The sequence below is a fragment of the Aplysia californica genome, unplaced genomic scaffold, assembly GCF_000002075.1.
Source record: "Aplysia californica isolate F4 #8 unplaced genomic scaffold, AplCal3.0 scaffold00036, whole genome shotgun sequence".
NCBI lineage: Eukaryota > Metazoa > Mollusca > Gastropoda > Aplysiida > Aplysiidae > Aplysia > Aplysia californica.
Window position 1 is genome coordinate 1273085 of NW_004797306.1, and position 64817 is coordinate 1337901.

Genomic DNA, 64817 nt, shown 5'->3' on the forward strand with positions numbered 1-64817 from the left:
CTACTATGTTTGGTGTTCTTTTTTTGGCCAATTGTGCTACAGCTACTTTATGAAAGTGTGGAACCAAAAGATAACATGGAAGAAGAAATATACAAGGATGTAATTATTTTATGTTTAACCATTCTCAGGAATCGCTTGCACTACTGGGTACAACACATTGCCAAAGTTTTGAGTCGCAATTCAAAGAAACTGACTCTTGAAGACATGCAACAGATTCGATATGCATCTGCCAAGCTTTTTCAGCTTGTTCAGCAAATAGGTGAGTCACTGATTTGAGTGAAAGCCCCCCCCAGATAATACTGTACATGGAAAAACATTTTTTGCTTGCTTCTTGCTCTTGTCTGTTTTTATGGACATGTGTACCCACCACAAAAATGTAATGATTTGATTGACGAAAATGCTGTGTGTTAAGCCTCATGGTGACTCCAGATTTTTTACAATACTATAACTTTCATTAGAGAAAACCATGGGGAAATTGCTTTTGCTATAAGTTAGATACCAGTTTTGTCATTACTTAATCCTTGCTCCTGGTGCACATTCGGTGATTAATCTTAACCCAAGGCAGTGCCATGATTTCCTTATATATATATATATATATATATATATATATATATATCTATCTATATATATATATATCTATATCTATATAAACTCAGAACAGTGTAATGCTTGGAATTTGCATTTAGTGCTAATCATTCAAGTAACAGGTATAGATGTCAGTTGGATAGTAATATTTGAGCCATGAAGGGTTTGGGTTGTAGTGGAATTTTTCTTTTAAAATAATGATTTGATTTGAAGTGGAAACCCCTTAAGTTAAATGTTTTTATTTCCTCCCCAATTTTTTGTTGCTTATGGTGCTGCTCTGTTAGTGCTTGTCTTTTCTGTAAAAGTGCAGAGAAAAATCAAACCTGCAGTGCCTTTTGTTGCCTGCCTCACACTAATGTTCACCAGCCTTGAAAAAAAGCATAATCACTGTCCAAAAGAGTATTTGAAGTCAGTTACACCAATGAGGTTCACATTTAGATAAAATCGCTTTAGACGTAAAGCTGAACGCTACTTGTAATATTTGTAATGCTCTTTGTATACATATCTTTGACAGAAAAACCAAGTAAAGACAGCTTCATGAAACAGTATTCTTCGGTCGATACTTTGATAACTGTTTTACAGGTAAAGTTGTTTATAGTCTAATGAGTTTATACTTTGAACATTTGATCTCATAAAAAGAATTCTTTTTAATCTGAAATATCCACAACAATTTTATGAACTGTATTTTTGTGAGATGCTATTTTTTTTACTTTACTTTTGAGTTTTTACAGGAGAGTATTTAACTTTCAAAACATAGTAAAGAGCCCAAATAAATGAAAAGAGTATAAATACTATCTCTGAAGTTGGATAGTACCACACACAGTATATAATTACTAGTCGTCAGTCGTTGTATAGAAGCTCACAGTTTCGTGTATCCCCTGAAAGAGGTGTTTATTGCTGTGTGTTCCAGTCTCTATAGGAATTGATGCAATATCTTTGAGTTCTCCAACAAGAAGCAAACTGCTTTGAGTCCATGTTGCCGGTAACAGTTATGTCTTATTTCTGCTTTACCACTAGATGTCTGAATAATCTGTAAATAGTAAATGTGCCTGTATTGAATATACAAAAGAAGAGAAAGCGGTGATTCAGTTGAAGAATGTATGTTACCTTTCTCCATTTTGTGGTCAGAGGAACAAAAGTACTTCAAGGTGCATTATGCATTATATTGCTACTCTGTTTACAAGATGGCTAGATTATTTTTTATTCGCTAACGCAGGTTTTGCCACTGGCCTGAAAAGTAATGGAAGTGGTAATTAAAGTTTGATATAATTGTATCAAATATGTAAATCCACTGTATGAAATTTAACTTTCTTTCTATTGTTTCATGAGCAGTTCAAAGAGATCCAACATTTTTAATACATTTTATTTCACATTTTCTAATCTATCTTTATGAGGCGTGATTAGTTAAAACGTAGTTCCTTTGACTTCCACAGATTGTCAGTTGTGAACAGACCATCAATAATATTGTGAACATATTCATCGACTGTGTTGGCAAAATTCGTAAGTTCACATTGTTTTGCCTCAGAGAAAAGTATTGTTTACAAATAAAGTTCATGAGTTCAGTTAGTAAGTCAAAGGCACACTCACTTTTATATGCATTTTCTCAAATGTTTCATGTAATATTCCTTACAAACGGAATAGAGGGAATATTGAAGTATCTTTCTGGACTTGACAAAGTAATAGTAAATGGATTCTAGAACTGGGGGTTCAGGCATTCACGGTGTGGAAAGACCGTTTATGTAGTCTTTAAAGTTAAATTAGTCTTTTTGTCCTGGAGACTATTTTTTATAGAAGACTATGAGATTTTTACTTGTCTGAAGTTTCTGTTATACTGAATATTGACTGCTTAGTGTAAGATTCTTCCATATGTAATTTTGTGAAGTGACTTACAACAGAATCTTACTCTGAGGCGTCGATATGTTAAGTATATTCAAGTTGTTTTTTTTCGTTCCAGAGCCTGCAAAACGAGCAACTGTTTTGGTTAACCATGGGCTGACCACAGTATTGTTCCAAATGTTGAAATTGGCTCACACCACGGAAATCACTTTCCTGGAGGATACGCTTATAGCAATTCATGTTCTTCTCAGCAGGATTGGACACAAAGGTATCCCAGGTTTCTCTTGTTGTCTTTTATTGTTACCTGTTATGATCTTTATATCATTCACTTGCTCATTTTGATGATTTTTATCTTGTTATTCATGTGTACCTTATGTTTCACACTGAATTACTATCTGTGTTTCATTTTCTTATATCAGCTTGAATATTTTTCATGAGTAATCTAGATTTGAAGTACCATTATGTAAGTTTAGCGTTAATGCTTGCAAGAGCTTTTGGAAAGTGGTTACAATCTAGGAAGTCAAACTTTTCTGGTACAATTTTGCTAAAGAGACTTTGTCTGTCAGCAAAGCTTAGATATAAACTTTTAGTGTGTCAGTATGAGTTCAATATGAGTGGGTACCACATGTATAACAGTCAGTGATAACTTCAGTCGAAAGTACTGTTGTACCTATCATAGATGTTTTTGTAGACCAAGTTAGGTGATGCAAATGGAATAGCTTTGCCACAAGACAGCTCATCAGAACTGATATTGGGGTTTGTTTTGCTTGAGTTATGTGTTGATAGTGGGAGTATGTGTGTACATGTGTGTGTGTGCGGGCGTGTGTGTGTGTATCTTTGTGCATGTGTGCGAGCATTTGATTGTGTTGCTTGAAATAAAATCAAACACTGATGGTATACACAAGTGAGTAAGTTGTATTGTTGTAATGAAAAGCCTAAGAGCTTAGCCTCTTAGACCTTTTATTAATTAGCTTTGAAATAAGAAGTCCCACCTCTAAAATAAATTTACAGTGTTGAAAGGAGCATTAAACCTATCACATGCTACCATGTCATTCCCTCCTGTGTTTTGACGTGTTCTTGCATTCTTTTTGTTTTTCAGACCGGAAGTTTGCTGTGAAGGCGAGACTTCACCAGAGCTTAATGTTGACTTTAAACTTGGTGAAGTCGAACTTTCATAACTTCAGAAGCTTGCAGCCGCTGCTACAGGTGCTAAAACTATATACCAACAACAGTAAGTATCACACAGGTTTTTTTGCAAAGCTTTAATATTTTTCTGAAAACTCACCTTGAAGATATTTTCACATTTCCGGGTATTTTATGAATATGAACATTTTTGTTTTATTGACTGAAATTCCATTTTCCCTATTAAAAGTAATGCGAAATCCACACTTAAATGAGGATTTGAGAAATGTGTAGTTTTCCTGTAGGTTATTGTGATTTTACAAACTTGCCAAGTTTACAGGGGCTCTCTTAATCTAGAGATATGATGGTTGCCTTGCTGTCAGAAAGTCCAGGGATCGAAACCTGCCAGCAACTTCAGAATTCTGAAATGTTCTCTTTTTTCCACCTCTTCTGTTCTTTAATTCTGATTTGTCATCTGCTTTCATCTCCACTTTTTCTCCCCTCCCCTGGCTTACTCTGTGCTCGTTTCTCCAATACTCCTGACTCTTTCTACTCCTTACTCTACTCTTTCTACTTTTGGCTCCTTCTTACTGGTTCTTTCAGACAAACTTCCTGTTCTCAGGGTATGTGAGATCGAACACTGAACCCTTTTGGATAAAGGGCGAAAAATCTCGGAGGTCCTGTGTGCAAGTGGCACATGGTAAAGATCCCTTGGGGGTCCTAAAATCAATAAGAGTAGGCTTTGGCCCCACCCGTGCAAAACTCAAAATTAGTTCCTACCAAAACTGAAAATGCTCTAGTCAGTCAATAGAGTACCTTTGAAATCAGAATGTGGCTGCCTGAAGGCAAGGGGCAGTTGGAACAACGGTCACATAGGTAAAAATCAGTTGTACTGCAGGTTGAAAAAACAGCTGTTGACTGCCTCTTGAGATAGCAGTGGATTCAAAGAAGCAGAAGTTGAGTTTACATTCTACTTATTCTGTCAAAAAGTTTTCTGAAATTTTTTTAAGAGTTACTGAATTTAAATGAGTAATTGTTGTCAAGGGAAAATGAATATTTTCTGTACGTTTACGGACAATGTATTCGGGCTTCATATTCAGATTTGAAGCAACATAGTTTACTTGTATTTAAGATTATGTAATGTGTTATAATCCTAAGGTGTCAACGCTTCATACCTGGGGAAGAACAACTCCATCAACATCATGTTTAAGGTCATCAGTGCGTGCGGCAAACGTCACACAGTGGATTTGAGGCTGGCATTAGAGAACCTCAGCAACATGACCAAATCAAGTATGATCCACTGTCTTTCTTTTTCCCAGCTGTTGCTTTATAAAGAGATGTATACATTATTAAGGATCATCTGTTAATGGGATGCTGAATTATTTTGTAAACTTGATATTTTGCGAGTGTAAAACACTCTTTTTGTTCTTTGTGGTATGCTCACAATTACTGTTCTTGATATTTTGTTCAAGTGAGGGAAAAGAATTCCGTTTATTTGGGACATTGATAGTGTGAAGTCAAATTAGGCCCTTTGTGACAAATCTTGTATACCATTTGTCCTACATGTTTGGTCGAGATATTGTCCTCTCATACCACATATGTCATGAAATCAACCAATTTTGACAATTATGTGGGTTATAAGACATCCACCATATTGGAGTTTATAAATACGTTACTTGCTTTGAACAGAATTTTACTGGAAGACTGATGAAAGACTTCAAATCTGCGATAGTGAAAATATGAGAATCATGTTAATCTTTCATTTTGAAGAGGGTTGCAAAATGACTGAAACCACTACCTCCTAGCTTGCAAAAGTTTGGTGCAGTAAAAGTTGAAAGATCTATCTGTCGCGAAGGCGTGAAAGCCTTGTAGCTTTTTGGGATCAACTGCCAAATTTGCTCCTCTGAAGTCTCATGCATGTTTTAAGTATGCAGTAATAATAATATGAAGATAGTCAACCCTTTCACTTGGGTCTGGGTCCGTAGGTTAAAATGGAATATGATACTAATGCATTCTACTAGAGGATATAGGCTCGCACCATAACACAGTTATAATGTAGCCGTTGTTCTATTTACTTTTTTTCCTTTGAACAGAACTCGAGTTTAATGTGAATGTGTTTGAAGCTGGTATATGGGGATCCTAGGGTAGGTAAGGTCAGTTCCCAGTTTCTTGGGGTTATCAGGATATTGTGTCACTGAAATTTTGAGCTGTACATTTGCTTCTTTGTGCTTGCCTGAATGAGAGGTTATTCTCTTACTAAAACTTTACTTATTCCATGTACTGCAAAAACATTTTGGTTCTAATGTTTGTGTTTCTTAGGTTTCCTGGTACAATTTTAACTGTATGTTCAGACTTGGAATAATCTGTCTTTAATGGTAATCATGTTTTTAAATTTTCTTTAGAAAGCAACTCTGCACGCCTTATTGGGATGGGCGGGGTCCCCCAGCTGCTCACTTTGCACTCGGAGTGGCAACAAATGGACACCAAGCACAGGAATCTCTCCATACGCAGAGCCATTCTGCTGATACTAAGGAATATTACCAATCTCAGTGAGCCTCTTTCTTTCTTCAGCTCTTTTATTTCTTTGATATGCCTTGATACTGTTTTGATCTATCTTGTTGGTTGATTACAATTCTACAGGACATTTTTGTATTTTTTAGTCTTTGCTCATCAGCAAGCCCTATTTGTAATCTCATTTACTCTTTAAACCCTGAGTTTTTTCCACAGTTTCCCAGAGTTTTTCCTACAGTCACCTACACCTGGTGCACTATGTCTCATTGTAACCCCAAAAGCTTGCCTCCAACTTCTAAATAGCCTAACAAAGGCTTAGTTATTACTAAGATACTTGGTTCTGGAATAGCTTCGAAAAACAAGAAGAAACTAGCACTAAATGAAATGCAACAGTTGTCACTAGTATCGGATGCTCCCAGAGTCCGATGGGGAACTGGGTTATTACCGCCAGACGCATGGAGTTTATAGAGTTAACAAAGGTGAAAAGATCAAACCAGTCAAACAGGTGAAATATCTAGGATATATTATAATAACATCTGATGCCAAATGTTCCACAGAAATAAAACGGAGAATTGCAATGACTTAGGCTGGTTTCACTAGAAAAGGCCCAATCATGAAAAATGAAACATATCAATGACTACCAAAATGAAAATACTGAAATGCTACGTATGGTCAACTCTTCTATATGGCTGTGAATACTGGACAGTCACTGAAGACAGTGAAAAGAAAATGTAAGCAACGGAAATGTGGTTTCGTAGGAGAATATTGTGGAAAGAAAAGAAATAATAATACAGTAATCTCTGCCTAAGATCCCACCGCTTACGATCCCGGTTCGCTAAAGATCCCGCTGCTTTAAGAAAACATAATTTTTACTATAAAAAAGTCACCCCTAAGATCCCGCTCTGATTCACTCTGAAGGTCTACATTCGGCTAAGATCCCGCTTTTCAGACCATAATTTTCGGAACAAAAACCCGAGCGGGACAGCCGATCAACCAAGAGTGAAAAGTTGAGATCAATAAACTGTCCATCGCGTCAAAGATCAGCCACTATCGTGAATGGGATCACATACACGTTGTAAAACTCGATGAAGCGTTACAGTGTTTGCCCCAGACGGGATCACAACGGGGTGTGAACTGACCGACACGTTTGTTTTCCCCAAACATCGCACTCACACCTAAGCTCTCCCCCTAAACTTACATCACTCGCTGGATGCGTAGGGTCTACACGTTCGCTCCAGGTGGGATCACATTGAACTGTGAACTGTTCCCTGACCATTGCAGAAGTTGTCTCTACTCCCGAATTTGCGAGACAGACTGAATTTTAATTGGTCTGTTCACAACGTAATGGTGTGTAACGACAAAGGTAGGGGGGGGGGGGGGGACGCGGTCAGAGATGGAAGGCTATAAATTTTCTACAGGTAAGGGGGAGGGGCAACTGGATGAGCATAGATCTTGAGACTCATGATAGGATAATAAGTGAAAATGGCACGCATCATGCCACTATGCACTGTGATAGGTTATCAAGGTTAACCACTCTTTGCTCGCCATACGTCATAAACCCACCAAGCGGTCACGTCAATTCATTTTAGAGTGGAGGGAGACCATTTTTACCGATTGTAAGCATCAGCATGGGTCATCATAGATTCTTCCCTGGGTTCGTCGGTTAAGATCCCAGTTGGCCTAAGATCCCGCATTTCCTTGCTCCCGAGCACCGCGATCTTAGGCGGAGACTACTGTAATAATAGATAGCATTTGTATAGCGCAAGTCCCTGCTCAACAGCAAGCTCTATGTGCTTCACAATCTATACTATTACCCCAGCAGACCAGAGAGCACTCTAAAACAACCTCAACTTCCTGGGAAGCATACAGTTCAAGTGGCCATCTATAGGTGCTAAAACACTAACATACTGACAAGATCTTTCGCTGTCTATGGCTGGATACCCATTCCCACATGGGTGAAGTGAGGAAAATTTGTGTTAAGTGCCTTTCTCAAGGGCACAACGTCGGGCCCGCGGCTCGAATCCCCAAACCCGCAACCTCACGATTACGAGTCCGGTAGCCTAACCACTAGGCCACCAACGCCACATATCAAATGAGGTAGTGCTTGATGAAGCCCATATGGGATGCTCACTGTTAAAAACAATCAAGAAGCGACAAATGCAGTTTTTGGGACTCCTGAATAAACATAAAGGTCTTGAATATCTAGCTCTCACTGGCAAAATTGAAGGCAAACAAGGCAGGGGTAGCCCTAGAGCAACCTACTCAGGGCGCCTAAACTATAGGATAATGGGGAAAGATCAGGGAAACAAGTTTTTTTAAGAGCATTCGAGCAAAGGAATGAATGGAGAACCATGTTCGCCGATGTCTGCCGCAGATCTGGCACTGGATGATGATGAGTCATTGCTCTTGGTGGCTTTCTGCACTGAGTTTTGTGTTCCCTTATTTTCATCTCAATACATAATGAAGCATTTCATTCTGTCAAGACAATACTTTTTAGGTACAAGTTCATCATAGATTGAAAAGAATCCACTAATGAACATTGGCAAGGTAAAAAAAGAGCTATAGAAGCTCTGGCACTGCACATTACATTTTAAAATATTTTTTGGATAGAGCAATTCCATTTTAGAATGGCTTCTCAGAATTTTTACCTGTTAGCATTGAACTACAATCTGTTTGTTTTTTTCACTGTTACAGTCATAAAAACAGAAGTGAAAGCATTATTACGTTATATACTCTTTTCTAGACACAGTTTGGGGGATGGGGATGTATAGGACAAGTTAACTTTTCTGACCCAGAGTTGAAAATTGACTGAACTGGATGATCTTCTGCTTTGATGTGAGGCCTACTTGGTTATCCCTGTACATTTGGTAAAATTACTCTTGAGATGCTTTTTAATAAAGTATTTTTGTTGTTGCTATTGACGCTGCTGCTGCTGTTGTTGTTTTTTATAGATAAAACTATAGTTTGACTGATGCACTTAAGTAGCATGCTATTTTGTATGCTGTGGAAATCTTTTGCACTGTTCCACATGATTATTTTGGTATTTTTAAAGTGTTGAGTGGGAAGAAGAAGTAATTATCACAGGTTTGGTTTTGGCAGTGTCTGTTATTGTCAAAGCATGTGTAGCATGTAGATAAAAATTAATTAAATAAAAGATTAGTGGCTGTAAAGTAAGTTGTTATACTTTCTAATCTTATGTTTCAGAATCCGGACGCAAAGCCTTTGTTGATGCAGATGGAATTCGTATTTTGTATGAGAGTGCCCTGGAAGCCAGTGACTGTCGTGATATGGAGAGTTTGATCCTCTTGGCTAGTGTGATTCTGCGGAAGTGCTATCCTCGCAACAAACTGCCCATTGACTCTACACTGTGTCCAGCTAGATTCATCTTACCAGACTCACCAAATCACATACCTGAGTGTTACAGCCTACCGAACTATCCAGGTAGGTTTATATGAATTTGTTGATGCTAGTGGAATTGATAACACCGGGAAGGTACACTGAATTGAGAAACATTTTTTTTGGTCCTGTGTCCATTCAAATAAGAGTTGATAATGAAAATGAGGTTTAAAACAATTGTATATGTCACATGAGTAGAAGATAGTAAGCAAAAAAAGAAAGAGCCGAAACAAAGAGCAAGATTTTAGTCTAGGCTCTCTTTCAGCAGAAGACTCACACATCACTGTCATCATCAATTTAGTTTCCTTAAAATAAGCGTTTACATGGAACATCCATGAGTATTTGTCATTTTTTGGTTTTAATTGATATGTTGGTAAAAGAATTATTTATTGTTTCATTTAAATTAAAAGAAATAAAGTCATATGGCATTCTCTAAAAAGATGAGGGTGTTTAAAAATGAAAGTTACGAAACCAAGTTATGTTGCGACCGCTGATTATTAATCTTCCATTTATTCTCTAGATCTCCCTCAGTTTGTATATTTTGTAGTTATGTGGTGAAGGAAGAATAACCCTGGTTTGACAATTACCCACAGACTCTGATAATAGAGAGGGATTGCTACCCTCAAAGTTCGGGAGAGTCTACGATGTTGTTCGTAACTTGATTGGAGGGGCTGGTATAGTTAAATTGCTGATGGTTTCACTTTTTTTTTTCTTTTTTTTCTTTTCCAAGTCTATTATTGATAGTTTTTTTTTTTCACTTTTAATGTTTTTTCGAAAGATTATTGTGCTCACCTGTGTTGAAATCATAGTCTTCGCTTTTCAATGTACTTTTCATTCTTTTTCTGCTTAACTTAGTACAGATGTTAAGAACATCTTTGATAGTGTTTTGTTTTGTCTGTTTATTTGTTTAGTTTTTTTGCGTTAGAATTCTTTGTTGAAAAGTGTAGTCAACGGAAAAGGCATTTGCATTTGTATGTCCCCAGTGGTAGTTTTACTTTTTAATTTGAAAAATAGGTTTTGAGTCAAGTTAAGTTTTACTATCACTAATGCTTGTTTTGCAGTGTAAATGTTCTTCACTAAATGATCACCTCATAAATTTGACATATTTTGTCATATTTTGGAGAATCTGAGTAGAAAATTACTTTTGTGAGGTTGTTTTCTTCATTTTTTTGGTAGATCTTTAGTTTTTTGTTTTGTTTTCCTTTTATTTGTGATGAAATGAAAATCAAGGTCTTAGGCTTTCTTTTGTTTAATAGATAAAAAATGAATTATTTGACTTATGAAATGATTATAGCTATAAGTTTTTAGCAACTGGTGTACTCTTTATACAAGGGCAAGAAAAGGTATATCAATTTTTGTACATAAACAATGAGCTTTCTTTCAAAATTTTGTTTTGTTGTATTTTTTGTATGAGTACTGACCCATGAATCAGTAGGCAAACTACCAAATGCGTTTCATAAAGTTTTGAGTAAGAATAGTTTTAGAACGGTTTCATATTAAATTTCTAGTCATGGAATAGACACATAATCAGTTTTTGTTTGTGTTTGATCGAGTAAAACTTACTCTGTGTTCAAGCGTTGCGTTTTAGTCAGTTTTGAGGAGACTGAAACAACTGTATACAATGTTCTAGCGTTGCGTTTTGGCCTTTATTTAACAAACTGAAAAACCAAGTACAATGTGAATCATTTTGTAGTGATGGTCTTTCTTGTCACTGATAGTGCCCGTGTGCTCATGGCAAGACGGGCCTCAGGCGGAGGAGAGTGACCACAGCTCCATGGACGAGGATGACGATGTGGACAGTGATGACGAGGAGTTTCGGACAGATACAGAGGAGGTCGGTGTCTCTGTCTGTTTGGAGGAAGTTGTTGTTTATTCTTGCTGAATCTGAAATTAAAATGTTCTACAAGTTTTTAAAAAAATGTACAGGGTGTCAAAACCCCCCCAAAAAGGACCCATTTAAAGGGCAATAACTTGGTCATCTTAGCATCAATTTCCACAAAACATATAACAAATAAAATTCAACTGAAGTAGTAGTATCAAATTTGTCAATATGAAGAGGTATATGTCCTGTATTTGTGGTACCTTTATATCTGGATCTTTATTAAATTCAGTTGTGTTCGAAGGGAAGAAGGGTGTTTCCCATGGATTCATGTTGCTAAACAATTTGAGATACTTTGTTGTTTCGACACTCATGTAAAACACGAAATGGGGTCAGATGGGAACTAAGATTTGACGGGGAATGGAGAGGGGATGGGATTCTAGCATTCTGCCACTCCTTTTTCAAAATGATGAAGAGTACTGCTGTTTCTGCTGTAAAAGTATCTGTTAAAAAGATTTTTATCATGCAGTGTCTTTGAAAAAGTAATTTCTCAGTTACATTGTAAGAATGTCAATTTGTTTGTGCTAGAATGTGGGGCGTTTTTTTGTTTGTTTAGTCAGTGATCTTAACAGGAAGTTTTAGTAGAATTATATGGTGCAGTTGTTAGCCACAGAATATTTGGGCTTTATGTCCCTGCCTCTACTAATGGTACAGGGATCTTGGTGTTCATTTGTTATTTGCTCAAACTTCTTTGTATATTTCAGCCTGATGATGATCAGTTAGATGGGTTAGAGCCTGCCGAGAGGAGGACTACGGAGGATCTGAGGATGTACGACACTTTTTTCCCAGAACTTTTCTTGAATGAGGTATTCACTTTAGTTGTGAATTGATGAATATTCTGATTCAAAATTATAATTTATCTTTTTAAGTTAGGACTTGTGTAGTTTTTATTCTTGTAAATTGCACTTAAGAGATAAGTCAAGGAGACAACTTGCTGAACTCACTTTTTATTAGTGTGCAAAAGTTATTGCAGTTTGCTTCTTTCACAAAAAGTGCTTTCGTTGTATAATTAATTATGTTTGTAACTCTCTATCTTTGCGCCTTAATCAGTAAAAATTTTTAAAAATGTGTATGAATGCTAGCCTAGTTTTAAGAGAATTATAGATGGTTGAATTGATAAACATTATTTAATTCTATATGTTTATCCCAAGTATTTTTGACAATGTTAAAAAGATGCATTCTTAAAGTGAAGACATAAGCATTTATTTATATTGTCCTCTTCTTTAATGAACTGGCCATGGCAAAAAAAAAAGAGTGTTATTTATAAATCCAAGTTCTCAATGTCTTCAGCAAAAGGTGACAAGATGATAAAAGTGATTTAAGTTGTGTTGATAGGGGCTTGAAACCTTTACATCAAATTAGTGGATTTAGGCATACATTGTTCTTCCTCAGAGCTCCCAGCCAAATATTCTTACCTCACCGGCTCAGAGCTCCACGTCCGACTTCACAACAGCCAGAAGTCAGACCTTTATGTCTCCCCCCGATGTGCTTGGGATGAGGCAGACGGTGTCGGACGTCAGTCTCTTCGACATGTACAGAAAGGCCAACATGGATTTCACCACCACCTCACGTTACTACCAGCAGGCTCCTTCAAGCTGTGGCCGCCCTGCCACTCACAGTCAGACATTTGTAAAAGGTATGCTTCTTTCCCTGTTTGTGTTTTTGTAAAAATGACATACTTCTTGTCTTTTTAAAGATATAATTGTATTAAGCTCAGAATTTTGAAGCTTCAACAGACAATGTCCAATAGCTTCTAACAAATACCATATTACAAGCGCAAACCACTCTTGAAAATACAGCTTCGTCTGCTTGCACAGTAGTGATCGATTGCCATTTTGAAATTATCTTTCAGTGATAAAAAATGGAAAAATACGTTTTTGTTGTTGTCTTAGAACTGATCAGTTCAAGAGGCAAAATTTCTTTCTTGATTCATCTGTTCTCAGAGTTTATAATTTTATGTGCTGAATGTTTATTTCAATGCAGTACAAACTCACATTTATGCTAATACAAAAGTTTAGTGTTATAATCCATCCTATGTTCATAAAAATGCACTCCTGTCTCAGGTTTCGAACTCTATTTCCGTTATAAGAATGCCCTATTTTCATCGGTAATAACTGACATCTTTGGATATGCAGTTATTTCCCTCTTCTTGCGGAACACCCCCCCCCCCCCCCACCCCTCTTCCCAATGACTGGAGACAACAAGTCTGACCGGCACTTGAAAGTATAAACATATAATCTGTGTCAGAATAGTGAATCCATTTTGTTTTTGCCAGTAACATATCTCGGATGACTTCCCTTTTTTCATCCTGTACTTGATTTTTCTCTTGTGTTGTGCCGTGGTTGTTTAGAACATAACTACATCTTTATTTGAAGGTTTGGAACGAGATGAGAAGAGTGTGAGTGCTATCAATCTGAAAACAGGATCCAGCGTCATATCCTTAGAGCTGGGCCCAAGACCTTCAGCCACTGCTGCCAAATCTGCCAAGAGTCTTCCCAAAGGAAAACCAAAGAAGCGTTCAGTGACAGTACCCAAAGAGAAGAAAGGCCGCAAGCTTTCCACTTCCAGGGCGGATGAGATAGTCCCTGATACTTCAAGTGCCTTGAACTGTACCTCCTTCCAAGAATGTGATGACTCGGATCAGGTATGATTCAAAGTCATGGATTGACGGAGATTAGATGGAAATACCTTTTACAGTAATTTTATGGAGTATTTTTACAAGTGAATGCTCATATCATCAATGTTGAGTTAGAAACTTCAATTTTTAAACTAACTCTATAAAGTTTGAATCTTTTGCGCCCCCCGTTGATGTATTGTAGATCATATAAGGGGCATGATTACTCTGTAAAGCAGGGTCAGTTACTCATTTTTCTTGTGACAGTGGTGACATCGACTAATATGTTTTCTGTCATATTATTCTCTTTGTTGACAGGGCACGTAAATTAAAGTTTTGTCACATGTGAAAGATGTTTGATGAAGTTCCATTTTTTTTCTAAAAGTTTTAAGTATTATTTTATGGTTGAAATTGTTGATGTCTTTCCTGAGTCAGCTTTCTTGTGGACTGTGGGTTTCTAGGTAGTGAAAATGAATTTTTTATTGCCACTTCCGAGATACATTGGTCGCCACGGCACTGTTGAATTTTGAATTGCAATATTCTGTATTTAACTATTGCTCCATGATTTCCATTTTATTTTGTGGAATTACGGCACACATGTTACTTTTGTTAACTTTGTTGTAACTCTTTCTTTTCTGTCAGAGATATGGGTTTGTGGCTAAATTCATTTTGTAAGTTTAAATCCTCGAATGTTATATCTTTTAAAAAGTATTTTAAGAGGAGTAGATTCTCTGAGAAATGTTTGGCATTATATATTTTAGAAAAGGTCTCAGAAAGTAGCCTTGAAATTTTGGCAAGGGAATAGTGACGTGATGGGAAAATATCAACTCAAAGAGAAGATTAAGTACTTCAAAAAACAGACATAGGCCGTTTCCGTGATTATTAAGCATTGTAGAGTGCAGGCTTTTGTTACCTATAAGTCATTAATTAAAAGATACTTTGGCCAAACGTTTTTCATCTTGATATGTTTGTAGTTAAATGTGTGTTTTGTCTTGGGTCTTTTTTCAGGGAACTCTGTCCAGCAACGAAGATCTTGATGGGGAATTTTGTGAGTTCATTCATGATGCCCAGCTGTATGGTCAGATGGCTGCTGACACATTTAGTGTTCATCGTTTCCAGAAACTAGCTTTTCCTGACCTGTATGGAGCAAAGGGACACTCAAAGAGAATGGAAAACCTTGTCTCTCGAAAGTTTGGAGTTCAAAGGTACTCTAACAGTTTGTGCAAAAGTTGATGTTCAACTGCTCACCATTCTAGATTCTATCGGCTAAATTGGCTACTGGAAAAGTTGTATAAGTTCTAATGTTTAGCTCTTTGTTATTCATGAAAATTGTTTTAAAATATACTAATGGTGTTCATAAGTATAGGCTAAAAAAGAACCCCAAAGAGTTAGTTTGTTAGTCTGAAGCTTTTACAAAAAGGTTAAAAGAGTTTTCCAGTGATCAAGGACTGACATACTTATAAATATTATATCAAATGATTCACAGCCCATCATTTCTTTGACCATCATGTTTATCATGTTACTACCTTTCAGAGGGTATCTCAGTTTAGCTGTAAAGCATCTGAATGGCATTTATTAAAAATATTATGAATTCAGTTCCCTGTCACTGTTGAGCAGGATGGTGTATCCTTGTAAAAGTTGAGAAAAGTACATAATCCATTTTCTTTCTATTCTTTCAGCTGAAAATGTGTACAGAGCACTGGTCTATGGCAGCCAGAAATAACATGTTTTGCAATGTTTTGTATTGTATACTATGTGATGTTTATGTAACATGTTTTTGACTTTATGTACACATTTTCCTAGCCATTGCAACCCAAAATTGTTCCGAATTGATGAATGAAAGTGATATTTTTCTTTTTCGTTTCTTTTCAGAATGAAAATATTTGAAGATATTGACAGAATGATACATGAACAGTACCTTGTTGACCGTGTGGTCTACGACTTGGACAGGATCATAGCAGAAGCGGGAGACAGTTACTGTGGGAGCAAATCAAATCTGTCCAACAGGGACGAACTCAGGTGAGTGAGAGGAGGGCAAGTTCTGTGAGAATGTTGATGTTTTGCTTGGTTTGTCTCTGTAAGACTTTTGTCTCTTCATTTTTCTCTCATTCTAGTGGTAATTTTTTTTTGGGGGGTATAGAATCTGTTTTCTTCTAAATGTTTTGTTTGTTCTGATACTCTGATGAATGACAATTATTACTGGTGCAGCTATAAACTATTTTACCATGTTAGCAAAGTTGGGACCTTGTGTAACTTCATTATTAGCCATCTGTGTCCAAGTGAAAGAAATGGAGAACCCCCTTGCGGCTGATCTGGTCTTTTTAGAACAACATCTCGCTCTTGTGAGGCTCCATACCGGCCAAAACTCCTCATTGCTCCCTGAAAGAAAATTGAAGGTTATGAAACCTCCACCCTGGCTGTCGTTATGGTCAAGAGGACCGGGCTGTCTACATGTCTCCATGTTGAGCTATGACAGAGTAGGGGGGATCTGTTGTCTTAGTTCTTGCAAGGAGCTTGGGAAAAGTTTTAATCTTTTGCTTCATGTGGCCTGAAGTACGGCTGTGCAACAGGAAAATGAAAAATGATTAATGTTTTTGAAAAATCATAGCGTGGCTGAAGAAGTTAACAGCATTTGAAATGTATTTCAGGGTTGGCTACATAGACCAGCATTCAGAGGCCCTCAAGTTTAATGCTCAGTTTGAATGTGGAAATCTTCGAAAAGTGATTCAGGTAAACATTTTTCTTGATTTGAATAGTCACCTTTGTTTGTATTTTTGCCCAGCTGTTACAAAGCTGCTTTTTTTAGTTCTCACACTTGCCCTTCTGTGTATCTCCACATTACTTTCATTTGAGGTCCATCCTTTTTTGTAGTGCAGGTTTTGCAAATTCCTAACTCAGGAAGCATTTCTTTCCTCACATCTTTTTATACGTTTAAGTGCATGCTGAGTTAAAGTTGTCTTTAATTTTGTATGTATATGTCTTCATTTTGCATGTATATTTCTTCATTTTGCATCACAGGTGCGACAGCATGAGTATGACCTGATTCTTTCTCCGGACATCAACTCCAACCACCACCACCAGTGGTTTTACTTTGAAGTCAGCAACATGCAGTCTAATGTGCCTTACAGATTCAACATTGTCAACTGTGAGAAACTCAACAGCCAGTTCAACTTTGGTGAGTTTTTGCTCCCAGCTTTTGATTCTCTCAATTATTGTTTTATAGCTGCTTGAAGATTCTTTTTCTTTTTGTAATTCATTTTTGAGCTAGTCTTTTAAAAAATTAATCTAAAGTCATTATTTAAAAGGAAGGGCAAAAAGGGGATAGGGGGTTGAGGTGGGTGTCTCTGAAGAGTGGTGCTTTCTTCTAAACAGGTGAAAGTAAATTGTTCTCCGAAGATTGTTTCCTTTGTTTCGGTTCTTGCCTTGAATATCTCATTACTGAACATATATATGACTAAAAAACTAATTTTTTATCACTTTCTTTGTGTAGGAATGCAGCCTTTGATGTTGTCTGTAATGGACTCCATACAAGGCAACCCTTGCTGGACGCGTGTTGGAAACGACATCTGCTACTACAAGAATCATTTCATCCGCAACCCCAACACCACAGGAGGTGTCAAGGGCAAGTCATACTACACAGCGACCTTCACCGTCACCTTTGAGCACAGTGGAGACATTTGTTACCTCAGCTACCACTACCCATACACTTACACTCAACTGAAGGTATTTATTAGTCTTTTGTGGAGTATAGATTGGTATGGAAATATTTATCTTTTTGGAGCAAAGGTCTACAGAATGTTGTTGCATCATGTTGCACACTACTGAGTACTGTGTTCCCACCTGCTGTGCTTATAAATTGGTATGATCTTTCTGTTCTTTGTTATAAAGGAGTTTCCTTGCTTTTTTAATGTTCAGTTATTAGTTTGTTGTAAAGTGAGTAGAAGATTCTTTGAATACCTCTTGTCACATCTTATAAAAATACCAGTTTCGATGGTCATGGCTTACAATTATCGAAATACATCCTTCTCAAGACAAGAAAAATTTCATTTTCTTAAATTTAGAGAGATGTAACAGTCTTTCAACAAGCTGTCTTTAAAAGATCATGTTTATTTCCAGTTCTGTAAACAAGAGGCTGGACATAGTATTTCTGAGGCATGATGGTGAAATCAGGTGCTCATCAAAATAATGAAATCAAAGAAATCGGCATTTTCTTGGCCATTGGGCAGTTTTTTCCTGATTTTCCTTTTTTGGCTGAACACCCTTTATGTCTATTGAAAAACACAGTTTTGTGTGGATTTTACCTTAAAAACATTGGTTAAAGTTAGAACCACAAAAAATGTAAATTTTCAGTTTTCAAGGACTCTCAGGCTATGGACGTTACCAAACTTTGGCGACTATTTTCTATCTAATTTTACCTCTGAAACCAGGTGACCTAGACCTCCTTCAATCACAAATATTTCAACTTCTATTCAACATAGATGGATATTTATTTCACCAAAAGAAAGGCAAAAGATGACACCAATGACCCTATATCCCCCAAAATTGACAAGCGCTTGATTCCACTGGGCCGTGACACATTTTTATAGCTTTAGGTTTTTTTCAAAGGAACTGGTACTGAGGTTTATTTCAACGGATGCACAACTGAGTGTGTTTTTCACAGGAGGAAATGCATTGATATACAAATTATGTTCCCTCTCCTCAGACTCATTTATGTCAGTGGGAAAAGACGCTGGACTCTAATCTGATTTACTTTCAAAACCAAGTGTTGTGCAAAACGTTAGGAGGAAATGATGTGCCTGTCTTAACAATCACCGCTCAGCCTAAAGGCGTGGACAGGGAAAGCCTGGAGGAGTTCAGTGAGTCCCCTGTCTGTGTGCATCCTCTTTTTTTTGTAGTGTGATGACATGGGGAGAAGATTCTGTGCTGATCGGTAGTTTCCTAGCTTTTGAGAGAAAGTCATGCAGGTTTTCATTCCTGGTGTAATTGACACAATGAGAGCTGAATACTTTCCATCTGCACTGGGGCAGTAAGAAAGAGTACTGTAACAGGTAGTATGTAGTATCTATGTACAAAGCTTCTATTGCCTATATTAACATTCTTGTCAAGTGTGCTTTGACTATATTCGATTGCACCTTCTGGTATTGAAGCATGCCTTTTGTTTTTGAGAATATTTTTTATGCATGATGTTGTTTAAAGTCATCGTATGTTAACATATAGATATCAATATCCGTAAATGAAGGTATTTTATGTTGATGCTGGTTTTGCCCCCCCAGGGAGTCGTCCGTACATCTTTCTCAGCGGACGTGTCCATCCAGGGGAGAGTAATGCAAGTTGGATCATGAAAGGTGTGATCTCGTTTTTGTACTGATGTTATTTGTTTGTAGTGTTTTCAGTCCTCATTTTTTTAATGACTCTTATTAATGATATTTTTAAAAATCAAAGATTTCACGCTGTCTTACCAGTTCCAATGTGAATTAATCATTTGTGGCGTGCACGATTCAGGTCTTTTAGAATTGATGTTAACAAAAGCTGCCCGGTTTTGGGAATACATTTTTTAAGTCTGTGTTCATAATCCACAAAGATGAGGGGTACTCTTTTAGACATTGTAACAGTATGTTTTTTGGGATGAATTGTAAGACCTGTATGTTTGGTTTATTGCAAGCTTATTATTTTCAAATGAAGTTGTAGTTGATCACTGACGTTCAAGGGTTTATTACATTATGCATTCCTGTTTCAGGCACAATTGATTTCTTGCTGAGCCGCAAGCCACAAGCACAACAGGCAAGAGAGATGTTCATCTTCAAGATCGTCCCTATGCTCAATCCTGACGGAGTTTTAAATGGAAAGTATGTTTCATCATGTGAAGGAGTTCCTCATTTTTTGTTTTACTTTTATAATGATAATAATACAGTATAACACAGATAAGTCGAACACAGAAAACTTGAAATCACGCATCTGTTGAAATGTGCCTGGAGTCCCCTTTTTTTTTCTTATTTATCTTTGAAAGATATCCCTCGAACTATGGATCCCTCGAACTACCGAGGCCGGTCCCGACAAATTTGAGCTCTGCGTGTTGTACTGTAGATAGCATTTGAACGGCGCAAAGTCCTGCTCAACAGCAAGCTCTATGCTCTTTACAATCTATATTATTATCCCAGCTCACCTGGTAGCATTTTGAAATGGTCTCAACTTTCTGGGAAGTATATAGTGCAAGCTGCCATTTTTTAAAATAATTGCTAAAACACTAACATACTGACAAGATCTTTTGCTTTATAGAGATAGATTACAATTCTGGAAAAGAGTTTTAGTGTAATATGTTGCCAGTGCAGCTCTTGAAATGTGCTCTGTTGACATCTGATAACATGAAAAATTGTTTGTCCTTTTTTAAGGGAAACGTGTCTATATTAGCAGTAAAATTGTGAAAATGTGATTAGCTCATTTACAGTACAGTTGTGTGATGTAATGTATCAGGTTTTGTGCTCATTGTGTACTTAATTTGGACGCAGGGTACAAAGTTGATTGTTGATTTTAGTCACAGATCGTCTCTAGTTGGAGAGGATCTGAACCGACGCTGGGCGAAGCCGTGCTCCATTCTTCATCCTACCATCTATCACACAAAGGGTTTACTACTTTATCTGAATATGATCAACAAAACACCTATGGTAAGATGTGTGTAGGTTATTTGTTTTAGTAAAAGTTTTACGGCACTTCCAAAAGAATTAAGTCATATAAATGCCAAAGATAAGAGGTGTTACCAGAGAGTAACACACGAAGAAATGAAGTAGGAAAGATGAGGAAGAGGGATGTTTGATAGAAAAGAACCACCCAGCCAACACAACTGTGAGTGATGTAATTTATTGACCAACAGTCCTAATAACTTGTCAAAGACAACCGCACAAATCTCTTATTGTTTGATGCATAGCCATAAATCACCTGGAGGGAATGTATTAAAAAAAAAAAATGTAACAACATAACACCCCCCCTCCCCCCACCAACCACCCTTTTTACCCTCCTTTCAAAAGAAAAAAAATCATTTTAATAGGCTTTGTGGCGGCCTGCGACCAACTTCTGGTGAGAGCCTCTTAAGGGATTTTTTATTTTTTTGGCTTCATTTTCTGCTGACCTGCCCAAGACGCTTTCCTTTCAAAGATCACTACTTTTTTCTTGGACAAATGGTCGTCATCTTGGATTGGTTCTATTGTAAAAGTAAACCAAGATTGAAAGATTGCTGAGATATTCTAGGGGGGATGGGTTGAAGAAGCCTTGCCTTGTCCTTACACAGCACAAGATCGTTCGCTGTTAATGAAATGCTTACAAAGGTTTAGTAAAAGTAAAGATCTTTTCTGTCACTCCGATATCTCTGCTGTGTTTGTGAGAAGTATGTACATTAAATATGGGGTTGTTTTTTTTTCACGTCTCCAGGTCTACTGTGACTATCATGGGCATTCAAGGAGGAAAAACATCTTTATGTACGGTTGCAGCCCTGCTCAGTCCTGGATTGCTAATGATACTCAGAACCCAGTGTGCACAAATGGAAAAATGAATGACACAAGTTTTAAGGTAGGCATCTTTCTGTCTGGGACATACCATAAGACACTGATTCGATACACTTTAAATAAACTATTACTGTAGTTGTTTTTATGATGGTGATGAAGCATGGGGGGTAGTGGATGGGGTATAAATCTCTCTCAACAGGTCAACATACGGATTCGCACAATACCTACCCAGTTCTTTAAATTGAAGGCGAGCTTAATTAGTATGCATTGTTATATACTCACTGGGTTACAATATGATTCCTTTTATTTCATTCAAATTGCTTGTCAGCTTTGGTCCTTATACAACTGTCAAGCAGTATATTGGCCTCACTTGAAAGTATATCGTGGTCATGTCGGGGAAAATGAGAGTCTTCACCTATTGTAATCCCTGTAAAGCAGAAAGAGTTTCTAATTTTTTTTGCTGCCGCAACAGTAATCTTCCTTTATTTCCTGAGGCTGTCTGCAAAATTAACTTTGGACTTGGACGTCTGATCGGCGTAAGACTCCACCATGTGCCACTGTGGAAAGTGATGTGTGATGGAGTCTTACACTGAGCAATCAAAATACTTTTGGCCAATTTTTTGGAAAAGGGTTCTGAAAAATCATTGCAAGAAAAGCAATTCTCAAATTTTTGAAAGACATTTGATTATAATTTTTAGCTAAGGCATTTCATAACTTAAATGAGCTTACTCTTGAAGGCTTTGAAAGCGTGATGTCTCCCACAACTCAAACTGCAAATTAATGTTTTACTATTCTCTCTACCCGTCAGGCCCTTCCCCGCTTACTTCACAGCAGCTGCCCCTCCTTCTGTCAGCAAAACTGCAGCTTTGTTGTGGAGCGAGTGAAAGAATCCACGGCACGAGTCGTGGTCTGGCGACACATTGGGGTTGTCAAGTCCTACACAATGGAATCCAGCTACTGTGGTTGTGACCAGGGGAAGTATAAGGTATTGTGGAATGATGCCTTATTGAAATAAGCACATGGGGGAGGGATGGGGTTGGATACAAGCCCATTTCTTCAACTGCTTTCAGTTTACAAACTTTTAAATAATTTGTTGCTTTTTTCTGTGCTTTTGATTTTTTTTCATTAGGTGTCCCTCACAGTGATAATAGCAATTGGGAAGATATGAATTGTGTTTAGATGTAGGCACTCTCCATATTGCTTCCTCATTACCCGTTACATCCATTTGATGTTACAGCTGATTGGAGTACAAGTTGATTTTTTAAAACTTTTGAACCTGAGTAAAAGTGTTCTATATCAGGTGAAGGTTTCATACAAAGGTGAAAGACTGATTGAATATCACACTAACTAAATTAGCAGGCACTCTTGTTCCAAGTTAACATCTTTGCCAGATGGGGGCCCAGGACATGCATGGCTATCGTTCCTTTTTTCTCTCTCTTCTAGCTATCAAGTATTTATCTGAAGCTGGGTGAACAGAGGGAAGTAGGAAACTGTATGTTTTGTAAGGATACAGTATCCTCCAAGTCCGCATGGGGAAACTAAGTCAGAATCAGATCTCTTAATTGTCAGCCTGGCACCTTCACCATTTGAATGAGACTAATAGGGCTGTTATCTACACGTTCAAGCATTCTGAAAGTTACTCAATCATGAATGCAAAGTTATGTTCAAGTCATATTTTAAAAGAAACATATACACTGGTATGTGTTTCAGAATTTTAGAAATTAATTACCAGTGGTTCATTTGTCCACACTGAAGCATATGTCCTGGAGGAATGGGTTATTTATTATTTTCTTTTTTATCTTCATGTTTAAGTTCCCCTTGTTCAAGCTCAGGGGTAACTGACTGCAGGTTATTTTTATCTTATGGTTTTAACCAGAAATTTCAATATCTGTCTTGACAAAATCAAACGCGTTCCATCTTTTTTTTTTTTACCCAGGACATGCACATGAACACCAGCATGCTGGAAGAGATGGGTCACAAGTTCTGTGAGACTCTGGTGAGACTAGCTCGACTGAAGGGTGCCTACGACCAACAGATGCCTAACCTTGACCCTGACTCGGGTCTCACTGGAGCTATGGCGGAAGAATATGGGTAAGATCGCCTGATTCTATTGAAAGGGTGTAGCTCTGATGCTTGTTTCATCACTATGTAGGTTGTTGAGCAGGTAGAACCCGTCACAATTAATGCCTCTTCTTTGATTGCTCGGTATGGAGAACATTGAAGCCGGGAAGAAAAAAAACCCCTGGTTTTTAAAAACTGTTGTTCTGTTGTTTGAGTGGAGAGATTTGAAAACTTCTCAAGTGTCAAGAATGCTTCGCTAGGGATTCAGACAGGTTCATGCGCACTGTAGACAGCATTCCTACTGTAAGCACTGATTTTCAGCTAAGCTGGTTAGCTAGAACACGGCAGTCTCATGTCTCAGTGTTACTGGATTTGCAGGCTAGATCTAGCCTACTTTTGACGTATTTTAGATCCTGGATCTTCTAATGTGTCTCTTTTTTCACTTTACTCATCGCCCATCTTACTCATAATCTCGTAAACTTGCACATCTAAGTCAGAAAATGAACATTTTCAGCCTTTTTAAAGTGATATTGGTATTTATGTTCTGCGAGAGCAGGTGGTTGTCCGCAAGACTAGACCTGTGTTTATCATTAACAAGCCTGGCAAATGTGGTACAGATATGGGCATTTTTAATTCCCAAATACATATCTACGCAGGCATTTTCCTTAACCTCCGTACAGAAGAAGTAGAGCCAGGTGATCCGTGTGACATACAAGTATTGTCATACAGGCACCCAGGAGAGGTAATTTTGGCAACTTCCGTGACGTCCATGGTACGGCACAAAGCTAAAAATTACGCTTTTTAAAATGTACCTGGTATGCCATATAAGGCAGCAAAGGGGTTAAGGTTTATTTTCCTGTCAAGTTTTTATTGAGTTTTTGATAACTTATCTAATTAATTTTTTTTGTCTGTTGACAGTGATGACCTGGCAGCTGGAACCAGCAGGGTGTTCCAGGGCAAAGATGATCCGCTCAACATGGAATCTCTTCTGAATGCTTCTGAATCTGATGATGATGACGATGATGAGGATGAGGAAGAGGAATTTGATGATGACCTATTAGATCAATAACATTTCAATTTCAACATGTTGTTTCGAATGATGAGGGTGAAGATGAAGGAAAGGAATTTTGTTTTGACCTCTAGACTAGTCACTTTCAAGCTAAAACTAAAGTGTTTGCTTAGGAATAATGGAAATCCTGTCAGTGTTTAGTGGTTTGCACTATAGTGGTGTCTGCCTAGCACTACTAACAGCGACCCCATTGGGAAGCAGCTCTTGTTTGTTGTTAGGCGGAGATTGTGGCTAAATGAATTTTCAAAAGGGGAGGCATCCACTTATTTCAGACATGTACCGGTACTTACAATGTGCGCTCACACGTGCATGAGTCCTAATCACTTGTTGTGGTGATGTTGCTGCATCAGAAAGTGACAAAATAGGCAGCATCAGCTTTCAAGTGAGCCAATGTTCATTACAGGGCAGTTATGTTACATACAGTAATTAAGACCCCCAACTAGTAGACTTCAAGAAAGACGGCTCATGACGAGAGGGTGTGAACTGATCTCCTGTCCCCTGTGTAGTGTATTTTTCGCCAGAGTATGTGTTGTGAGGAGATAGACGAAAGGAGGAGGGATGCATTCACTATGAAATTATAGGTAATTCTTGTTGTTAACACTGTTCTGAAATTGTCTAAAAAAATTTTGTCAGATAGATATTAGCAGCGAAGGTTACTGTTGGAGGAAAATGCTGTCAAGGGAATATTTATATGTGGGAAAATTCCATTTTGCATGACATGTTTAGGTTGCTGTTGTACAGAGGTTGCTCTTATGTTGGTTGTTGTTTAGTGGACACCACTGCAATTCATTTTCCTCATCTGAAATATCTCAATCTGTTTCCTAATTTTGTCCTTCGGTTGTTCAGTATCTGTGCCATTTCCATGCTATTAAGTTGATAGTATACTTGTATGTTAGTCCATTACTTCAGACATACTGAAGGATGATAGTTCAAGTCAGGGTCAGTACAGTACTGTGGAGATATTTTGTTTGTTACGTGTTTTAGGGATGATAAGTCAATTACAACCAGCCGGCTTGTTAGTCAAATGCGACTAAGAGTAAATTCTACTGATTTTTATGTGCCTTTAGATCATCTTAAAACAAACATGCATTTAGACCTGTGTTCATAGTAGCTGTAGTACAAGCTCATCATAGCGTGCTTGCAAAAATCTAAAACTTAGTTTTTAGACTGTGATAGATATATGTCATGTTTTGCATCAACTTTTGAAAGTCAAATCATTTGTAAGAATTTTTTTCATGACTAGGCAAGTGTCAGTTTCTTTGTTCTTAGTCTTGGAGGCAGTGATCTTTTTTTTTTTACTCTGAAGTGTTGAGAGTGCAAAATACAGTAATGGATATTATCTGTGGAAACAAGGTGTATGTAAATGCTGACTGAGGGGGTCATATGGTTTCCTTTGTTTCAGTACAAAATATACCTATAGTATTGATTTAGTTATACGTTAGTCTCCGCCTAAACGCAAGGTGCTCGGGAGGGCTCCTTAGAGTGTATTTATACAGAGCATGCATTTACATGAACCTGTGCATAGGGAGGAAAGGACGCAATCATCTCAATTCCTCGATATTCTAGTGACCGCCCTTGGGGGTGAGGGTCACTTACGCCGATTATGTGACGACACGTGACTTTTATTAAGGATTCCCCGACTGCGGTTAAGAATAATGGGTGGGGGGGGGGGGGGGGGGGGCAGCAGAAAACAGACTCAACGTAATGAATGCACCGTAAAATGTCGGGAACAGATAGCCTAAGAGGAAACTGTTGGTGATAGTCTTACAGATGACGGCCCAGCCACATGGCTTTCCAAGCGACCACCCCCGACTTTAAATTCATGAACAACATCAGAGTCGTAGATCTCTACATTCAGAGAAACATTTCTTTTGTTATTCATTGAACGAGTATGTTATAAGTTCTTCAAGCGCAGCTGACTAGGCTTACTTGACTATAGACTTATAGAGGCCAAGCTCGTGTTTTACAACATTCACGCTTGTTGCACATCACAGGCCTAAGTCTAACTAAACATTACATACTGTCACCCACACCCCAGTCAGAAACCTTCTCTCAAAGATGCCTTTCCAGTTACCAACCAAAAGACATTTTAGTCCCCCAACCCCCAGGCATTTCACCGACTAGTCGTAGACCTGTGTGTCTGTGGAAAGTTGAGTGTGAAAATGCTGTCCATCACTCTCTTTGTTCAGCATGAGGGGTAGTCTCACCAAATATCCGGTTTTCTAGGTTTGTCTTATGCAAGCTGTGTAGGGTGCAGCGAAAATTTCCCCATGTCAAGCTTTACCTGTCGGTGTGTTTCGCGAATTGAAGCTTGCGTTTAAAGAAGTGACCGTGCGTTTGTACGTCTAGATTATAAAGTAAAAAAACTGTCATATGACGAAAGTGCGTTTGAGCAGAGCATGCTTTTACTTTTATGTGGGGTGCGTTTAGGCAGAGACTACTGCAATTCATATGACACTCTGAAGTTGAAACGTATTTTTGGAAAATTAATTTTGAGCTGATAACAGAATATCGTGAAAATAATTTGATAGTAATCAATAATGCCTACTTCTGACTTATACAAATTATGTCCTTATAATGGATGTATAAAAGAACGGAAGTGATTGCGGCCACAGAAATTGGAGTGGTATGTGTAGTGTGAGCCTTTGATCTGGACGGCATGGAAACGAGGCAATGTTGTTTTCGCCTTTGTCGCAAGATGTTGAGTTGTTCATCCTCCCTAGCCTTTGCTAATCCCAGGACGGGGGTCTGTTGTGTAATGGTTAGGCTCTTTGTAGCTTTGCATGCATCTATCGGATTCCTGCGTGGGGGAGTTATTTTATTGAATGTCTCGTCTGTCTGTTGGGATGCCGCATCCCTCTCAGCCAGGTTTGGCCAATTAGTCTGGATTGAAGCAGCACTTTTCCTCTACTCTATGGTCAAAATAGTGTTGATGGGGGTGTAAAACAATTCTCATAAAGGCTTCCGTTTGCCTTAAGTCTAGGGACCTGTAGAGGTCATTGTGAGTTCCTTGTGTTTTATAACATTGTGTTTATTAGACGTGTTTGAGAATTTGCTCCACTGTGTTCATACAGCATGAAGTATAAAGACAGTTATCTGTTGAATTAGCTTTAATTGAGGCTCACTCAACTTTTTGAGTGGTATTTTGAAACGAACCTTTTTTCTCAGAGTAACCTTAAACAAGAAAGGTAACATCCGTAAAAAACTTGTATATTCTTTATTTTATTATTTGGGGTTTTCTTTTGGTTTAAAAATAAAACCAGTTTGATGACCCAGCTGTAATTTCTATGAAACTTTTGGCTGTGGGCCATACTGGCTAAAGAAATGGAAAACCTATTGGCATTATCATGTCGTAAGATAGGTTATCACATGTAAGTAAATCAAATTCTTTATATCCCCCCCCACCTCAATGACCTCGAAAGGTTAATATTGTGCTCAAAATATAAAATGGCGTGGAAAATGTCAAAATAATGCATTACAGTGGAACTCGGATTCAACGAGAGGAGATAGATTCCCCGTTTTTTTCCTTCTTTAAAATCAATAAAAATAACCCGGATTCAACGAGCACTTAAATCAGCGAGCTCGGATTCAACGAGGTCGCTTCCAGGGTGAACAGCCCTTGCAGACGTGGCTTCGCTCATTTTTCTCCCAGAACGAACTTTATCTATTCCCGGAAACCATCTGTTGCACCATCTTCGTGAACTATTATTCACTTAGCAGATTGCATGTGACTAATCAGCAGACTTCTTTCATACCAACACATGCATTATTGGCACATCCAGGTGTCTACTCCGGCATGCGTCAGGGTCGGATGGGCGGCCTGCACACGTGTGACTGTGTGTGCGTGTCAGGGAGGGAGCACCAGCGATCCGGGCGTTGAACGTCGCAGATGCTAATGCGTCAGTCTTTTTTTTCTCCCTCGGCAACTGATCATTATTTCAATGATAAGCTAGTCTTGACGTAGAACTACGTAATGAATTGTGCGCTGGTCTATGGAATCAAAAGTTGCCGTTTGCTAGGCTCTACACAGCAACACAACTTTTTGGCAAACAATCCAGATGACACAGGCGTTCATTTGAACGAATCCGCCTTTTTTTTACACAGCTCATAATATGCAGGCATTTCAGGCGCTAGAGTCTACTTTTTACTTTTATTTACACATTATTTGCTCAGTGGCTGCAATTATCTACACAAAACCTCATGTTTACTATAACGAGCACTCGGATTCAACAAGATTTTAGGTCAGGCCCGGCGACCTCGTTGAATCAGAGTTCCACTGTATCAGTATCATTTGTAGTTGAGGAAAATCCTTAGTAAAAATGAAGAAGGCTGAAGACTGAAGAAAAAATAAATCAGAAGTGGGCTTTTGAATTAAAACATTTTTCAAGAAGAAAAAAAATCTATAAAATATAAAAACAAAGATCTATTGTTTATGATGTCATTTTTCAGTTCTTTCTGCGAAAAGAGTACAGATTAAAGAAACGAAAAATGTTTGCCGTTTAGGGTACAATACATAAAAATGGGGCATTGATATTTTGACTTGAGATAGCCGTAACTTGTTGCCAATTCTCAAATATTTTGTTAGACATTTGATAAAAAATTAATTATTACCTTGACTTGACTTCTAAAATGTTGTCCTTTGGTGTTGTAATTTTTGTGATGATGAAAGAGAATCTACCTCCCCGTGCCTGTGATGCAACTGCTATGGCAATTCTTGTTGTATAGGTAGATGTCATGTTTCATCCATTTCTTCTTAGTTTTGATATATGTGTTTTTTTCCCTTCAAATCTGGCTCCCTACCCCCCCCCCCCAAAAAAAAAAAAAAAAAATTGATTTAAGATCCTAAATTTAAACAGAATTGCTGCTTTGCTTGTCATGTGCCTTCTTCAATTTTGGCTGCTTTGTAGTTTGTAAAGCCTGCAAAATTTTTTTACAACAAAATTCCAAATGAAAGAAGCAGGGAAAACACTGTGTTATAGCTGTGGGGACCAGTTCAGTTTCCCTTCTGCCTGATACCTTTTGGAAAAAGTATTTTCTTATTGCCTCATATTGATCTTTCTGTTTAAGATTTTGCTATGAAATGTATCTTATCATGTGGTGACATTCTATTAATATTTTACAAAATTGTTTATAAATGTGTGGGCATTTTTTTTTTTTCTTTTTAAATCTCCTTTACTTGTTCAAAGCAAACTGCTCATGTATCTTTGTACCGATACTGATACAGTGATTGCGCTAGTTCTATTATAAATGCTTTTGCATTCTACCTTTGTTTTGGTTGTTGTTTCCCCACTAGGAGGAGACTGATGACAGACAGTATGAAAGTGTGGAGTGAAATCATTCATTTGAACCTTAAAACGGGCTCCAATATTTCCTCAGCTACTATTGGCCTTAGACAATCAGATACTGTTTTTGATATAAATATTTTCATTTTTTTGCATTTGCCTTACATCTTAACAATAACAGTCTTGCTAATTTATATATCTACAATACTGTGATCTTCTGTGTGGAATATAAAATCATAATAACAATAACACTGCTGTTACAAAAAAAAAGAATGAGTGACTCTTAATTGTTCTTCTCATCCTGGGAACCAGGTTCCAACTCAGGAGCTGGACATTAATTGTCTTGTGACAAACTAATTTTCCTAATTGTGTTTTTGGAAGCAGACAACAGTCTTTTAAAAAAAGGCAGCATGGCCTAAGAGTTACTTGACTAAAACTATTACTTGATGTCCTCAGTAAATATTTTTCATATATCATTATTTCCTCAGTATTATTAGGGAGAAATGTATTTATTTTTATGATCTTGATATTACTTGAATTTATTGTTATCTCTTCTTAATTTGAAGAATGGGCTAACGTAGTGATTGGTGAATATTTACTGGACATTAGTTAAATTTGAGTATTTAATGTAGAAATGTAGAATCGATTAACAATGACATGAATCCCAGAACTAGAGCACTTCAAGACAGTCTTCCATAGGAAATCCTCCGGTGTTGGAAAGTTATTTTGAAAAGATGGAATCTCGTTTTGTCATTTTCATCTCGCAATGTGTCGAAAACCATTGACTGTCTTCATTATTACTTCCTCTTCATATGTCTGAGGAAGCTATTTAGATTCATTTGTTCATTTTGTTGAAATGGTAACCGAAACAGTACTTATTTTCAGTTCCATAGCATAAGTAAATTTCGAGTTAAGTCTTAGTGCATATTTGTATATTTTTCCTTTGAAAACCAGAATTTACATTATCCTGTTGTTACATTATATCCATGCATTGATTAAACATTTAGAAAATAACTTGAGTGTTTTGTACAGTGTCTTAATAGTAACACTTGTAAAGGAATTACAAGGCCTATTAAGTTGAGCAGCCCAAAAATTACGGGCTTGACTCGGAATGACAGATTGCTGAAATAAAATTTTGGGTCTTAATTTTTAAAAAATAAGGTGCGTATTCTTTTTAAACTTAATTTTCCTGAGACTGAACCGACTCATTGGAAGACTGGAACAAGTTTTTATTTTTTGAGGGACTTAAAGTGGGGTATTTTTCAACTTCAGTGGTCCCAGAAGTTTTCGTGGCCCTCGGATTGCTTTGTTTAGTCCCTGTAGGTAATGAATGTTAAATTAGATTTCCAACTTCTTAACCTCTTCGCTGCCGCGCCTGTAGAATTTACGGGCCTGAACCGTATACCGCTGAGCTTATGGCCCGTAGAATTTACGGGACTGTGACAGTGGTTGTTTTGATACCAGTTATAAGAGAAGTTACTGCTAAAATCTTGTATATATTATCGGGGTACCTTCCCTTTATGTTTACCTCCATTCCCCCCCCCCCCCCCCCCCCCATTTGAAAGCGTTAGATTCAGATTTTAGCTCGAAGAGAAGATTAAATCTAGATCAAACACATCTACCTCACAAAAATGATTTACTGGCAGCAAACACAGATGGGCTTACATGTATATATATATTATATTGATTTTGCGAACGTTGTATAAGGTAGGAAAAGCCTCTTGTCACTTCTTCTTTACCTGCAAGCACTCACACAACGTGCATTCCCCTTTTTTTGGTCTCAGTTTATCATTACTCGAATGTGTGTTGTTCATGTTGTTTGGTGTTGTTGTTTTTGGCATCATGTCATTAACTCCAACTTTTCTTCATCTATCTCTCAATGAAATTCTCCCAAAATTATATAAATAGAAATGTGGTTCAGTATTGAATGTACGTGCAGAAATTGGAGAGGAAATATTCATAAATAAACAAGTTATGGGATGTAGAGTGGGGTCACCCCTGAGCAGCCTTGGTTCATGAGATTTCCCCCGCCACAGGGGCCTATTTACCTGTGGCATTGAAGGGGTTTTATACTAACCCTATCCGTACATCGTGTTTTACTATTGTATCCGACCTTGGGAACTCTGTGCCACCACTTTCCAAAGAGAAAATTTAGTCGTTAATCCGATCTGTATGCTTTGCATAGCAGTCTGTCAAACTAAAATGTGAAGAATGCAACCTGGGGGGTACAAAATGACCCCAGGGCGTATGGATAGGGTTAAAGAACAATTGTATGTTGAAAGGGGTGCAAAACTGAAACCATTCCAGAAACTCAAACCGGTCACTACTGGGCAAAGAGCTTCAAACTCTTAACTTTCAGAGTCATGACGTAAAAGCAAAGCAGGATCATAAATGAAAATACAGTTTCGTCACAGGGTGTGAAACAAAGCTTGATTTTGTATACACCACTTTATGCAGAGAAGGCTGATGACAAGGATTTTTTGACTTCCTCAGGTAAACAGTCATTTAGCCTCTCAGGGATGAGTGTTGCCATGAAAACAACAAAATGGCACAATCCTATCTATTAAAAAACCCAGCACAGCACTTCATCTTCCTTACCATGTAGAACGTCATTAAAAACGAGAAGTATTGTCACAATACTTTGTTTCAAAGATGCAAAACTGTTGGACTATAGGCGTAAGAAGGAACTTAACAAGAAAAGAAATTCTACATTCAAGCAATAAAATTCAAACACAAAAATAAAAACATACAGACTCACGTTTTATTTCAGGAACAAAATGAATTTTGCCTTCAATATTGATTAGAGCATTGCAACACGACAAAAATAATACACACCATTCATTCATGACCAACATGATTAGTTGAGTTAGAAATCCAACATACAAACACTTTCTCTTCAGTTCAGGAAGAAAGCTTAGCATAATTCCTGTAAGCCAACTCTCATTATATATGAAATGTTCCAGCTCGGTCAGTCATTTATGACAATTCACAGCTTCAAAGTAAATGTAACTGTATGTCCTATTAACACATTACACCCTAAGGTTCTGGACCGGAAGTCCATTGTTAGATCCTAAGCAAGGGGAAGGAATCCACCTCCCGTGAATACAAGCCTTTAAAAAATACTAAACAAATTCCAAATATCCTGAAAAAATAAAAGTTAAAATGAAACATGAATGTAGTTTCAGAAAAATATAACTTTATGTATGCGCAAACTGTTGGAAATGTTCTTACTTTAGTTCAATCGGGGTGTCCGACCCGTCACTCTCACTCTCTGGGCCATATATATCTAAATTCTAGATTTTCTACGTCTGATCAATCCGAATCGCCCCAAACTCTTGCTAAAACGTTTTCATCAAAATCTGAGTCATCTGATTTGTCATCTTGTTTTTGCTCAAATCCATCATTATTTCCTTTTTCAAACTCAATTGTGTCGCTTTTCAACAAGTCGAGACACCTTCGAAGTGTCGGTAACGTGATCGCACTTCATTCGGCTCTAATACTGAAACTACTGGCCCAAAAAATTTCGTTTCGGTATCAAACGAAAGAAGAAACTTTTTGCAATACTATGCAAATCAAAATCTCGGCCCCAGAGTCTTGTCAAGGCGAGACTTCATTTTTAAAGACGCTAGGTCGGCACGGGCGGTTCCGGGCGAGTCAGGGTGGAGCGCGTAAGGGATTCCCTGGCGATCACGGACGAGTTAGGGTGTAATGTGTTAAAATAAACCTGGGGGGTGAACAGTCGGCAGTAAACTACATAAAGTCTAAGATCAACCAAACCCACAGGTGTGTTTAAGACTTTAAATCATTTTCTCTAACAATATCAGCTGTCACATTCTAGGACTATTTTTTATATACAGTGGATACCTACACCCAAAGCGTTGCTGAGAAGTTCAACTCAGCAACATAAAATTTCTTTTGAACAATCAATAAGTTCAAAAAGATGTGGCAGTAGTATGCAACATTGTGCTAGATGTAACTTAATATATAACTACAATTTTGTGATAACATTTCAAACAATGTACTGCTCTTCTCTGATAATCTTCTCCACAATCACTCTCTCCGGAATAAAGTCTTGCTTGAGGTGAAGGTCAGTGTCCTTGTCAGTCACTGTTGGTTTCATGTCATAGTCTCGCTCCACAGGGGACAGCAAGAACATCTGAACCAGTCTTCTTATCACATCCTCATTCAGTTCTCTCACCTGGAAACAAACATTTAGATTTAGAAGATGAATATAGAAGGAGAATACAGAGTTGATGAAAATCATCAAGTGTAACTGTACGGTTCACACACTCAAAGGCTGTTAGGCAATGCAGACCTAAACAGCACTATTACATGTACCAGTTTCACAAAAAATCAGGTAGTTGAACGCTTTCACAAATCCTTTCAGCTGTAAACATATGTATCAAATTTATATTGGCTAGATGAGGCCCTACTGCTGAAATTTTTTTTTTTAAAGTAGGTATTTTTATGTCCCCATTACACAATTCTGATCATTTAGGAGGCGGGCTTCCAACCTTACATCTCAGGCCCAACCTTGGCTGAGAGGGATATACAGCATTCCAGCAGAAAGTCTGATACTCAATAAAAATTTTCCCCCACTCAGGAATTTAACATGGATCTTCCATGTCCAACAGCAAAGTGCCAAACTGCTGCTACTGAAATATATTAGCTCAATTTCCAGTCTCCACAAACTAAACATATATATAGGAAATATCCTTTACAAACCTGTCAGCCTAGATCACTGCAAAACACAAGTAATGAATGTCATAGAAATTTTTTTCGCAAGCTGAGGACTGATTTCAATTTGAGAGGAATAAAGTTTTCTCAGCACAGTAACAAACATAAGCATTCTCAAGAGTTTATAAATTTATTGAAAGAAAGCAAAATTTTAAAACGTTTGCTTTTTTCATAAGCTCCTCTTCTGTTTCTGACTTTGAAGGCTCAGAAGTCTAAAATGAGGCCTGCCCATCAAAATCTAAAGAAAAAGGATGAGACATACCTGGCCATTATCGATGCTGTGGTAAAGGGGCATCTCTGGTGTGTGCCAGCAGAGGTTCACCAATCCATTTGCATCATTGTCCTGCCAGAGCTCTAAAGTGTTGAGCTGGTACATCAAGAAGGAGAAACTGCGTCCATCTGACAACACGGTCTGACAGGTGAGGGGGTACGTCATGTCCACCACATCGCTGAAGCCTGGTGGATGTACAGTTGTATCATTCACTCACTGTTGTGATTATTATTTTTCATTTTGACTGCTTAGAGTAAGACTGCAATACGCCATTTTGAAAGTGATGTTTGACAGAGTCTTGTACTGAGCAGCTGATTTGAATGGAAGCAAGAAAAGAAAAAGACCTTCAAATTTGAGACATTAGCAACAAGAGACAAAAAAAGTGTGATATGTGTTGAATTTAATGCTATTGCAATGAGAAGTTTATAAACCAGAAGCCATATACAAAACGAGGACGAGTGTGCTTTTGTCTGAAAGTGGGTGGTTTGAAGTAGGGGTGAAGGGTTGGAAGAGAGGGAAAGTCATTTGAATTTAAGTGAAGACAGTTATTGTCAAGCGCCTTTACTAATTGACCCCTTTTAGACTAGACATTCAATCAGGGAGCATGAAAGAAGTATGAGAGACATTGAAACAGGTAGACGTTGTCCACGACAACCTAAAAATATCCTGAAAAAAGAATCCGACTTCTATAGTAGTTACCTTGATTAAATGTCTGAGCAGCGAGCCATGTGAAGGAACTTGTAAGACCCAGTGCTAGCCGGCTCTGTTCAGCCACAGTTCTGTTATATTTTTCTTCCAACTCATTGGTCTCACAAGTTGACAAGAAACCCAGCATACCAAACTCACATGGGTCTCCAAGTTTATGACCTGGAGATTGGATTGAAAAACTATAAATATTACGATCTTTAAAATATTAGAGTACTAACAGTTGGCAATTTGTTATATTTTGATTACAGAACACAAAAAGCAAAAGATATGACTTATCAGTATCAGAAGCCTAAATGATGTCTTTTCCTGTCAATTCATGAGGAAGCTAAATGTGAATCAATTTCAAGGGGACAAATCAAACAAAAACTAGATAGTTATGAAAATCTTTAGCCACTTGAAATAAATATATTGCAACCAATAAAAGTATGTGATGTATAGCACTGCATTTCACTGGGTAGAGCACATAACATCAACTAAAAAGGTAGATTAATAATATTGAGTCCAACATCTTGACCTAAGACAATAAGACTTTCTGGTTACAACATAAAAGTGTAATAATAGAAATTATAATATACATTCTAAGCTGCAATGATGGCCACCTGTACAAAAGGCTACTTTTTATCTCCCCCCCCCCCCCCCCCCCCCCCCTCGTGTTTTGAAAATTAAATTTTACTGTGTAAAACGGACATCAGTCTAACGCTATGGTGTCCACCTCATTTTAAACGATCAATCGAAATTACCTGTCTGAGATGGCCACTCTCATCACCAGACTCTTTGTCAATAATTATGTATTGTGACCCCTGATGTTGTGGACGAGCCGTCATAATCTATTCACCAGTTTCGTTAGTCTCTCAAATGTCCAATCATGTTGGGTAGGTCCCATCCACTGTTGTTTACCCAAGTTGATTACCCAGCAACGATAATTTTTCAGCTGCTCGCAAAGGAAGCATGTGGTTCGTCATAACCCATAAACCCCGCCCACAACTCATACACAAATGGTAAGTGAGGTGACCCATCACTATCCAGTCTTTAACAATGGACATGAACGTGAACTTGCTACAGAAGCATCACTCATTCTCCGAGTGGTTGTGACCCATTTGTATATTTTACCTCTTCTTCATCGTCTGACACTTTTTCCATTTTGTTCTATCCTTGCACACTGTCTTCCTCATTTGATACACTCTACACTGTAGAACTGAAAACTTATTACGGCAGTCGTGAGACTTCATCTCACTGTGCTTCATCTCATTGTGAAAACAAAAATGTTTTACATATTTAGATAAATCAGACTGTTGATGACGGCATCAATGTACAACATATAAATGTAACCCATGTCCTGAGCCTTCAACCAACCCCAGTTGGGAACTGACAAGGGAATGTTTAAAAAACAACAACCCCCTTCCCATTACCCCCCCCCCCCCCACCTAAAAAACCCAACCCATAACAAAACCAGCAACAACAACAACAAAGACCCCCACCCCCATAAAAAACAACCAAAAAACAAAAACAAAACACCCCCCCCCCCAAAAAAAAACAAAAAAACAAACAAACGCATATCAATTAGTCTAACGGTCTAACGACAGTCCTAAGCCTGTAACCACCTCCGGTTGGGACCTCAAAAGGGAATGGTTTACTTTCTTCATTTTCATCAGTCCTGCCAGAGACGGCCACTTTTCTCCTCGACAATAAGAGGCCTTCTTACACAGGTTCGACTGTATAATTATAATTACCATTTATTATAGATTTGGTACGCACCTTTAACACGAAGTCACAGACGGAAAGACCAAAATAACATTTCAGTTAGTAAATTATATGGCGACATAGACATGGGAACTGAAATGTTTTGTAAAACAATTTTACAAATCATAAGGATAAATGTGATTAGTCATTTTCATCTTTTTGGCATCTTCTTTCTGCACTCAAATCTCAAAACTTTATGGATTGTCATTTAAAACAAAAGATCATTTGGAAAAAAAATATTTGTACCTGCAGATATGCTTTTTAACTGCTGCCGTGGTGAATGGCTATGCCCATAGCTGCTTGTTCCATACAGGAGCTCAGGGGCTGGAGTACTTGTACACAGCTCATTGTGCCTTGACTTTACCTACAAGTAAGACAGGCAGAATATTTTATAAAACACAATTTTCACTTCAACACAAATTTCAAGCTTAGGCTTGAAAGTCTCCATGATGCCGATCAGCTCATATCATACAAAAGCTTCTATTCAGCTCTCAGTAACTGAAACTAATTAATTTCTGATAATAATATTAATAATAAAATAAACAGTAATTATAATAATTGTTTCATAATAATTGTATATATGGGGGGGGCTCTCATGGCCTACAGGTTAAGGTGTTGACCTCTCATTCAAACGTCCCAGGTTTGAATCCGGGTAGCGACTGAAAAATTTTCTTCTAAAAAATTGTCTCCTTTCACCTCCTTTCCTGCTCTCTAGCAATGTTCTGTCATCTGCTTTCGTCTCCTCTTTCTGCCCCCACTCCCTCACCTCCTTTGCCCCCCTCCTCTGGGCTCTTGACTCTTTCTACAGCCTTTCTACTGCTACTCCTTGGCTTCTTCTTACTGCTGTCTTTCAGCCACACCCTGATCTTCTGGTAGGAAAGATCTACACCTCTAGCCTTCTCGCACAAAGGCGAAAAATCTCGGAGGGTCCGTGTGTAAGTTGCGCACATTAAAGATCCCTTGGTGGTCTAAAATCGATAAGAGTAGGCTCCAGCCATCACGCGGGCAAAACTAAAAAATTCCTACAAACTGAAAATTTTAATGTGTCCCACACGCTCATATGACCTTATATATGCAATTCTTGACAACAATCCACATGTTACTTTTTGAGGAGCAAAAGTGGGACTAATCTCACAGAAACCTTGGTCATATTCAAATGTTCATTTAAGATTCGTAAAACTGATTCAATGCTTAGCCTAGTTTCTTTGCTCAATCGTTCGACTGTCACCCGTCAATCATACAACACAAGTTTCTTGATTTTCAACACATTCTCTTCTGTTGTTGCTGTCACTGCACGACCATCTTCAATGTCCATGAATACGCATTTGAATTTTTTAACACAAAAATTTTATCACAGCATAGGATGGGCAATCAGTCCCATATGCGGCTTGCATCTCCGCAAGAATATCCTGTAGTTGCTTGCCTTGCGAGAACAAACACTTCATTACTGCCCTGTGCTCAATTTTCTCCATGTTTACGTTGAAACTGGAGAACAACATATAGATATCTACACCCATTCACTTACAGTGCGCTGGTGTTAAATCCAGTTTTCGGAAATTCCCGAAAATTAAGATGCATTCCAGAAAGATGATTGTTGGCTTTCACCCCAAATTTCAGCTTTCTACCTTTAATCTTTCATGGTCAGGTAAAAAACTTTTGGTATGCCCCTAATTACAGTATGATGTGCACAGCCAAGCTCTATACAACATGCTTTATCATAACTCTATGCATGCGCTTTACAAAACCATTACAGTCCATACCGGTTCTAAGCACCGTCATTGGGAGAAAGCATAAGCCTACTTAATGCCCAAGCGTGCTTGAGTGCGAAGTAAACACTGTCATGAGAAAGATTTTAATGCACAAAATTTTCAGAGTTATTTCCCCTTGTTCACAAGGAGTGGTCGCCCAAAAGAGTGCGCTGTCATTTTTACCTGCCATGGTAGTTTTTGTTTGTTTTGTTCTGCGGTCGAAAGGGAAAGGAAAACTTAATTTAAGACGGCCATTCACGATACAGCACACTAGGCCTACACACTGCCTGTGCGCACCACTGGCCGCTGAGCCACATTCATACCAGGCCTTCATCCCACCTCACGCGTGATACATAGTCAGGGTTATCGGATAGTGAGGGGCAAAGGTGAAATCGCAGCCAGCCTCCCTTTCCCCCCCCCCCACTCTCTTAGTATTTTTCTTCTTCTGTGTGTAGCTTTGCCCTAGGCTAGATCCTATGTCCACACGCACGACAGTGTGCATCTATATACATTGGGTGTCGCATTCAATGAGGTTACATTCAACGAGAAGTCGGCTCCAAGGAGGCAATCCTTAATTCCCGATTTTTTCCTCTATATATCTCTTTGTAAATGTACGTCAGCTCCAACGAGGTAAACAGACAGAGTCGCTTTGAACGAGGTCGCGATAACCAAATAAAAGCAAAATAATTAGCTGCCCCAAAAGCGAAGAATTTTTCTCCTTTCTGTCCATCTCATGAAAAGAACAAGGCCCATCCTTGATTCATAACACATTCTATTGCTAGATCTAGTGTGCCTCCTCCTAATATTATTTTATGGGCCCGAAAGCCAAAAGGATGGGCGAGGGTTAGCCTACGGTAGGGATGGGAGGGGGTGGGTGGGAACGTGATGCGGGCTGTGTGAAACTGGATGAACTCTGGATGGGTAGGTCTAGATCGAGACCTTCATTTTTTTCAATTTTCTTTTCTTTCCCTGATCAGAAAATCCAAGCTCCCGCCTTTACTTTTTATGTAGATCTAGGTCTACATAAAAGAGGGTATGTTTCCAATCGAGAAGTCTTCCAAAAAAAAAAAAAATTTAAAAATGCAAAAAATGACGGTCAGAACACAGCTCAAACACGCGCACACTGATGCTGTTTAAGATTTTTATCATCAGGGGCAACAACTGTTTTACTAGTATTGGTACATCATGTAATACAGTCAAACCTGCCCTGACGGACACCTCTATAAGACGGCCACCCGTACAAACGGCCACTTTCCATTTCCCCCCGTGCGTTTTTTCTATATAATTTAACTGTATAAAACGGTCACCTGTCCAACGCGGCCGCTGCCACCATATTTTAACACACAACTCCTATCACACTATGCAATAACACCTGTCTAAGACAGCCACCTTTGTGACTCCATTACGTTTTGTCATACATTGTGCATTGGCCCCAGGCGTTGTGGGCGAACCGTCACAATTCAATCACCTGTCGTTGTTGTTAGGTAGTCCCTCCAACCGATCATGTTGAGTAGGCCCCTCCCACTGTTGACCAATAGCAACCAATTTTCAGCTGCTGGTGAGGTAAGCGTGTGATCCCTCATATAACCCATAAGCCCCCCCAGAACTCATACACAAATCGTAAGTGAGATGAGTGGTCACTGTTTACCCAGTCTGTAACAAAGCAACAAAGGACGTCAACATGAACTTGTGACAGAAGCGTCGCTCGTTCTCCGAGTGGTGGCGACCCATGTGCTTGTTTTAACGTGGCACTCGGTCTTCCTCGTCTGATACATTTAATTTTATTGTCACCCTTGTGAAAAATCAGCAATAAAATAAAAATTACAAACAAAATACAAACCACCACCACCAACAACAACAACATCAAAAACAACAACAATGCGGCTACTTTCGATTGGGACCTCAGATGGGAATGGTTTGTTTTCTTCATCTTGATCAGTCCTGCCTAAGACGGCCACCTGTCTTATACGGCCACTTTTCTCCTTGACAATGGGTGGCCGTCTTACACAGGTTTGACTGTATAATTATAATTCTCCTTTCTTTAAAGACTTTAAATAACCTTAGCTTTAGTCACGTTCAACGAGAGGTTGAATCCAACCAGGACAACAAGCTGGTCCCTGCTACCTTGTTGAATGCGACACCCACTGTATGCCTTCCGCTCCGCGCGTGTGAGTGTGTGTGTGTGTGTCCACTTGCATTCTTGGTGTTTCTCTTACCACACTCAACTGCTGCGGTGTAGACTGTGTTCGAACTTTGATAGGTCACCATGAAAGTATTGACTGTCTTGTAAACAAAGCGTGCCTGAAGCCCAAGTAACCGTGCTTAAAGGCGTGTAATAATTTGTATAGCAAAAATTCAGTAAGAACCGTTTAGAGTGCTAGAGTCCGAAACGTGCTTTCTGCCAGCGTGCTTAAAGCCGGCACGGATTGTATTACCCCAGCATTTTCCCAGAAACATTCTCCGTTTCCTGGGATCAATACAGAAGTACAGTGCAAGCTGCGAACTGCATTAAATAATATATATATATATATGACATATTGGCTCAAACACTAACAAACTGACAAGACTTGACCTTTCGCTGTCTGTAGTGGGGTACCCGTTCTCACCTGGGTGAAGCGAGAAAAATTTAAGTAAAGTGTCTTCCCCAAGGACACAATGTCGGGTACCTGACAGGATTCAAACCCACGACCTTACAGTTGCGAGTCCAAGAGCCTAACCAAGGCAAACGACGCCTTCAGAACTTTACTTTGAGAGATGAATTAAGGGAAAAAATATAATATCTTTGTTTGAAACCAAGCTACAGTGGTAAATAGTGAAGTGGGCATAAAAGTGACACCAATATTGGTAAAACCAAAGCACTACATCAATCATATAATTTATGATAATAATAGAGGATCACTCCCAACAAAAGAAAAATGTTGAAAAGTAGCCTAGGCCTAGACTAGACCTACCAACCCAGATGGATGTTTGAAGTATTCTTGATTGAAAAGCAGCTTTACTTTCCCCAAAGTACAGTAATGGCAATGGCACTACTCACATAAGAAATTGAATTTGGAATATTGACCTAAAGTTGATTGTTTGGATAGTGGTACTCACTTGTGGTAGTGGATGATGGTGGCGCAGCATGGCATCAAACACGATTTTAGACATGACTGTTTGATCCATTTTAGAGATAATATCCAGCATATCTTCTCGAGTTGAATATTCTAAATCACCTTCCTGTTTTTCCCTCTCTATACCTATTCGATGCCATAAAGCCCTGACAATAACATCTTCATCGTACTGACACATTCTCAAGTGTTCATAGTCCTTCCAGGCGTGGGTAGTTATTGCATCTGAGATGCAACGGAACAGCAATTTGCATCTGAAACTATTATGTTTTGAAGGGTGTGTTTGTTCCCTTGCTACAAGTTCATTTTCTGTGATGAGATGTTCACTCACGACTTGCTTAATTCTTTCAACAATTGACTCAACATGCTCCGAGTGCAAGTTGTCGTGAAGGTCAGCAGAATGAGGAGAGTGATCCAAGTTTGATGATGATGAAGCCTTGCTGCTTGTCCATGGAATAAGATGTGTTTTGGTGACATATTGTCGAAACGGTAAACATGATGGATGCTCATTAACAGGTTCGAGGACAACAGAATCAGTCTCCTTTTGTAGTAAAATATTTTGCCTGTCTGAGACTTTAGGTATACTCAACACCTCGCCCTTCAATGAATGCCACATCCAGGCATAAGAACGATCTGTTTTGCCCCATGAGCCTTCGGGATATTTGGGCTTGATCGGTGGATATTCCACTGTTTCCTTGGTGCCCTTTTCAATTTCCAGGCTGGTTCCAACAACAGTACTACTAAACCAACACTTTTTGGGTGGACAATTCCAACTAGATCGCGGTGGAACGACCCTGCAGACACCATGAAACCCTCGTAAGGACGCAGCCATTTTGTTTCACTCAAGATTGATTCGTTTAGATCTGACTGGACTGAAGAAAGTTCTTCGCTTTTTTCATTGTACTAGCGTTCAGTACAAATGTATTGTACCCAGGGCATATTTTAATAATAATAATAATAATAATAATAATAATAATAATAATAATAATAATAATAATAATAATATATAGCATTTGTATAGCGCATATCCCCTCTCAGCAGCAGGCTCTATGCGCATCTGAGTAGGTTTGCTTCAAAGAGTTTATTAATATAATAATAATATACTTGTACTTTGGTTTGCTCCGAAAGTTTATAGATCTAATAGGCCCTATAGCTTGCTGCAGCAAGAATAAGCCGAAAAGATACATTTTCTAAAGCGAGTTGCTTAGACTCAAAATGCAAAAAAAAACGTACAACATAAATTGAAACTCTTAAGGCATCCATGTGTTATATACATCATGTCTTAGAGAGAGAGAGAGAGAGAGAGAGAGAGAGAGAGAGAGAGAGAGAGAGAGAGAGAGAGAGAGAGAGAGAGAGAGAGAGAGATTGATTCAGGGGGGGGGGGGAAGTGGTGAACTTTTTTAGGCATGTTTACCATATCAGTGAACGTATACACCTTTCGCATTCACAAAAAAACCAAAATCACGAAACGAAACAAAATTCAAGATCTAACATTGTGAAACTGAATTCAGAGACGAAAAGTTTCAATTCACATTGCTATTGCTATTGCTTATTTATCTGAAAGATTAAGATACTGGGGTAAGATTGCTCTCATTTAGATTCTAGACCTAAATCTAGTCTGTCTAGATCTAGAATCTAGATTTAAATTAGATTCTAGTCTAGTCTTCTAGATTAGATGAGTATATATATACAATGCTAACCTTCCGCTACTTCAAAGCTTACACACACTTATAAATACCCCTATGGCTATGTCCCAAGCCCTACTTACCCATATAGATTATTTATAAGTAAAGCCATGCTATCGACTTGAACCTGTTGAGTACCCAGGTCTCATTAGATCTATATATCTAGATCTAGAAGTTATTCAGGTTTAAATAGTGCAAGTCAGTAAGGCACCTTTTGACTTATGGTTTTGGCTTTGGGGAAGATCCGGACCACTCGTAACATTATTGCGCGAGAATGTGGCGTAGGTGGGGCGGGTGATTGGGCTGGAAGAGGGTGGTGGGGGTTTCAGGGGGGTCTCCCCCACGACAAATTTTTAATGAATAGATCTACCGTCCGAGATTCTCCATTGAGAGATACTAGATCTAGATCTAGATCTAGGGAAAATCATAAATTCCTAAGGTTGAGACCTAGACCTAGGCAAAGTCAGTCTGCTGGTCCGGTATTCGTCAATCTTACCTCACTCTGGTTTTGTCTGAAATACAAATACTTAAAGCTTTGCCAACTAAAAATTTCATTTACAATTCTGCCATAAAGTACGGCTAACCTGACAGTCTTTACTTACTTTTCTTTTACTTTTTTCTTCTGCTTGTACCGGGGGGTGTCGCGGGGAGACACAAGCGTGTCTGCAGCAAGGCGAGTGGCTTGTAGGAGGGACATCCCGTGAGCTCTGAGGGTGTCTGCCACAGACTCACTCCATCATCGCCTTGGTCTTCCTCTGGCTCACCATCCAGAATATTTAATGTTGTATGCTCCCCGAGCTGGATGGTTTGAGGGCTTCCGCGTGAGGTGTCTGAACCACTTGACCTTTTGTTTTTCAATGTGTAGTAGGACTGGTGTTGCTCCTACGGTGTCCCTTATGACTTCATTTTTAATTTTGTCTCTTCTTGTTTTGTTGACCTCTCTTCTTAAGCATTTCATCTCGCAAGTGAGCAGTTTCCTCTCTGGGGCTTTTGTTAGGGACCATGTCTGGCACTGATGTGAGTGTTGGAAGGAAAATGGGGTTGATGAGCTTCGCCTTGGTGCTCATGGGGATATTGGGATGTTTCAGGAGAGGGCCGAGTTGATAGCTGACTGCGGGTCACTGCGTTGGCTCTCTGGCATCTAGTCTCTATTTCTCGATCTAATTTTCCATTTTCTGTGAAAATGCTGCCCAAGTATTTGAATTTTTTTGTTTGTTTTAGCCTCCCAGTCTAGCCGTACAAGACTTATCTTCTAAAGGCCCTATTAACATTAGAAAATAGGAGTTTTAAAATGCATGCACTGTCATTAAGGCATATCTGGTTTCGTCTCAAATACAATACTTTAGGTACTGTAAATTAAAGATTTATAGTCTATTTACAATTCAGTAGGCCTTTTCTTATGGTCAGTCTAGCCATCATATTAAGAATTTAGTAAGGCGAGCCCAGCTGTCTAGCCGTACTCTTCCATTTTTATTAAGTCAGGGCCCCCCCCCCTGCAACCCCCCTCTACTCTTGACTTTAACAAACGAAACTACAAAATCGCCGAATCTAGTACCTGTACTAGGATAGAGAACGTTAGGAGTACGCCAATGGCTGATATTTATAGTAACACTAACAGCCCTCTGGTTTACGTGTCATAAAATAGCCTTGTGTTCTTCATTCTGACTAAAGACAAAAGAAGTTCCTATATATAGACCTATTGTGTCACTGTCTGGTCTAAAAAATAAAAAAAAAAGGCTGGCTCTACTTCTCCACACGTTCGGGAAAATAAACTTGAACTTTATTTCTCCGAATGGTTTCCGCTCTCGAGATTTGTTGATTTGATAATAAGCGAATGGAGTGGCCCGTGTGTGTGTGTGTGTGTGTGTGTGTGCGTTTGTGTGAGTGTGTGTAAGGTGTGTGTGTTAGGTGTGAATGGGGGGGGGGGGGGGGTGTAGGGCATGTAGGGATTTTTACTAGAAGGATTTTCGTTTTTGCTAGTTGACTAAATGCAAAACAGGTTACTGCCAAGGTCAAGCAGTCTTGTTTTCGCAGTACCTTTTGAAGGTATTTTCAAATGAAGTATAGTCTGGGAATGTTGCCCCCAACCACAACTGAAGTATCTGAATATTCAGACATTTAAAAATCTCTAGCTCTAAAAATTGAATTCGATTTAAAAAAATGCTTCCTCCCAGTCCTCTCAGAATGGCAGAATGAAAGGATGACGCCTAAATCTCGCAAATTATAAAAAAATCTCAAGATCAGAAACCGTTCGGAGGAATAGAGTTCAACTTTATTTTCCAGAGCGTTCGGAGAAATTGTCACTGCGAGAAAAAAAATGTGGAATAGATCTAATTTAGATCTAAAAAAAAGGAAGTTTTTATTTTTTTATTTAGCAAAGTGTTATGTATATGATAATGCTCATTATATTATTATGTATAGGCCTTTGTTAAAGAATAGGTCAATAAAGATGGCTGTTATTATAAATATCAGCCAATGGCGTACTCCTAACGTTCTGTAACTATCCGCTTGTGTACACAGTAGATCTAACATTAACAGAAACATGAAGCTACAGCGAGCACCTACCTTGCACACCCCTGTGATTGGCCCAAATATAGGTGATGTATTTCTGTGGCTTCCTTTGCCAGTTGACTAGATCACACCAGGGCGTGACGGGCCCCTCTTAACGCGCGATGGGTTATGCTACGACACGAGGTTTCGTTGCCAACTGCTTGGGCTGTGTGTGCTTGTGTGTGTGTGCGCGCGCTTGTGTGTGTGGGCATGCTTTTGTGTGTGTATGCATGCGTGTGTGCATGTGTGCGCACACGCTTGTGTGTGTGTGTGTGTGTGTGTGTGTGTGTGTGTATGTGTGTGTGTGTGTGTGTGTGTGTGTGACATGTGTGTGTAGGCCTACAACTTTGAGGAGAAGGTAAATTTATGGAACAAGAATTGCTGAGATTGTTTATAACAGATAACACAAATAATACAAAGAACCAACATGGCAAGATCTAGTCAACTGGCAAGGGAAACCCAAGAGTCTTGGGGGAATCCCCAGAAGACAACAAAAATAAATGGCGGAAATACGTCATCAATATTTGGGCCAATCACAGAGATGTGCCATGTTTAACAGGTTTAGTAACAGTACTTGGTTACTAATTCAACTGTTTGGAATGCCTCTAGTGTACACAAGGAATTTTTGTATTCACTCTCATCAGGTCAGTTTAGGTCTACACTTTATAAATCTGATCTATAGATACTGTTGCTTTCCCTCCTCTCCACAACCTGCCACCATTGAAATTCTACCACTATGTACCCTCCCCCCCTCTCTCTTTCTCTCTCTCTCTCTCTTTCTCTCTCTCTCTCTCTCTCTCTCTCTCTCTCTCTCTCTCTCTCTCTCTCTGTCTCCCACTTTCACTCTCTTTTCCCTCTTTCACTCTTTTTTCCCTCCCTCACTCTCACTCTGTGGATTTATTCTATGAAAGTACTGTACTCTGTACACAGAAGACTTTTGTATGCATTTAAATTGGCTGTATATTATTTAATTGTCTCTGATTCAGGACTTTGCTTTAACAATCTCTGTTTCTGTTTTAGGCATTGTAGCTGGCTGGCTCATTATGTTTGGAGACTCGACAAGTAAAGGGTCCTAGATGGAGTTCCAATGCGAGCTGGAGGATCCCATCTCCTGGCGCAAGCTTGAATCGCAGAATATTGTGCACCGACTGTTCAACCGAGAGGTGTATTCCTGTCCTCCAGGCACTTGTTTTAGCCAAGCTCGGAAGTTTTACACTCATATTGTGCCCAACTTTAGTGTTCTGAATGTGGAAAAGCCTCCTTGTTACCTCAGAAAGTTTTCCCCTGATGGCAGGTTGGTGATTTAATGATCTGGTGCAGCATTTAATGTTATGTTTTTGTTTTTTTTATGAGATCCAGGAGTGCCCAGACTTTTGCGCATCCCAGTTCAAAGCCACGACGTGATAGTATTGGGTTGTTTTGTAGTTTGCTTTTTGTTACAGTTCAATACTTTTGTCGTGTTGAATCTTTTATGTGAATGGACCAAAACACCCTGAGTCACACTGGCAGGAACTGTATGATATAAATTTATGCTGTAAAGTGTGAAGGAAGCAAGTTTGCACTTCTCTACTTTCACTTTTTAGTAGGCTTCAAGCTGGTTTCTAGTTTTATTGGAATACTTTATATCTAAAAGAGGAACGTAGATAATTACAATTTGTCCTTGGGAGATGTTATAATCTTCAAACATGTAAAACTCCCCACTAATTGCATGACCACCAGCCTTTATTGAAGGTGAGTGTCTGTCTTTCTTTTGGCAGTATTCTTGTATAGTAACCATAGAGACAAAATGGGGGTTCTATGGTATAGAGGTTTAGGTGTTTGCCTTTTATTCATTACGTTCCGGGTTTGAATCCGGAAAGTGCCCAGACTTTTGCGCATCCCAGTTCAAAGCCACGACGTGATAGTATTGGGTTGTTTTGTAGTTTGCTTTTTCCGGAAAGCAACAGAAAATGTTCCCCTTTCACATCCTTTCCTGCTCTCTAACACAATGTTCTGTTGTCTGCTTTCATTTCCAATTTCTGCCCCCACCCCTTCACCTCATAATTTGCTCCCTCCTCTGGGCTCCGCACTCTTTCCGCAGCCTTTCTACTGCTACTCCTTGGCTCCTTCTTACTGCTACTCCTTGGCTCCTTCTTACTGCTGTCTTTCAGCCACGTCCCTGGTCTCATGGTAGATAAGATCTAACACCTAGCCTTCTTCGATAAGGGCGAAAAATCTCAAAGGTCCTGCGTGCAAGTTGCGCACATTAAAGATCCATTGGTAGTCCAAAATCGATAAGAGTAGGCTTAGGCCGCGACCCGGACAAAATTAAAAATTTCCTACAAATGGAAAATGTTTAATGTGTCACGCGTGCTTATATGACCTTATGATGCAGTTGCAAGCGCTGTAGAACTCTTTCCCCCCCTCAAAAAAAGAAGACAAAATGGGAAAACAAATGGCAAACTGAAATTAGACTTGAAAAGTATTTTTCGTTTAAGAATTCAAGTGTTATGATTGGAGGGAATATCGGGGACTTTTTTTCGTTGAGAGTGCATCAAGACCTATACTTGCTTTTCTGTTCTTGTGTTGAAGTGTCATTCATATGCATCATGTACCATACTTTTATCTCTTTGCCTTTCAGGGAATGAATTTTCTTTTGTGTACATGAAGTAAGTTACATTTCCTTGAAATTCTGATTATATTTTTGTGATGTATTTGCAGTTTTGTACGTCTTTTCATTTGATAGGTTCTTCATTGCTGTCTCCTATGATCAGACTTCCATTGAGATCTATGACTTCAAAGGATCTGAGGCCGGTGGTGACTTAATCAAAAACATCAAAGGAGATGTTATTCCAGGCTCTGATGATGCAGAAGAACCGTCCACTCAAGTTCGGAGCAAAATTTTCTCTCAGTTCCTTCAGAAGAGACATGTTGTGCGGGTCACAGCTGGGGAAGAAATTCTGAACAGAGAGTGCAGTCTATTCACAGACGATAGTTGTTATGTCATTGTGGGCTCCAGTCATTTGTTACCTGACGAGTCAAGTAGCAGATTCTATGATGTGTACAGGAATAATGAGTGCATTACTCCAAACTACAGACTGGTTCCAGAGGACTACACGCTCAGCATTGTTGCCCTCAAAACAGGTGAGATCAGGCTCTGTCTGATGATGCAATTTGTGATTTTCTAAAATGGTACTCTTATTTATCAAATGTGGTCTGTTAACCGGTGTAAGGTCCGCTTAAGAATTCTGTGTAAATGTAATACAGTTGAACCTGCTCTAATGGCCTATAAGACAATCATCGGTACAAAGAGCCACTTCCCATGTCCCCCCTTGCATTTTTTTACATTATAATGACACTGAGTAAGACGTCCACCGGTCTAAGACAACCAATTTTCTCCTCGACAATGAGAGGCCGTCTTTAACCATTTCAATTGGATATGAATCTAGAACTTACTCATGTGCTTTGATATGCAGGGGAATGTATCTTACTTAAAACATTAAAAATTTTCATGGTACTGTCAAACTAGCCCATAATAGAGTCATAAAATGCTTGAGAAAATTCTGCTTTCTTCTGAGGTTTTTGTTTGGTGATGATATTGTTCGGAGGTATGAAAGCAGGGTAGATGTTGACGGAGTGGGTAGTTATTCAAGGGCTTTTTAAGTTGAATAGAACATGTCGCAGATCTGGCACTGGATGATGATGAGAACATGTCTCTCATCAGATTCACTAGTAGTCATGGATGGGATAGGTGATCAGGGACAGAGATTCAAATCTTTCTGGAGTAACTTTTTCCTATTCATGTGAATTGAGCTTTTGTCCTGTACTGGGTTTTCTGTATATATTGGGTTTTATCACAAAAAACAAACCATGAGAATGTTTTTACTGTGTTCCACTCGAGATAGATTTCGGCTTTGGTAGGTTCACTTCACAAGATCATATATTGACTTAATTAATCAGCTATAGAACAGATTTTTAAAAAGAATTAGAAAATTATATTTACATGCTTCTTGTCATTATTAGATTTTTCATTTTTATCAAGAGTTCTTTGATGTACCTTGCTATTTTTCTGCTCTTTTTGTCTGTACAGGAATTGTATGTGATCGCAGAAGGTTTCGACTAGACAAAATCTACCTATCGCACAATCAGGGAATTTACCTCTATGGGAACATACTGGCGATGCTGTCTGTACAGCAGCAGGTGATCCATGTGTTCCAGATCTCACCACATGGCACCTTCATTGAGATTCGAACCATTGGAAGATTCTGCTATGATGATGATGAAATTTTTTATCGTCAAACATCGCACCATCAAGCAAGAACTCTTAACAGGCCGTACACTGATAAAGTGAGCTGTTGTTGTCTCTTTTTCCCTTTTGTTTTCAGATTTTAGTATCTTGCTCTAGTTTTTTGCAATCAGTTTCTGATAGAAGACTCAATTGGGTCAGACTCTGTAGTAAGGCAAAAGTATCTTTAGTGACATTGCAATACTATAATAGATAGTGACTGTTTAACCTGTATGTGTAGTGATGATATTATGTTGGCATTGGACAAGTGCGAAGTTTAGAGTCCTTGAAAAAAATCCACTTTGCTCTGCATGAAATGTCATTGCAAGTGCTTTTATGCCTGGTCTTTTCCCTTACTTTTGTGAGTTTTGCCCCTTGGCTTTAGATTAAAATGGCTTGCATGAATAGAAAATACAAACATGTACTATGCTTTAATGTTCTTGACCTGGGACTGTCTACAATGTTGAGAGAATGTTGTAAATTTGTTATATGTTTCTACCAAGTGGCTTTATTGAATATGTGAGGCCTAAAAGCTTTGTTACACCTGTACAATATAAGTATTCAGTCTTTTATTTTCTTTTGATGAATTTACGAATGAATGTGTTGTTCCAAGCTGTACGATTTTTTGAAAAGTACACTGATAAATCAAGCAATAATGCTTTGAGGTAGAGGGAGCAACTTTGTCACTTCTTTTCAGGAAGAAAATAAAAAAAAAAATGTTATTGTAGTTTCGAGATGGAATATAATTATGGTTTTACACTTTTCTGATCTTTTGTGTGTTAATTTATTTCCTTACACAGTCCATCAACTCTCTCAAGCATCGATTGCTGGTGTACCTGTTTAAAGCTGCAAAAAATGGTCACATTGATCAGGGGATCCGTTCTTTCTACTGGGCTATGGACGATTTGCTGAATTTACGTATGGGAAAACTGCAACTTCTTGATGAGGAGCATCTTCTGATCAAGTATGCAAGCGAGGAAGTTGTTACATATCGCAATGGTGACCCTACAAATATGCCATCGCTGTTTGTTGTTTACAACATGAATACCACAGAGGTAAGGAATAGATGAAAATGTTTTGTTAACCCCTTCACTGCTGACTTATATTCCCCGCCCTATGCTGACCTTGTTTCCAGGAGTAGCACTCAAACGGGTGATACTTTTAAATTGCTATTTACTCTGTGGTAATGCATCAAATGCCTAACAATGTCTATATAATTTTAAAGGGAAATGAATGAACCGCTATCATCATCAACAAAAATTTCTTTGATAGCTTGATACGTTGAGAGCATACATCGCAAGTGATCAGCCATAGCTGGGAGCTAGAGTGAGATGCTAGAATTGTGAAGAGAGAGTGACTGTTCAGTGATGCTATATTTCACGCTATTTTCGTCAGTGTTGGTCTAACTAGGGCAAACTAAAGCTTCTCTAACTCGGGAAGAAAAGAGCTTTCAGAGGAGCCCACTCTCGATACTAAATTGCAATTACCGGCTGAGTAGGAAATGAAACAAAACAGCAATATTGCCGGGCGTACACTGTACGTCTACAGCGCATAGGAGGGCCCGATTTATGGACATACACCGCACGCCGTGCAGCAGTGAAGTGGTTTAAAAGAGTGACCTTTTTTTATTTGTCTGATACATAAAGAAGTATGACTTACGCTTGAAGTGGATAGTGTCTTTCAAAAAGATCCTGCACAGAAAAGTCAACAACACTCTCTACAGGACAGTGGTTAAGATTGGAAATTAGCATCAGTGTAGTATTATTAAAATGGTGGTTGCTTAAAAAAAATCCTCCAACTTTCAAGCGCTTGGATTTTGTGCTCACTTTCAAACCTTGGTCTTTTTGTTTTCTTATTTTAGAGAATTTGCTCTTACATTCTGGACATATTTGAGTTTGTTTAAATGTATTATTTGTATGATTACCTTTTTTGTTCTTGTATCCTATCCCATTTGTAGTTTGAATGCCACAGCGATTTTAGAGTAGATCCATTATTCATACTCATCCTATTTCTTTTCCTTCCCTTTAGATCTTGGGCGTCTATGAACACACGTCACCTGAACTTCTGAAACTGATGGAGAGCTTCCAGGACCATTTCCGCAATTCATGGCTTCATCTGCAGCCTCAATTCCCGTCTTCTCCGTCCTCCTCTATTCATGCTCGCCGCATCCAGCAAATGTTCAAGTGGACTCTGATCGTCGCTAAGAATGGCGGTCAGAGAGAGGCCATCTCTCGAATGTTGACTCAGTTGCCGATCAGTGCGCAGTCGTACAGCTGTTCCCCGTACCTGGACCACGCCCTTTTCAGCTACGATGACAAGTGGGTGTCACAGCTTGAGAGACCAAAGACCTGCGGGGACCATCCGATAAGGTGTGTAATCGGAACGTTAAATACGATACAAGACGACATTGTTGGTCTAGTGGTTAAACTGTCAAGCTCACAACCATTAGGTCCTGGGTTCGAATCCTGGCAAGGGCCTAAAGTTGTGTCCTTGGGAAAGGCACTTTACACAAATTGTCCTCTCTTCACTTTGACGCCCAGGTGGGAATGGGTGCCCTGACTATAGATAGCGAAAGGTGTTTTTTTTTGGTAAGTGTTTTACAGTGCTTGCAACTGCATAATATCATATGAGTGCGTGGGACACATTAACCCTTAAAACCCTATACCGCTGGTAACCGCTGACGCCGTATTTTCCTATACCACTGGTAACCGCTGGTCGACTTTATCGTTTAATTCCCAGTGCTAGAAACAGGGGATGTAACTCCAGATGACTCTGTCGCGAGCAGAAAGTACCGATAATGTCACGAGAGCAGTTCTACACCGAAAGTTTGGACATTTTGCGAGTTTTTAAGAAAAATTAGTCACTTTTCGCTGCCAGGCCCTTCAGGCTGCCAAATTTTTGACATTTTTTATCCTAACCAGACCCCAATAATGATCTCCCAGTCAGATATATCGATAAATATGACCGTTGAAGACGATTGCAATGTTCCGCATAACATTGATGATGATTTTGACGATAGTGGAATTGGCAGGGGATCACCACTAAAGCTACCAGAGGCTCGATCTACGGTATGAAAAAAAAGAATTCAGGGTTTTTTTAAGGGTTAAACATTTTCGGTTTGTGGGAAATTTTGAATTTTGCCTGGGTGGAGGCCGAAGCCTACTGTTATAGATTTTAGACCACCAAGGGATCTGTAACATGCGCAACTTGCACACGGGACCTCTTAGATTTTGCGCCCTTGTCCGAGAAGGCTAGGTGTAGATCTTTCCTACCAGAACATCAAAAAGGGGTCAAGGAGAAGCAGTGGAAAGGCTGCAGAAAAAATCAGGGGCCCAGAGGAGGGGGCTAAGGAGGTGAGGGGGTGAGGACTGGAAGTGGAGATGAAAGCAAACGACAGAACATTGCTAGAGAGAAGGAAAGGACGTGAAAGGAGACAATTTTAGAGAAGAACATTTTTACGTCGCTACCCGGATTTGAACCCGGGACCTTTGAATGAGAGTCGAACACCTTTACCTTTAGGTCATGAGAGTACCCGCGACAGGTCTTGGAAGTTTATAATTGTTTAATTGGCTGCTTGCACTGTATGCTTCCTGGAAGCTGAGAATGTTCGTGAGTGTTCAAGGGTAATTTTAAGCGCTTAGAGCTTGTTGTTGAGTATGGATATATGTGTTATATAAATGCAATTATATTATAATCGTTATTTTTTTGTTTGTGCAATGTCTGTCACGAATTTAGCTCTGAATTGAGTTGTCTTGTGAACATGCAGTTTAGATATTCGAAGTATTAGTAACATTCGTTAGGTGGTTTATTTTGTAGAGATAGATTCTTTCATTGGAGTACAGAAAGACTAGATAATGTACCCAAAAGGGGTGCTGTGTGCGTTTGAGGAAGTATGTGGTTGTGATTTTAAAAAGTCTGCCCTCTTCCTCGTAAATGAAAATGAGGGAGTCCAGCTGGTTACACTGTTTGCACAGTCTTTGAAAGCTGTGCTTGGCCATTATGGTATCATATTGATAGTGGGATCCTGGGGTCTATTTGCAAGCAAACCTGAACTTCCAACTTTGGATGATGTCCAACATAGTCTCGCAGACAGTGGTGCAACCTGTTCTAAAATATCAAAGGAGTAAGGGTAGTGAGGCAAAGACACAAACCTCATTATCTTTTTTCTTTCTTTAGTGAGTTTTCATGACTCTCTTAAACGTGCTGTTATATATTATACATGGACATTAAGCTTTGGTTTTGCCTGGTAAATTACTAAAACATGTTAAATTGAGACCTTAAATTTCAACATTGTTAGTACCAGTGCAGCTGTCTTGTGTCATCAGTGTCTGCTAAATATTTATGCCTACTTTTTCTGCATTATTTCGACTATTTGATGTTAATTCTTTATGTTTACTTTTTGATAATTTTTTGTTTTTTATTTATTCCTCAGGTTTTTCACCCGTGATTCAGGAATGCTGAGATTTAAAGTCAACACCGGTGCTTCTGAAAGACAAATTTCCACCAATAACCGGAGACTTGTTGCTTTTATATTTCATCCTTTTGAGCCTTTCATCATTAGTGTGCAAAGAACTGCTGCAGAATACAGAGTGAACTTCCACATTAGAAAATGCCCATCTTGACCATAGCTTGGTTTTAGGACGTGAATGTGAGATGGACATGATGAGGAAACAGGGTGTGCAGAGAATTATGACCATTTCTTCAAGTAATTACTTCATTTTAGTTTTCCTTGTGTAGTACCAGTCAGGCTTTTCAACTGTACAGTTTCTGGTGGAACTCATTCTGGCTCTGAATGTTTGTTTAGAACCTTTCATTGGCTTTGTATGCTTAAATTGTCAAAGTTTTCTGCAGCTGGTAATGTTTTTTTCCCCCTGTAAGTTTGAGATGAGTGGGAAGATAGCATAGGAATGTTTCTGTGGTCTTGAAGGGGAACGGGGAATAGAATTTAGCAGCTTAAGAGGCATATGTGCTACCCACTGCCATTCTTAACGATTTAGCAATGTTGCCAGACAGGAGAAAACTGAATTTTTAGATCTGAGACTTAAAATCTTTTTTTTTAAACAAATTTTTCTCTTTATAGATTTGTTTTTCATTGCACAGTTGAACCTGCCATATCAGAAACCTGTCATGACGGAATCTCCTTGCACTCCCATTGTTAAATTCCACAAAAATACATCTGTCTATGACAAAGATGGAAACCTTCACACCCGAAAATGGACAGAAATTCCTTACTTTTGGTGGGTTTTGACCAATTGAAGATGGAAAATGCTTTACTCGCTAAACTGTTATTTGAAACAAAACTCCCGAGTTTGGTTCTACTAGTTCTAATCTTTATGACAGGCCGCCAAGTGAAGGAGGAAGGAAGGGGTGCTGTTTTGGGGGAACTTACCCAACCATGTGTGGAGTGGGTGTGAAATCTTACCACTGCTTGCCTGCAAAGTGATCAAATGGTCCACCAGCACATAATCTTTCCTGTGAAGTCGGCATTGTGAAATTTGACCACTGCCTGCCGCTAATGTATGTCAGCCGAGAAAAAAGTTCTACGAATTGTTGTTAGATGCAAGGGAGAGGTAGTCTTGGTTGGATGTGCTTATTAAATGGATAAGTGCGGCAAATGATAGAAAAAAATGCCACTATTGGAGCAGCTTAGATAGGGCTTGGGAGGTATGAAGCTTTGTCCAGGGCTTGCTGACCAAAATGATTCCTACTACATATTGCTGGCCTTCTTGGCCCTCTCCCCTTAAATGTCATTGTCCAAGACAGAAAATTTCTAAGACGGATTTTTGTTCTGGCTTGCTTGTGTTTCTGACTTGGACACATTTGAGTGTATTTCATTCTGAAGATCTATGTCAACATTTCTGTAAAGGAAAGAAATGTAGAGATAATTTTTTTCATTTGTGTCTTGATGATCAGTGGTATTACTGGCTATGGCAGTTGCAGTAAACAGAGTGCAGGGATGCCAGTCTCCAGTGTCTGCTTTGATCTTCATTGTGATTTAGCGTATTTATCAATAATGTTGCATATTGTGTAATGTTGTCAACCAAATCAAATTTTCTCAGGAATTTGTGAGCATGAAACTTTATGAACAAAGTAAGGAGGTCCAAGAAATGGATAGCATGGGGACGCTTGTGCTAAAGTAGTCCTTTACTCCGTGATTGTTTTGGCGGGTCTGAGACAACATTCCTGGGACAGACAATGAGTTTATTGGCTTGTCAAAAGAAATCTTGTGTGTAAAGAAGGGTGATAAGTTCAAGCTTTCTGAATAAGTCAGTCACTCAGTGATTTAAGGGACTTATAGCCTTTTTTATATTTTATTGTTGAATTGGACTCAGATATATAATTTATAATGAAGTTGAGACTTCCATTATAATCTAAGATTTGAACCCTGGAGATATTCGTTTCAGCTTTGAAAAGTTCTAGTTTTGTTTTTGTAGACTTGTTTAAGGTGCACAAACCAAAATCATAATATTAACTACCATGTCAAAAGAGCCATTTCAGAACTATATTGTCTTACTGTATTCTTGTTTTATCGTTTCAGGGCATTTTGTACATAAAAGTGTGCTTGTGTATGATGTCTACTCGTGAAGTTTTAAATGATTCTGTCCGAGAAAATAAGTCTTCTTCAGATCAGTTCATTGCCGTGTATATAAATGTCTGTTGCTATTTTTGCTTCACTGATGAAGCACTATTGATTTTTGATAAAGTAGGAATAGTAAGTAGGCCAACATTATATTTTCAATTTCACTTCTGAGATGAAGAGGAAACTGGAAAGTCTTGAAATAAATGGAAGAAGATTAAAAGTAGATTGCCAAAGGAATTTGCTTCTATTTTTTTTGGTACTGTGAGTTGGACAGTTGGGTTGAGTGCTTCTATTAATGCATCATTTGGAAACAGTATAAAATGACCTGTTGCTTGTTTTACCATGGGAAAATGAAAAGCAGAAATAGTGTTTGCTGCTAATTGTGTTGGGGAAGCCGAAAGTTTGCATTTGACTGTCTTGATGTCATTTGACTTTGAAGTCCTTTCGTGGACTGTGCCTTTTCAATTTTCTTTTAATGATGGGCAGGGTTGTGGTAATGATATGACTTCAGACTCCACTTCAATGCATCATATCTATGCTCTTTGAGCTCTTTGTTGTGTTTTGGTGTTGGGATATTTTTGTTAAAAGAGAACATAGCTACCCAAGGAGTGAGAGGGGCTTTTTCCTTACTTAACTAACTGAACAGTGGTGGGAGATTTGTGAGTGAGTGGAAGACTCAGCTGTAACTGGGGATTTGGTTTTGGTTGGACTTGGCTAGGTGATGAGGCTTTTTGTGAGACTGGCCTAGCTACTCAAATAAACTCAAATAAAGTCAGGAATCAACCACGTTCACACTTGTGACTATGAGGTGTTAGTGACAAAATCGTGTACTGTGGATCGTACTCAGGTGTTGGCTACCAACAAGTAAATGTTTCTGTGTCCCGGTGTGGATCGTTACTTCATTTTAAAAAAATCTGAAACTGCTACCATCTCTGTTTTTTTCCTTATGGTTGTGTTTATGGTATCTCAAGACAACTTGTATTCATCTGAAGACCACTACAAGGCATTAGACAGAAGGGCGAGAGCCCAGCTGTCGCCAGATTGATAACCAACAACAATGGGCAAAGGTTGAGAAAAAAATATTTTGAAAGTTGTGTGAAAACTCTTTTAAAGTTTTCGACTTTGTGGTGAATATGTCTGTGCTGACCTCTTGTCATTTTAAAATCATCTTAGGCTGTGTTGATGGCATTGCTTTGTGACAAATATCCTCTCTTTTGTTTTGTGAGAGTCTCTGGAGAATATGTCGTATGTGTCTTGACCTTGACTGCATTATATTTTTAACTACAGTGAACTATGCTTAAACCAAACATGGTGTATCTGAAAACAGTGTTAAGAAAAATAAGTCCCCTGATTTTTTCCCCTTCTATTTGAGCAACCTCTCTATATCGAAAGCTCATTTAAACTGAAGAAAATCAAGTGGTCCCATTGTTTTCGGTGAATGCGGACTGTACTCATAGACTTATGCTGTTCCCATCAGATGCAAATAACATACCGGCTTGGAGTGCATTTTGAGTTTCAGTCCTCATTTTTCACCTTCTTCAACTTGATGTTGCTACTTTGAGCGACAGAGCCAAGGAAAAAATATTTCCCTGTACATGTAATAGTATTGGGCAGAGGAGCTTACTTAAACTTAAACTCTCTGATTGAAACAGATGTGTTTCAGTTAGGGGGTTTGAACCCAGATTGGATGCATTGTTTTCTAGGCTTTTAGGAATTCAGCTTGCAATGCATCCTTTTTATGCTCTTTGTAGCATGCAATAGAATACATTCGCAGTGTGTATATTTGTATATGTATGTATACACTAGTGTGTATTTGAGTGTATGTTTGTGTGAATGAATGAACTAAAAAAACAGAAAGAGAGAGAGAGAGAGAGAGAGTGAGAGAGTGAGAGAGAGAGAGAGAGAGAGAGAGAGAGAGAGAGAGAGAGAGAGAGAGAGAGAGAAAGAGCGGGCGAGAGAGAGACAGCGAGAGAGAGAGAGACAGCGAGAGAGAGAGAGAGAGAGAGAGAGAGAGAGAGAACTCTCACAATTATACGAAGCATTACTCAGATACTTGTAACTTACTAATAGAATTCTGTATTTTCTTTGATCATCAAAGCAGTAGTAATGATGATGGTGAAAATGCAAAAATGAAGTTGATGAAATGTCAAGTACAAAGAGTAGGTATTAATTGACATCAGATTATTCAAAATATATATACAATACAGTTATAAGAAAGTCGGTGTAAATAAACAAAAAGTTTACTTTTTTGCAAAAATGTGTATTATTAAGTGAAGAAGAGACATTGTATTAATATCATCATGCATATAAGAAACCACCCATAGTATCAACAATTACCCAAAAGCACACACTGTATCGAGGTTAACGACACAAAGTCTTTTACAAAAGAAGAAATTATGGATAAATGAACTCAGATTGAGTGGTGTAAACCCCCCCCCCCCAAAAAAAAAAACAACTACAGGTCCAGTCTTTGTATTTGTTTAAAGCAGATTATATATATCTTACAACCTGTCAAAAACTCAGTGGGAACTATGCTAATAAAGTGCCTTTAAAGCTAAATTCTGGTGCTGATCACCCCCCCCCCCCTCCAGTTTCCATTAATAACAAATTTTATAATCTTAATCAAAGTTCACCCTATGTAAATCTGATTCCAGTTCTAGAGCATGACTTTGTAGACTGAGTTTTGTTTAAAGTGATATTAAATTAAAAACCTTTGTGGGACTGGGTGCAAGGTGGATCACAGGATGCATATTGTCTTTAAAATATCAAGTGCTGTTGCCTTTGTGTTGTTATGCGTCACAGCTTCTGAGGAAGGGATCCTCATCTACAAATTAATTTAGGTTTTTTTCTTTTTCTTTTATGAAATTTGAGAGGTAATGTATATTTTGATTTTTAGGTTGTGAGTGATATGCTGCCTAATCCCATCTTTGAAAAGAAACATATTTTATTTAGACTTAAAAGTTTATGTTTTAAAGAGTTTTACTGTCTTATTTAGTGTCTGCAGCTTTGTTGTCTTTACTTTATAGTTTTAGAGTGAATGTAAGCCTACTTTAATTGCTTTATGTGGCTGGAAGGTGTTATTGGCAGGGCCTGCTTCTCTTCTCTCCCAATGTCAGCCAAGTTACCTCTGTACCTCTTAAAAAATGAGCAACTAGAGGGCACCCCTGGTAGGTCTAAATTCTTTACTATCCCTTAGTAAATTTTGTCTGTCTGTCTTTTTCTGATTACATCTACTAAGGGACCGTTCCCTTGTCATACTGATGTGTTTCTCATTAACTAGATCTGGAAATGCTAAAAAGTCCGTAGACCTCACCGTTGTTTCAACAATAGACTAAATCATATTTGCCATGTTACTGTTTTGTCACAGACGAAGCACCTAGGGTTCGTGGATAAGGAAGAAAAATCTTGGAGGTCCTGTATACATGTTTCGCACGTTAAAGATCCCTTAGTGGTTGAAAATGGTAGAAGAGAAGGTCGTTTGGCCGCCATGTGTGTAAAATTTAAAATGTTAAAACATCATCATTAACTCAAAGTGTTTCTGCCACAACTGTAGATAGAAAGACATGTTTTTACACTTTCCTTTATTTCAAATGTATTACTGTGTCTCTCCATTATAGCACATCAAGGAAGTCAAAATCTGAAGGGAGGGAAGTAGTACATACTTTGGCAATCTACTCGTACTCCCTCATGTTTACTATCCAGGCAAATCTGTATCATGCCTTCTGCTTTAGTCATCATTGGTTTCGATGGACAGCTCAAGTAAAAGAGCTCTGTCACAGGGAGGGTAAAATGATTTTTCAAATTTTTAGGAAGAGCACCAAGGGATTTTTGAATGACCTTTGTTAGAATCTTGATTGACTGAATGGAGGTTATTTGGGAAATTTAAGTTTAGGCTTCTCTTGTATGAGATGATTATATTCCATGTTGAAGTCAAAGACTTTTCTCAAGAGTGATTATATATTTAGATTACATGTATATGTACGTCTAATGTGGTTTGTCATGAAATGCTTAAATTCATCTCACTTCATATTAGATGTACAATGTGTTATCATTACACTGCTATGAAGTTGGGTCTACCGGCCAGTTAAAACTCAACACGATTGTGTTATACTTTGGCATGACATTAAATGAGTTTGAACTTTGTGAGAAATTCCCAGTTTTCTGTGTTTAGTGCTTTTGTACAAGACCACCCAAAAAGATTTCAACAAGGGAAAATTTCTGGCTTTTAACTGGCAGAAATTGGTCGTTTAGATGATGGAACTGTACAATATGCATATGGATGTTGTATTTCTGACAACAGTATGAATTTGTGTTTCAGAAAAGTCTTTTCAAGTGTCTGCAATAAGGTGTTTCCAAATAAGAGTGTAAAGTGTATTAGAATGAGGTAAAGTGTTGATGAAAAGTACATATATATAATGTAATATTTGAATTTCATTTTTAAGTCTGTATCACACAAAGCTGATATAGACGTATATGGACTTACATTTTTTTCTCAGGACTTCTGTCTTTTCCGCCTATTTACACTATTACTCTAAATGCTTCCTGTGATTAGGAAAGATGCGATTTTCTTTCATGAGTTTTTTTAGTCACTAGTAAAATTGATGAATGCAATGGTTGTACTTTGGTTTCCAAGGATTTCTTCATATACACATGATATTACAATCTGCTAGCATTACTGGGGAGGAGTAGTACACATAATGTATTTGGATTCAAAGTCTTGTCATGGAGTCAGTACAATATCTTACATGTTCTTTGTGCATTGTCCATTTTTAAGTTGGAACAAAATGGTTATAGGCACAATTTCTTTGAGTGAAAGTTTGTTTCAATTCCACTCATCTGGTGCATTTTTAATATATATAACACAAACACACTGAGGAATTTATCCATGGTTATAAATATATGATTTATACATGGCATCATGAGTAGGTGAAGTCGAGATTTTGGTGGTGGGTATTTACACATCGCTTTGAATGGATAACTTAATGAATGGAGGTATGAAGAATGGTGTACACCATGGCACATGGCAGGCCATGGTTAAATTATAATTTTTGCGGATTCTCCTGTATCAAAAATGATTGTGAAGCCATTTCAGTCAACAATGGGATATAAGTACAGTGATAAATTGTTTTCAGTTTCTTTGAGACGAGAAGTGACTTGGTGGCTTATGCCATAAAGATAATGGAGGATTACAAATGTTACCATGATTTTTATATGGATAAGTGAGTAAATACGAAACTGGAAACAATTTCTTTACAGAACAAAGAACAAGCCATAGGTAATTAAAATGTGAATTTTTTGATCGAGGAGAATTTTAAGAAGTCTTTTTGTACTTTTATTCCGAGCTAAGAGACTGCGAATGATCTCTATAGGCTTTTTCCTCTATAGAAATGTATGTTTTGTTGATAAAACTCAAGATTTGTCAGAAAAGGAAAACGTCTCTGCAAGTATTTTATTCTCGTTCACCTCTTTTCTTTGTTTTCTTTTAGTAGTACTAGAGGCAGAAACACTTATATTACAACATTACAAAGTAAAAAAAAGGGCAGTTGAGTATATCATCAACGACTTTTGTTTTGATATTTCTATTTCTAGTACTTGGCACAACTTTCGACTAAAAAATGTATTCTATGTGCCTGCGTTACCCTGAATAATGCTCTTTTTTTATGCTAATTCCCCTGAAAGCCAGTAACAGAAATCGCCCTATAGCTTAACGCATTACTAACAAGAAATTAGTTCAATTTATAAGAGAGCACCCTTTACACACTAATCTGAAAAGCTATCTTGTCTTGACCAGCATGCACCTTCAAATTGAACTCGATTTTCTCTCATACCTGACTTGCTTATAAATCCTTCCTTAAGAGAACATTTTAGGTGTACATGTATACTGAACGAATTTTGATTTCTCAAGCTGATAGGAATAAAACTTCTAATAAAAAAAACAACAAATGAACAAAAAACAAAACAGAAATGTATTTCAAAAGGGTTCTAGTGGATAGAAAAAGAAGGATATCGTATAAATGTAGCATGAAAATTTGTAACGTTACCGTTAACGTCAACCAATTGGAATGTATTACAAATTTCCCTTCCGTTGGTGCTGTGAGGTAGAAACATACACACGTGTCGGCCGAGACATGTGTTGGTGTGGCGACACACTCACAGGTCGACTGCTTCTCCCTGACTCACAGATATACAGACTGTGACGTAGGTCCTAATTTGATGATGTGCTCATTGGAGCTTTGAAAAAAAAATACCCGTCTGTACAGAAATATCTGCTGAAGGGGAAAAAAGTTACAGAGGGTGCAATGGCAAATGATTTGAAACAGAAATTTTTATAGTCACGGGTTGCTGTAGGCCACGTTTGTTGTTATGAGTTGTGGTGAACTGTTGGCTCATCTGTGGCGAGATGTGTACTACATAAACAATTTTACAACATTCAGTCGTCATTTTTGAAAATACAGTTGCCTATAATATGCAGTTTTTACAATTTTACAAGAGAGCCCCGAAAAACAAAAAACAAAACAAAACAACCCTGAATGTTGCTGTCAGTAAAACAAAATTTGCGAAGAATTTGTTCGCTTGGTAACAATACGGGTATTCAGTTGTATTTTTTTTTTTGGCTCTGTGAAAAAAATTGTGAAAAGTGCATATGTGTCACGACGCAGTGGAATCAGGCACTCGTCAACTTTTGGGTATATGGAGTTAGTGATACCATCTTAAAGGTTATTCATTTGCCTTGATTTCAATGAAAAAAAAATCCATTTATTTTGAATAGGAGTCGAGATATTTGCGACTGAAGGAGATGGAGTCGCCTGGTCTCAGAAGTAAAATTAGCGATAAAATGGCTGCCAAACTTTGGTGACTTCCGAAGCTTAAAAGTCCTTGGAAGCTGCAAATTTACATTTGCTATGCCTTTAATCCACGTTTTTCCATAAAATCCCAACATAAAAGTGTTTTTGAATAGATGTACAAGGTGCTGAGCCAAAAATAAAAAATTCCACAAAAATGTCCGTACTGGCCGAAAAATGCTGATTTTTCAGATTTCATTATTTTGACGAGCGCCTGATTTCACCACGCTGCCTCACATATACTATAGGTGCTGTGGGTTTAAAAAAATTTTAAATGACGGCTGTATTATATTATGGTATTTTCCATTATTGGTTGCGCTTTTTCTTATTTTTTTCCTGATATATAGAGGCAGCTTGTTGGAGGGCACTACTGGTAGGTCCTACTTTTTTGTTTTCCCTCTGTTGTTTCTGTCTGTCTTACTTTTTCCCAGCGCTAAATGATCATTATTATGTCGATGTGCTTCTCTTTACTCAAACAAACAAACAAACAAATTAACAGAGACAGCTTGTAGAGAATTACGTATCAATGTGTAGGCCTACTCTTTGTTACTCATTGTTTCGCAATACTCTCATTATTTCGGAGATCTTATGATTATGATAAATAATAATTCAATTTTTAGAGCAATGTCTTCGCTCATTGATGACATTTTTCGACTTTCAAATAGGAAATATCGGCCACAGTGATGGCACTTAGATGACCGGTCTGTATGGACAGACAGAAGCCGCCATGA

At 38.4% G+C, this 64817-nt stretch overlaps 3 protein-coding genes across 5 annotated transcripts in view; 2 read left to right on the forward strand and 1 right to left on the reverse strand.

The window, feature by feature from the left end:
* LOC101847472 (cytosolic carboxypeptidase 1) overlaps nucleotides 1-26238 on the forward strand; it is a 34152-nt gene extending 7914 nt beyond the window's left edge. The window contains exons 3-28 of one of the 3 annotated variants that reach the window (XM_005091829.3): nucleotides 129-259; nucleotides 1100-1167; nucleotides 2019-2085; nucleotides 2540-2689; nucleotides 3521-3652; nucleotides 4702-4833; nucleotides 5946-6092; nucleotides 9259-9495; nucleotides 10044-10124; nucleotides 11169-11284; nucleotides 12034-12135; nucleotides 12722-12965; nucleotides 13753-13973; nucleotides 14952-15148; nucleotides 15816-15962; nucleotides 16592-16673; nucleotides 16962-17118; nucleotides 17434-17666; nucleotides 18646-18799; nucleotides 19217-19288; nucleotides 19681-19789; nucleotides 20476-20605; nucleotides 21366-21503; nucleotides 22248-22424; nucleotides 23376-23530; nucleotides 24419-26238. In XM_005091829.3, coding sequence (XP_005091886.1) covers nucleotides 129-259; nucleotides 1100-1167; nucleotides 2019-2085; nucleotides 2540-2689; nucleotides 3521-3652; nucleotides 4702-4833; nucleotides 5946-6092; nucleotides 9259-9495; nucleotides 10044-10124; nucleotides 11169-11284; nucleotides 12034-12135; nucleotides 12722-12965; nucleotides 13753-13973; nucleotides 14952-15148; nucleotides 15816-15962; nucleotides 16592-16673; nucleotides 16962-17118; nucleotides 17434-17666; nucleotides 18646-18799; nucleotides 19217-19288; nucleotides 19681-19789; nucleotides 20476-20605; nucleotides 21366-21503; nucleotides 22248-22424; nucleotides 23376-23530; nucleotides 24419-24569 — 3730 coding nt within the window. In that variant the 3' untranslated portion in view covers nucleotides 24570-26238. Of the gene's footprint in view, nucleotides 1-128; nucleotides 260-1099; nucleotides 1168-2018; nucleotides 2086-2539; nucleotides 2690-3520; nucleotides 3653-4701; nucleotides 4834-5945; nucleotides 6093-9258; nucleotides 9496-10043; nucleotides 10125-11168; nucleotides 11285-12033; nucleotides 12136-12721; nucleotides 12966-13704; nucleotides 13974-14951; nucleotides 15149-15815; nucleotides 15963-16591; nucleotides 16674-16961; nucleotides 17119-17433; nucleotides 17667-18645; nucleotides 18800-19216; nucleotides 19289-19680; nucleotides 19790-20475; nucleotides 20606-21365; nucleotides 21504-22247; nucleotides 22425-23375; nucleotides 23531-24418 lie in introns of all 3 variants that reach the window. The other 2 variants (XM_005091828.3, XM_005091830.3) reach the window with 2 other exon arrangements.
* A 7454-nt stretch (nucleotides 26239-33692) lies between these two features.
* On the reverse strand, nucleotides 33693-43027 carry LOC101848175. Its single transcript, XM_005091832.3, has 5 exons — nucleotides 42152-43027; nucleotides 37554-37671; nucleotides 35559-35726; nucleotides 34851-35044; nucleotides 33693-34049 (listed from the first exon to the last, which is right to left on the reverse strand). Exons 1-5 carry the CDS (start codon nucleotides 42995-42997, stop codon nucleotides 33861-33863), a joined length of 1515 nt encoding a protein of 504 aa, XP_005091889.1. The 5' UTR covers nucleotides 42998-43027; the 3' UTR covers nucleotides 33693-33860.
* A 607-nt stretch (nucleotides 43028-43634) lies between these two features.
* On the forward strand, nucleotides 43635-59095 carry LOC101848414 (DET1 homolog). The gene is made up of 7 exons (XM_005091833.3): nucleotides 43635-43743; nucleotides 47421-47694; nucleotides 49126-49523; nucleotides 50470-50726; nucleotides 51465-51719; nucleotides 52693-53033; nucleotides 55097-59095. Exons 2-7 carry the CDS (start codon nucleotides 47477-47479, stop codon nucleotides 55284-55286), a joined length of 1659 nt encoding a protein of 552 aa, XP_005091890.1. The 5' UTR covers nucleotides 43635-43743; nucleotides 47421-47476; the 3' UTR covers nucleotides 55287-59095.
* Nucleotides 59096-64817: the final 5722 nt, after the last annotated feature.

Excerpts from the sequence above, each read along its gene's own strand:
- LOC101848175 (XM_005091832.3), bottom strand. The coding sequence starts at position 42,997 with ATGGCTGCGTCCTTACGAGGGTTTCATGGTGTCTGCAGGGTCGTTCCA. Across the intron at positions 35,045-35,558 it reads TGCTCAGACATTTAATCAAG|GCTTCAGCGATGTGGTGGAC; the intron begins GTAACTACTATA and ends TACATCCACCAG. Across the intron at positions 34,050-34,850 it reads ACAGCATCGATAATGGCCAG|GTGAGAGAACTGAATGAGGA; the intron begins GTATGTCTCATC and ends GTTTGTTTCCAG.
- LOC101848414 (XM_005091833.3), top strand. The coding sequence starts at position 47,477 with ATGGAGTTCCAATGCGAGCTGGAGGATCCCATCTCCTGGCGCAAGCTT. Across the intron at positions 47,695-49,125 it reads AAGTTTTCCCCTGATGGCAG|GTTCTTCATTGCTGTCTCCT; the intron begins GTTGGTGATTTA and ends TTCATTTGATAG. Across the intron at positions 50,727-51,464 it reads ACAGGCCGTACACTGATAAA|TCCATCAACTCTCTCAAGCA; the intron begins GTGAGCTGTTGT and ends TTCCTTACACAG.